Source organism: Pristis pectinata, chromosome 2 (assembly GCF_009764475.1).
Source record: "Pristis pectinata isolate sPriPec2 chromosome 2, sPriPec2.1.pri, whole genome shotgun sequence".
In the NCBI taxonomy this organism is placed as follows: Eukaryota; Metazoa; Chordata; class Chondrichthyes; order Rhinopristiformes; family Pristidae; genus Pristis; species Pristis pectinata.
The window spans coordinates 80,588,190-80,660,278 of record NC_067406.1 but is presented as its reverse complement, the minus strand read 5'-3'; the positions used below and the strand labels follow the sequence as shown (position 1 = coordinate 80,660,278).

The 72,089-nt window shown below is 40.9% G+C and overlaps 1 protein-coding gene across 2 annotated transcripts; it reads left to right on the top strand.

The window, feature by feature from the left end:
• Positions 1-32,802: 32,802 nt before the first annotated feature.
• On the top strand, positions 32,803-69,409 carry LOC127566441 (complement C1q tumor necrosis factor-related protein 7). Of its 2 annotated transcripts, XM_052008857.1 has the most exons (5): positions 32,803-32,939; positions 38,657-38,783; positions 39,635-39,729; positions 56,270-56,527; positions 68,315-69,409. In XM_052008857.1, exons 4-5 carry the CDS (start codon positions 56,278-56,280, stop codon positions 68,941-68,943), a joined length of 879 nt encoding a protein of 292 aa, XP_051864817.1. In that variant the 5' UTR covers positions 32,803-32,939; positions 38,657-38,783; positions 39,635-39,729; positions 56,270-56,277; the 3' UTR covers positions 68,944-69,409. The 2 variants fall into 2 exon arrangements, with proteins under 2 accessions (XP_051864817.1, XP_051864828.1); XM_052008868.1 differs by lacking the exon at positions 38,657-38,783 and having other exon boundaries at positions 32,844-32,939.
• Positions 69,410-72,089: the final 2,680 nt, after the last annotated feature.

Here is a 72,089-nt window from a genome sequence, read left to right as displayed (position 1 = left end):
TGATACCAGAAGAGTTCATTGCTGCAGATGCCTACAATTGGATAAATCAATAAACCATGGCCTTGTTCAGAGGGTCAGAAAAGATCTCCATTCATTTGAAAGAAAACAGGGAAGTTCTCTGCATATTAGCTCAAACCTAACTGACAGCCAATCCCACCAGAAAAAGATTATCACATCACCATTGGTCGGATGGATTGGGTACAGCATTTCCCTTTATAACCACAATGAGTGCACTTCAGAATGTAACTTATCGGTTATGAAGCAACTGGGATCCCATGAGAAAGTGAAAGCCATGATATAAATGCAGTTCTATCTTCCCTTAATTCCTCAAGTTAAATCATTGAGCTTCCAGGTGAAAGACTTACAGCAGCATTATCAAGCACTTAAGATTCACTCCATATGGTTAAATGGGAATATACGTGTGGATAACTGCACTCTGTAACTGAATAAATTACCACATGGTTGAAAATGGGGTGGGCAGGGAAAATATTATCCCCAAAAGTGGGTCACTTGGGGCTGGGGGTCACAGTCAATGAAGTTAGAATAACCGATTGTGCCTTTAACCTAAGTCTCAGAGGGAAAAAAGCTGGTCCTGTCAGGGATTAGTGGAGGAGCACTTGGATGCTTGTGAGTGACTCACTGCAGTCACATCCTTAACTGGTGGGCAGTTATCTCCTGCAACACTGAACTTGTGTTATCTGTAAGGGCTTTTCAAACTGAACTTCACAAGTCCTTGTCCCAACATGAAAATGTGGAGAGAATAAAACATGAGATTAATATAGGATTAGTGTACATGGGTAGTTGATGGTTAGTATGGACTCAATGGGCCGAAGGGCCTGTTTACATACTGTATCCCTCTAAAACTCCATCTCTATGAATGGATCCATAAAAAGTTTCCCAGAGCTTGTGAAAGAGAGGCGAGTTTGAGTTGAGGTCAGGAGGGTATTTAAAGCTGTGCTCTCTCCACTTGCATAAAAGCTCAGTTATGGAAGCCGGGGTCTGTTCTTTCTGGCTGAGAATCCTTGTGCTGTTACAGCCTTTTCAAATCCTTGCAAGATCAGATGTGTTGTATTAGACAGTACAACAGAGGTCCATCAACGTCCACATCACCAATGATGTGCTGTGACTGGATTAGAGAGATTACCAGTGGGTAGCTCATGTGCAGTCACAAGAGCAGGAGGAGGTTGCACAGGACAGGGGCCAACCAAGCTTGCATGTTTGCTTTCTGACAGGCTCAGCATCTTGGAGCTCTCAGAACAGCAATGTTTCCCTAAGGCGATATTGTCGTGTGAGTTGAGGTGCAGCCTCGTAGAAGACCTGCTTCTCATTGGTCAGACTCCTGCAATCAAACTTTGTCAACTACCTATAATTGTAAATCAGACTGAATATTGCTGGATCTACTCAACAGGACAGGCAACATCTTTGAAGAGAAAAGCAAAGCTAATGCTTCAAGTTGATGATCTTTCATTACAACTCAATTTCTTATCTCTGGTTCTTTCCAGAGTGCTTCATGTGACTTATAGAGGCCTTATGGTCTAATGCATGAAATTTATAAGGCAGGTGAGGATTGGTTTTTCCACCATGACTGAGAATTATGTAAATATTTCTCTGTAGAGAACAACACTGGAAATCCAAGCATCATCACAGCACCAGGAGCTTTCATCAACTTGAAACCACATTACTTATTCAATGCCCTACTGATGATCAAACGCACAATGAGTTTCTTGCAAAAACAATTGTTGAAAATCTATACTCAGCAAGTCTAGCACCAATGAAAAAGGGAGAAACAGAGTTAGCCTTTCAGCAACATTGAGAAAAGCAGGCATGGTAGTGTAATGGTTAGTGTAACGCTATTACAGCACCAGTGACTCAGGTTCAATTCCCACCACTGTCTGTAAGGAGTATGTACATTCTCCCCATGTCTTATCTTAAACATTAGAAATAAAACAAGTTGTAAGGAAGAGGGGAGGGATGGAGAGACAAAAAAAAAGGTCTGTGATTGGGCAGAGGGTCAGAGGGATTTAATACCACAAGTGCATGGGGATGCCAGCTGAAAGAGGGTAACAGGACCTGCCATGTTTTCACATTCATTACGAAAAGGTGAATTGACGTTTAAGAAACAACTCCCGAGATCTCACTGGAAATTACAGGCTGTTACCCATGTAACTTCCCATATCTCTCCTCAGAGTTGGCAATAACACTGGGGTTTCCACACTAACGTGGAAGTCACAAAATCGCTGTGAGCTTCTTACGGAGCTTTTCATGAATGTTCTCCAAAACTGAAGTCCTCCTGAAGTCAAGCTTAGGAGTGACAAGTTTTGAAGGTTTCCTTCCATTCACATGGGGGAATTTGTCAAGTGTTCTTTTCCATTGGTTTCAGCACTGGAAAATTGCTGAAGGGGAAAAATAGGTTTTAGTACATGGAGAGGGATTTTCATTTCTTTCAAATTAATTTAAAAGTTCCAAGTTAAGATAAAAGTTTCATGCTTCTATAGATTTTAATAAGATTTTTTAAAGTTGTGATTGTTTGGATTATTTGTAGTGGATTTTAGTAGTTTTTAAATATTTCTGGACATCAATAAGCTTTGACACTGAGCCAAGCCAAGATTTTTCTGTGTCTTGGTTTGGGTTGGGCTTGTGCTCCTCCTCCATCAGTGATAGGATTTATGAGCAGAAGGCTCTGTTACGGCACAGGGTCTCATGGTAACTGAAGGTGGTGGCTTCCTTCAGCAAGTGCCTTCCAGTCAAACTGCACAGGGTAAGTGTAACCTTTCTTTGTAAATGAATGCAGATGGCTTGAGGATGGCTTGAGTGTAACCACAAATGCTGGGCTAGTAGTAAACAAGATGTGGAAGTGGTGATAACTGATAAATTGTAGGTACCAATATAAACAAGGGTATACCAAAGCTGTGGGATGAATTTCAAAAAAAAATTGCAGTTGAAGTGTGAACAGGATAGACAAAATTATCGAAAAGTAATGTTTACTTCTATTCATTGTGGTGATTTCTAAAAATCTATAGGTATATTCATTCCTGGGTGAAAGCAGCTTATCTACATAAGCAGTTAATGCTTTTTTCAAAACCTTGCATTGCATCATGTCTGTGGCATGTTTTACCTTAGTAACTATTGCTTTCTTTAATACACATGCTTTGGTGCACTGCAGTTCATTGCTCCAATCCAGTTACATGATTGGTTTGGCTTGTGGGGTCTGTTGCAGAATCAGGTGAGTCTGGGGTCTGGTACAGGGTGATCAGGTAGTAAGCCTCAGGAGTGGCTCAGATGGAGACCGGTGACCCCCAAAGCTGGAGCGATCCAGACAAACAGCACATTGCAGTCAAAGCCTAATAATGCAGGATCCACAATATTGTAATTTATTCTGAGCCTTTGTTTTAAGGAAATGAAATGCATCTAGCCTTTGGTTACCATCCAGGTGCGTAGCCTTGGTGAATTACAATAGCCTTCTCTTGCACTTCTGACTGTTTCTCTGTGTGGCTTCACAGAAATAGAGGAGCAGCCCAAATCCCCGCTGTAATTGCAAAGGTGCTTATGTTCTACAGGTTCTAGGTTTCAGAGCTGCAGAGGACCCTGCTGAAGACTGCTCCCCACGCATCCATGCATGGGCAGACTCTGCCTGCATAGGGGCATGGGCAGATGAGATAACACGTCAGATGAGATAAAGGTGAGATGTAAAGAATGAGATAACATGTCAGCTATTGGTTGAAGGGAGGGCAATGGTGAAAATTGTGAAAAACACTATAATGCTGGAGGAACACAGCAGGCCAGGCAGCATCCGTGGAGAAAAGCAGGTGGCCAGCGTTTCGGGTCAGGACCCTTTTTCAGGAAGCCAGTCTAAGGACCTTCAGTTACTAGACATTGAGGGGCTAAGCCCGAAGCAGAAGCCTCTCAAACACCTGAAATTTGTATCATTCCAGGAGGCCACATGAGTGACAATGACGCTCTGTATACAGAATGTGATAAAACTACAAATGTATAGAACCAATAACACTATGAATGTATGGACTGAATATAAAGAAAACCATGCACTGTTTTTTGTATTTCTTGTATATATTTTTAAGAATAAAGTTTATTTTTGAAATATTATAAAAGGGGGGTGATGTTGTTAATCAAGGAAGGTTGCAGAGCTGTGCTGAGTTATGACATAAAGGCAGTAGATAGTGAAGCGGAATCAGCTTGGGTTGAAATCATGAATAGCAGCGAAAGGAAGACACAGATGGGAGTGGTCTATAGATCCCCCAAAATATGAACACGTGGGAAAATATCAAGGCACACATAAAGGAACTGTGATTATCAATGGATATTTTGATCTACGTATTGATTGGATGAACCAAACTGATAAGGGTATTATAGAAGAAGAATTTACGGAATGCATCAAGGATTGCTTTTCGGAGCAGCACATTATGGACCCTGCCCGGGAATGGGCTATTTTAGATTCAGAGTTATGTAATGAGGAAGGTTTAATGAGGGGTTTTGTGGTTTAAAGAACCCCTGGGGGTAGTCATCACAATATGATTGAATTCCAAATGCAGTTTGAGGATGAACACCATAGGTCCATAACCATGTCTTCAATTTAAATAAGGGCAATTATAGTGGTGCAAGGGAGGAGTTGTCTCAGGTGGACTCGGTAAACAAGCTAAGGGATAGATCTGTAGAGGAACAGTAGCAGATGTTCAAACAGCTGGTCTATAAAGCTCAGCGAGAGTTTATCCCAATTAAAAAGAGGGATTCCATAAAAAAGAGGCACTATCTGTGGTTGACAAAGGAGGAAAAGGATAATACTAAATTGAAAACTGGGGTATATAAAGTGGCAAGGGCTAGTGGTAGACCAGAGGACTGGGAAGCTTTTAGGATCCAGTAACAGAAGGCTAAAAGGCTCACAAGAAGGGAGAAAATGAATTTTGAGAGAAAATTTGCACGTAGTATTAAAAACAAACAGTAAAAATTTCTATGACTATATAAATAGGAAGATGAGAGCTAAGGTAAATGTGGGGCCTTTAGAAAACGAGGCTGGTGAATTAAGAATAGCAAACAAAGCAATGGTAGGTATGTAAAATAAATTCATCACTAATATCCCTAAGGTATCAGACAGGCTAATTTCAAATAACATGGTAGAACTTACAAAAATCCCAATTACAAAGGATAAAGTATTGGAGCAACTCAGGGGACTAAAAGCAGACAAGTCACCAGGAGCCAATGGACTGCACCCAAGGATTTTAAAGAAAGTGGCAGCGGAGCTAGTAGACCTATTGGTTGAAATTTTTCACAACTCACTAAACTCCAGGACAGTACCAGAAGACTGGAAAACAGCCAATGTGACTCCCTTGTTCAACAAAGAAAGGCAGAAGGCAGGGAACTGCAAGGCCAGTTAGTTTAACAGCTATTATTGGCCAGATGCTAGAGCCAATAATCAAAGAAGAAATAGCTTATTGTTTAGGAAAGCTGAATACAATTAAACCTAGTCAACATGGCTTTATGAAAGGTAAACTGTATTTAACAACTTTGCTCGAACTCTTCACATATTTACCAAGGGAGAATTGATAGAGGGGAACCTGTAGATGTAGTGTATTTAGATTTTCAAAAGGCATTTGACAAGGTGCCACATAGGAAGTTGGTGCATAAATTAAAAGCCCATGATATTGGGGCAAGTATGTAAGATTGGATTGAAAGCTGGCTCTCATAGAAAACAGAGTTGGAATAAATGGGTCTTTTTCAGAGTAGAAAGAGGTAACTAGTGGAGAACAGCAGGGATCGGTTCTTTGGCCTCAATTGTTCACTACTTACATTAATGACCTGAGGGAAGGAACAGTATGTAAGATTTCAAAATTTGCTGATGGTACAAAATTAGGTGGAGGGACATGTTGTGAGAAGGATTCTGTGATCCTGCGATGGGCTATAATTAGATTGAGTGAGTGATCAAAAGACTGGCAAATAAAGTTTAATGAGAGGAGGTGTGAGTTCAAGCACTTCAGTAAAAGAAATCAAAAGGCAACCTATTATCTAAATGGAGAGAGACGGCAAGTGAATGAACTACAGAGGGATCCAGGTGCTCGTTTCTATGAATCACAAAAAACCGGCAGGCAGGTCCAACAAGTCGTTGAGAGGGCGAACAGCATTTTGGCATTCATTGCAAAGAAGTTGGAGCTTACAAATAGGGAGGTTTTGTTGCACTTGTACAGGGCTTTACTTGGAATACTGCGTATAGTCTTGGTCCCCTAAATCCAAAAAAATGGTAACATTGGAGCCAGTACAAAGGAAACTCACCAGGCTAATCCCTGGTATGAGAGGGTTGTCCTATCAAGAGAGACTAAATAGTTTGGGCCTATATTCCTTGGCGTTTAGAAGAATGAGGGGGTGACCATATTCAAACATGTAAGATTCTAGGGGGTTTGACAGGGTAGATGCTGGGATGTTTTCAATAGTGGGAGAGTCTCGAACAAGGGGACATAAGTACAAAATAAGGGGTTGGTCATTTAAAACAGAGGTCCATCGAAATTCCTTCTCACAGAGGGTGGTGAATCTCTGAAATTCTCTGCCCCAGTTGGTGGTGGAAGCTGGACCGTTTGAAATATTTAAAGTGGAGGTGGATAAATATTTGATTGATTGAGGAAAAGAGGGGTATAGAAATGGCACAGAAAAGGAGTTGACCAGCATAGATCAACTGTAATCATACTAAATGGAGAGGGGAGGGACAGATTTGAAGGGCCCGATGGACTACTCCTGCTCCTATTTTCTTGTGTTCTTGTGTCTTTTTTTAAGTTCCAGTTTAATTCAATGATTGTGTTCAGTTTTGGTCGCCCTGCTATAGGAAAGATATTATTCAACTGGAGAAAGTGCAGAAAAGATTTACAAGGATGCTGCCAGGACTTGAGGGACTGAGTTATCAGGACAGGTTGGACAGGCTAGGACTTTATTCCCTAGAGCGTAGGAGACCGAGAGATGATCTTGTAGAGGTGTATAAAATCATGAGGGACATAGATGGGATGAATGCACTCAGTCTTTTTCCCAGAGTTGAGGTATCAAGAACTAGAGGATATAGGGTTAAGGTGAGAGGAAAAAGATTTAAGGGGAACATGAGGGACAACTTTTTTACACAAAGGAATAAGCTGCCAGAGGAAGTGGTTGAGGCAGATATAACAACAACTTTTAAAAGATAGTTGGACAGGTATATGAATTGGAAAGGTTTAGAAGGTTATGGGCCAAATGCTGGCAAATGGGACTAGCTTGGATGGGGCATCTTGTTCAGCATGGACCAGTTGGGCCGAAGGGCCTGTGCTGTATGACTCTATGACATTAAATAGTGTGGTGAGATTCCAACTCATGTCATGCATGTTTTACATTCAGAGGCATATGACAGACTCTGCCTGTTCGTAGATTGGGCCAAAAAATGTAGCTGGGAGAGGTTGCATATTTCTTTCACTGGCTCCCCTGTGAGTCATGGCTTTCTAAGGCAGATCTCCTTTGGCCTGCTCTGTTTGTGGGTGTTTGTACATGTGTGTGTGTGTGTGTGTGTGTGTGTGTGTGTGTGTGTGTGTGTGTGCGCGCGCCTGTGTTGTAGTGCTGGTCACAGGAAGCTGAAGGATACATAGGTTTATAACAATGTGGGGGAGGGGTGGCTGCATTGTCACGGAGAATGGAAAAGCAGGACCAATTAACAGTGACCCAAAAAAAGATAAACTCAGTGTTTTGTTACTTTGTAGTCTGAGAATGTGACTGGTGTTTTGGAGGTAGCACATAAAAAGTAAAAGAATTAAGGTATGAAGAATTATTCAATGAATATTTGGCATCAGCTTTTGCTAACAAAGGAGGAAATGAGCATGTAAATCTATTGCAGGTTAATATAGGACAATAATTGAATACAGATTTGCAAAATAATTGATTTTTAACAAATGTACAGGGCTTGGGATGGATAAATTCCTTTGCCCAGCTTGGATGCCCCTAAATTGTTGAGAGAAGCCAGAGAAGAAATAGGGATGCTCCAGATATATATGGGGCTGCAGTTGGTTATTAGCATCAGCACAAGGTATAGGAATTAAAAGTTTCATCATATCCAGTCCACGCTTCTTTTCCATTGGTACAATTTTATCCCAAGTTTTCAATCTTTCTTAAAAATGCAGACTCTGGCTTTGGATTGGAAGTAAGCCATGTGACCAAATACCAATTAGTTTAACTTCTGGGATGGACAAACTTCCAGAATCTATCTTTCAGGATTAGATTGTTAAGCATTAGAAGGATTGTTAGCATGGATGTGTTAAAAGCAGTTAATAATTGATACTTGATTTAACACATGCAAGCATTGCCTGCAGCTCAGAAAACTCTGTAAATACTCTATGCTCTTGGATTCCATGGAGAAGAAAAAAATCACTCACTATTTTCCAGTTAATGAAAGATACTGTCTAACTGCTATAGTCTGAATCTGCTCCTGACAAGTAACAACAGCATATCTTTCCTGACCAACTTTACATTCTAGTAATAACACTGGTTCTGGAGTGCTTTGTCAGATAATGGCTAACTCCGTAGCACAAAGCAAAAAGGCTGTGGTCTCAAATGCCAATCTAGTCTAACACTATTGTAGCAGTGACTACATTTTAGATGAAGTGTTAAGACAAAGCCCTATCACCTTCCAAAAATGGATTATTTTGTTCTTTATTTGGAATTTTGCTGCATGTCGCTGGAGGTTATATGGGTGGCATCTACCTCACAGTTACAACATCCTGGGCAACACTTTGAAAATTTCTAAGGTAGTCAAATTCTGGGAGGACATATAGCATAAATAGTAGGAACCTTAGGAACGAAGAGATTCACCAGGGTGTTGCCTGGAATGGAGGTAGGGCCCTTTTCTGTGGTGTACAATTGTACCATTCTGTGAAGTAGGATCTTTTTGTAAACAAATATTATTCCACGAAACAAGAATTCTCCTTTGCTCAGTGTACATTCACATATTGTATATGATATCATAATTTGTCTTTTCCTTTATTCTGTGAAAGATATTTTACAAATACATAAAATGAAATACATAAAGGAAACACTGCATCTTATTAGAGAACAAAATGATAGTTCGCATGTGGAGGATGGAAACATGTCTACTGTTCTGAATTAATGCTTTGTATTGTCTTTATGGAAGGGGGTAATGATAAACATTGAGAATAAAGAGGAAGAGTATGAAGAATCAAAAATCATAAAAATAGAGAGAGTGAAGATATTAAGAGGTCTAGCATTTTAAGATTTGATAAATCACCAAATCTGAATAAAATGTATGCTAGGCTCTTAAAAGATGTAGGGGGGAGAGGGGTGGTGGGGAGGTGAAAGTTCAAGCTCTGAAAGTCATTTTCGAATATTTAATTTGACCCTTCGGTGTGGTATGGTGCCAGAGATGGTTAATCCTATTGTTTAAGAAAGAACTAGACCATGTAATTATAGCCAGTCAACCTTACATCAGTAGGGGGAAAACGCCTTGGCAAAAATTCTGAGAGGCAGCATAAATCAATGGTAAGAGACAGGCACATGTAGATTTGCTAAGGGAAAGTCATGTCCAACTAACTCAATTGAGTCAACAAGGAGGATTGATAAGGGAAGATCAGTTCATGGATTCTAGCAAGCTTTGACAAAGACCCATATGGCAGATGGATTAGGAAAATAAAAGTCTCTAGGATCCAAGGAGAAGTAACATTTGATTAAACTTGACTCTGTGGGAGCAAGCAGAAGACAATGGTTCAACAATGTTTGAGTGTTAGGTGGATTGTGTGCAATGGAATCTGCAGGGCTCAGTATGATGTCTCTTGCTTTTTATGCAACATATAAGTAATTGGTCTTTACCATGAGCCCCATGACTAAGAAATTTGCACATGATAACAAAATTTGCTGTGTGATTAACAGTGACGAAGGAAGTTCTAAGCTTCCAGAAGATATAAATGAACTGGTTAGGTGGACGCCAAAGTAGCATTACTCCCAAGAGTCTTTCTCCTATTCTTTGGAGCAAAGCACTCATGACACATATAGCTGTGCTTCCTGCAGTGTAGGGCCCAGGTATGGAGTTACCTCTCGTTTCATTTCCTGTACCTTTCCTCTCTTCTCCTTCTATCCTGTTCCTACTTTTCTTCCAAAAGTATGATGAACTTCTTCTGCCACACCTGGCTCTCACAAATCAAATCCTATCATGGATATATTTGCACCGAGTTTCATGCAAACCATAAAGCTTGAGCTTCTGCAGAAACTGTCTCCTGCCAATTGACTCTGATCCAACCCTTCTCCTTGTGTTCTTTATAAAAAGGCCATAATCTGCTACCAAATGTTTCAGGGTGTTCCTCCTTCCCTTGCATAGCTTGTGCCATTATCTTAAATGGATCACATCTTCCACAGTGTAAGCACCTTCCCAAATTACACAGGTGAGTGAATCTGGCCCCGACAGAACTACACTACCCAGATTGAAAAAGGAAAAGTTGGATTGCTCAAACTCTGCATTGCTGCAATCATATTCAGTTGCAGAAAATAACCTTCCCTGTCCACTCCCCATCCAGGTGTTCCTACATCCCCTGCTGCCTCCCTTAACTTTGAGCTTTATCATAGTTCAACACTACCACACCCACTGATGTCATTTTGGTGTGCCATACTGGATACGTCACTTCTTTCATGATATGGCCGTCAGCTTCTCCTTCACCTTCTCCGTTGTCTCTTCTGCTGACTTCCACCATGTGTCTAAAGCATTCCCTCTTTCCAAAGCCCCTGCTATAGTAGACTATACCCTTCTGCCTGCAGCTTCTGTTGCAGCTGTTTGACCTTTCCTTTAAACACTGAATGGTCAGCACAAACTTTGTGTTATTTGTATTCTGGGCATATCACCACGGAATAGAACCAATTTCATTGAGTCATACAGCACAGAAATAGACTGTTTGACCCAATGAGTCAACGGCAACCATCAAGCACCCACTTACACTAATCCTACACCAATCCTGTTTAATTTTCCCTATGTTTTCATCAACTCCCCCCAGATTTGACTGCTGATACACACTAGAGGCAATTTACAGTGGCAAATTACCTGCAATCTTTCATATCTTTGTGACATGGGAGGAATCTGGAGCACCTGGAATAAACCCACACAGTCACAGGTAGAATATACAAACTGGGGCTGTAAGATGCTTTAGTTTCAGACTCAATGGAACCAGCCATGTTGATATGCAACTCCTTTCAACAGTTTGCCCTTAGACTTCAATTGGACGTGAACAGGTTCACATTCTGGTGTGGCCAATTACTTTACCCACTTCCCTGCTTAATTTACTATTACATTCTTACAATTGTGTCTTTGTCTCGGTTTGAATAACTCCTGATGATACATTTCGAAGTGGCAGTATGGGCTGGGAGGAGGGTGCAGAGAAGCTCGAGGGAGATAGAGACAAACTAGGTGAATGAACAAGGACGTGGCAGGTGAATATATTATGGGGAAAATATGATGTCATCTATTTGGGTCAAAACAATAGAAAAGTGGAGTAAGGTGCACTCTCTGACAGGTGGCCATTGGACCTGGGCTGACCTAAGCAAAATCATGTGTGTCTGGGCTCAGATCTGGGCTATACTGAGCTGAGTCACAAGTCTCACAAAGTCAGAACCAGGCTTTGGAGCCAGTGGAATTAAATAATTGTGTCCTGCTTAGGCTCTTCTGCATGGAGTTTCAGTGAGACCAAACAGATGGGGTGGAGGAAGAGTGTGGTGAAGGTAAGTGGGGGTCTTCCCTGCCTTAGCTGAACCCTGAGAACAGAGAGTTGGGTTTCACTGCCCATAAATGCCCAAGAACAAAAGTCTAGAAGCCAAAGGGCATGAGATTCACTTCTTCTTTCTAAACTTGCAAAGCATTGCTCCAGCAGTTAGAGATCCAAGTGTGGAGATAGCTCTGTGATAGCCAGTTAGCCAGGAGGCAGGGTCTCACAGGATGTCATGGCCATTCAGGTGGAGCCATGCACACTGCAAGGCCTCAGTGATTCATTGGGGACCAGCATCCCCTCAGGAGGCTGCACCAGGGGCCATGCTCGAAGAAACAGCAGACTCCCAATGGCATGCAACCGGCAAGTGCGGGCAGCTCGCCAATCTTCAGAAGATCTGCCCCTTGGTTAATAGTTTCTTTTATAAAAGTTTGGCTCTGATTTTTCAAACCCTTGTGGCATCTCCATTCACTATTTAAAATGCAGCTTGCAATTCTCAAACAGAGATAAATTATTTTTAAAGGATATATTGCTGTTAAAATTTATTCAAAGAGAAATAATATTCAAGTAGCATGTCTTGTCTGTGTCTGTTACATGCCAGAAAGAAAAGAAAACCTGACTATGCTGTTAATATTCAGCAGACTCATTATCAACCAAGAAACAGGTGACTTTTCATGTGAATATGCATTTTTAGAGTTGAAAGGGGGAGGATAATCAAGCCCATTAATGGAACTGGAAAAAAAATTGGAATATGAATAATTCTACTAATAAACAGTAGAATTCCCAAACAATTTTCCTGAAAATGCAGAAGTTAGTGGAATCCAGTGAAGAATGTCTTAGTGAGCCAAGTAAAAGCAGTAAAAGAGCAAAAGTTGACAAAAAGACAAGGAAGGAAGGGTGCTGGAAACACTCAAAAGCTCCCTAGTTCCCTAAGATACAAACCAGCCAAAGACCAACATTTCATAGTTGTAAGTATAAATAAGCATCAAAATTTATGGCTTGAACAAAAGGCCAATGGATATTTAATGGGCTGAACTCACCCCCCCCCACACCCCCACGACTTTACTTCCAACAAGAAACCCCACATAATCTCAGACACCTAGACAAAGAAAAGGTTCCATTTATCAGAAGTTTGTGAATTGTTTTGTGAGCATTCAAATTGAGAAAATTGTTCCTTTAATTGGAGTAAAAGGTATCCTTTTCTAAGTACAATAAAATGTGAACCATGGTACATGTTACCACTAAACTGTATCAGGCAGAAGAAAAGAGAAATACTTCAGGGTGTCACAAAGCTCTTAACAGCCAGTAAGGTACTTTTCAAAATGTATTCATCATATTAAGGTAGGAAACACAGCATCCATTTCATCCACAGCAAAATCATATGAGCAGGACTGTAATAAAGAGTAGATAACATGTTTTTGTATTTTGACTGAAGGATAAATATTGACCAAGGTACCATTCCCTGCTCTCCTTCAAGCTAATGCCAGGGAAAATACTGTGTGTCAGGATGGTGATATCGGATACACATTCCTACATCCTGTCTGAACTTCACTAGGTTATTGGCAGAAGTCATGGAGAAACAAATTGAACAAAAATATCTTTCTGCACACTTTACCTCTCTGAACAGACCACATTGCTCCAGAGGGACCTGAGGCCAGGGATGATGTGTGTGGAAATTCCTCAGATGTTCCTGTTCTTTTCAAAGGTCAAGAATTCAAGTTTGGAAAATCATGACAGCAGCTCACCGAGCATGTTGATTTCCATCCCCAAATTAACCAAAATGTGAGTCCATCACATGATCCTCTGCATTGGAAGTGCTAAATTGGTGTCAGTAAAGTTACCCAGCATACTGCCTGACCAATCACACTTGGGGAAGGATATATGTTATATCTGTTCCAAGGCTTTATCTTTGTATTTTATATCTCGCTGATTGTCTTGAGAATTTGGGCTCTGGATATCCAAATGGACCTGATTTTTGTGGCAGTAGTTATGTTTCCCAGTTACGTCTTCTCCCACCTGCTTAAAAAACCTCCAGGAGTTAGAAACTCCAGATTGAAACTGAGATATAGTGACATTCCTAATTACCACAAGTGGCTCAAGGTGAAACCAAAACAATTCTAAATTAAAACATAAGGTTTTAAGATATCATAATTTTGTTCATTATTGTGCATTTTAAGCTGCACTTTATTATTTGTGGCTGACAATGCAAAAGTGGTTGGTAATTAGGCTGTGAGGGAGGTGCAGAAGATCTGCAGAGGGATAGAGACAGGTTACATGAATGAACGTGAAGGTGGCAAATGGATTATGATGTGAAGTAGAATAAATAGCAACCAGAATGGCCCATAATTCCACATGAGCAATGCACCAACTGCACTTGCTGTCTCCTTAAACACAAGGTCATGCCTGGCTGGAGTAGATATTTCAAGTTACATGAGCAACTCCAACCTCAGACCAGCGAAGCTTTGCTGGGCAGAGGGCTTTCTTACCATAGGTATTAAACCACCCACAGATTGCTTTGACAGACAGTTAAGCTTTGCCACCAAGATTACCAGCTGTTAAAAATATTGTTGAATTTGAATGCATTCAGAAACATTCAAGAATATCCAAAAACAAGTATCTTTTACTTCTCGAAAGTGCCAGCCAATGACTTTCTCCAACAAGAGAGTCTAAGCAGATAGTGACAGGTTAAGTGAATGAGTGAATGACATACTTGACATTCAATAGCATCACCATTACCAAATGCCCATCTATCACTAGTCTGGAGGTCAGCATTGACCAGCAACTCAACTGGACTAATCACATAAATACTGTGGCTCCAAGAAAAGGGAGTGATTCACCTCCTAATCCCCCAAAGCCTTTTCACAAGGCTTGTAAACCATTTACAAGGCACAAGTCAGGAGCGTGATGGAATGTTCTTGACTTGCTTGGATGAGTGCAGCTCCAACAACTCTTGGAATAGACACCATTCAGGACAAAGCAACCACCACCAGCGACTGGTACCCTAAACCTACATTCCCTACACCACACCACCATATGAACTACAGTGTGTTCCATCTGCAACATGCCTACAGTTACTCACCTAAGCTTCTCCTACAGAACCTTTACCACGAAGCAGGTGCATGGAAACATCAGCACCTGAAGGTTTCCCTCCAAGTGGAAATATCACCATTCCTTCAATGTTACTGGGTCTGAATTCACTATCCAACAACATTGTGGGAGTACTTTCAGCAGAAGGACTGCAGCAGTTCAGTAGGTAGCTCACCACTACCTTCTCAAGAGCGATTAGGGATAGCCAATAAATGTTGGCCTTGGCAGCAATACCCTGATCCCAATATATTCCTCTCATATTTTATATTTTTGTCTTTTCTAAAATTGAGTAATGTGCAAATTAATAAATTAGCTTGTAAAGTTTTTTTATTCCTTTGCTTTTAATGGTAACTTCTGCAGTGACTTTGCTCTGGAGTGGAGGTTTCAATCCCCTGCATTCTGAACCAGATGCCTGTTCTTCAAATGAGTTTGAACAACACGTGTTCAAAAAGAACAAAATAGGGTTCATATCTTTATAACATATTTTTTAATCATATAACACCGAAAAGCATTTTACAGGTGAGGAAATACTTTTAACATCTCGTTACTTTTTTTATTGTTAGAAACACAGCAGCCAACTTGCACACAGCAAGTTGCTATAAACAGACTGGTGATAATTATCACGGTGCAAATATGGCCAGAGCATCAGGGAGAGCACCTCTGCTCTTCTTTGAAATTTTGCCTACACCCATAAGATCGGTAAGCTGTCCTGTTCAACATTTGGAACTTCTGACTCAGAGGTTCGAGTGTTACCAACTGACCTACAGCTGGGTTCTTTGGTCAGAAAGATTATCCTAACCAAGCCAAGTGTCAGGAAAGGTGGGAAAGAACATCAGTTTTATAAGAGGATTCCCACAAGCAGGGTGGAACAGAAACAATGCACAGTCATTCTTCTCCTCTGTGCTACCACAATGATTTAAGTAGTATTAGTGGAATAAAATCCAAGAGAAAAGGGTCTGATTGATCTAACTTTGCTCAAATTAACTGCCTAAAAAAATAATGTGGCTTAACATATTTCAGCATCTGTGGCTTAACCAAAAGTAGTTCATTTCATATGTGAAAATTTGTTTGCACAAAGTCGCAATAGAATTCTGATATTAAGAACTCTGGCTGAGAATTGGAAATGTGTAGAATAATGTGCTATTACTTAAAAATAAGATGATCATGGATACGAGGCGCTTGGTTTAGTTACTGGAGCAGTAATACAAAGAACATGGTTCTTCAAGAATTTTAATTCAGTTAAAACAAAAGTTTTGGATGTAACATGTTGGCATCTGTGAAAAAGGCGACCTCAAAGCTGGAAATGAACATACCGGTTCACTAACGACCTTAAGAAAAGGAAATTTCCCAAGTATTCCAACCACTTCCCAATACGGATGGTTCTAAACATTGGTCCTAAACATTGGTCCAAAATGGTGTCTCTCTCTACAAGGAGAAGATTGCCACCAGGACAGCTGGAAACAAGCTAACAATGCTGGAATGATTAGTAGTGCAGACATCCTGCAAAAGGATTTCAAATACTAACACCAACAACACTGTTGGGGTGAGTCTTCTTGCTTGTGGCGGTTGGTTCCAAAGGAAACTGCCAGGCTTCAACCATTGAAATGCAGCAAGCTGTGGACTTATGCCGACCCACATGACCCACAGTGGGTCTGGTCTTCCTGGGATTTGCCCAGCATTATGCTGTGGAATTGCATCTCTGCTCCTCTGCAGGTCAGACCAGGTCCAGGAGAGAACATCCTTTCACTTCAGCCTGCAGAATGGGGAAGGCAAGTAATCTGATCAAAACATTATTAGTTTTAATAATTTTTAAGTGTATCAATGTGTTTAAAGTAACATTTTGTTTTTATTGTGTAATTATTTACTTCTACATTATTAGCTTTACATTTCTCTAAATGTCAGAGATGTTTAAAAATGTTAAGAATACATACAGACTTTGGCATAGGCAAAGCTTCAGCTCACCTTTGTTTTCTGTCAAAGCTTCTCAGGGTGGAGCCTCGGAAAGAGACCACCTGGTGCTGATTCACCATCTGACCAGCAATATCAGACCTCTGCATTGACCAGGTGAATACAGGCGGGTACTCTGGGTCCAGCAAGATCCAACCCATTATATTATTCAGCTGTTTGACTTCACTTTATATGGAAGATCATAAATGTGGTGACAGTTTGCTTTCATCTACACAATTGTGAACGTATCTGTAATTATTTCATGAATAAATACATGAAGGATTCAGCCTCTTTCTTTAAAAGTGTTTATTTCATTGCAAATATTCTATGAATGTATTTGCTGAACATATTGCAAAAATATAATCTCTTTAGTATTAAATCAACTGTTCTCCAAATTCAGTCCTGGGGTGCAATTGGGCGGCACGAGCTTGTTGGGCCAGAAGGGCCTGTTACCGTGCTGTATGGAGTTCTTAAGTTTTAAAAAACATCTACATGAGAACATGTCCATGTAAAGTTTCTGTTGTAATATTAAGTTAACGTGAATAAATATTTCCAGACATTCAACAGCATGTTCCATTCATGTTTCCTTCTGAATTAGCTGGGGAAAGAAAAACAAAAATCTTAACATAATAAAAAATTCCACACTGGCACATGTATTAAACAATGGCACATTTGTTCTGAATTAGCACTGCTGGAACACTGAGAGAAAAAAATAGAGGATCCTTGTAGAAGCATGTGGGGAAGTTTGGATGCAAACAGTTTGAGGTGACTTTCCAAACTAGTCCAATCTTCTGATGACTTTGTATTAATTTTCAGATCAGTCTGAGGAAAATGATTTTGGCTTTCAGGGTCTCCACAAATTCACAAAAGGGAAAAAATGTAATTGCAACTGGTTGTTTAAGACTTTTCCCAGGATGGCTTGATTTGTGAGTCTGGCGCTTGGCTGAGCACTACTCAGTAACGATCAGTTCTTCTGGAACCACCACAATATTCAGGGCAACAGATAATAATACTTTATTTCCTGTAAACCTTAGAACTGGTCAACAAGAAAAACATCAGTGTTTAGTCTGTGGTCTGAAGTGAATATTTTTTGGCAATTAAGATTTGCTGGTTTATGTAACTTTTTTGGTTCATTTTTACCCTTAAGGTAATCGTCAATTCATAATTCAATTAAATGAGTGTTAGCTTTAGGGTTATCACCACCGAGTATTATTCTGATCCTTTTAAAAATAATATTTGATTTCTGTCAACCTTCAGTCAGTTTATCCAGTCAGGAGCTGGATGTGAGCTCCAGGGAGCTTCCTGCTTTGATTCTGAAACTGCCAACGCTGAGACTAGGAGACTATGCCTGATCTTCATGTCTCTCAGGTTGGGGAAAAAAGAAACTCAGTTCATTCCTGATCAGTTGTCAGGACCTCTGTTGGATGGTTAAATGAGTGGCAAGGAATGTCAATAGGAAAGTTCATCGGGAGATTTTGGGAAGATGGGAGGGCAGTGAATTCAAGCGAGAAAACTGAGATGGAAAGTCATATTGCAGAGAATAAGTTACCATGATGTGCAGAGTCCAACAGAGGAGAGGAGGGAGGATATCTTGGTGAGAAACTTGGTGTTGGGCTTAAGAGGGTAATGGTGGGCAAAATGCAGGCACCAGTGCTAGAGGGTTTGATCATGGTCAAGTGTGTGAAGGAGAAGGTAACAGGAATGGCTGCGTAGAATTGATGTTAAGAGTCACATTGCCACTGTTGCTTATCAGAAGTTCATTGTGAAAATATGACTGAGCATAGAGGTTTCAGTAATGGGTTAGGTGATGTACCCATAAATCATTTTCATTCAGAACCAAATATTAATCTACAACAAGTTTGATAATGATAAGGGCATCGTTCAGGAATGAAGCAATATCCTGGAGGAAAATATGGAGGGACCATTGATTGTAGGCTAGATGGCTAAGCTCAAGTAGCAGTGCTGGTTGAGACATCAAGTATGGGAGGGCAGCCAGCAAGGGACATCTAATGACCCCATCACTTTTAATCAAATACAAAGAGCTTTGTCACATTTGATTGCTCCTGATAGCGAAGTGTATGTAGCTGGATGTGAGATAAAGCACATCTTGGGTTATCTTTTTAATGGATGGGTACACAGTACTGCAGCTCACTCTAATGACCTCCATTGCTAATGCAAATAACATTAAACGGATTGTTCCTGCTTTATCCATTCAGGGACATTTCCTAAATGGGCATCCCAGAATACTCTTGCTAGGTCTATAAATGGTTAAGCACTGTAAAGACCCAAGACTGCCAATTGTTTACTTTTTGACCACCTCCAGTGTAATTCCATGTGAATTGCATGTCAGTGGCTTTAATCGGTTCCGAACGACAGTTTTTGTTCAATTTAGTAGCAATTAGTGGCAAACTAGAGATTCTATCACACTGCAACATTTACATTAGTTTCTGAGGAAATCAATTGCAAGGCCATTCAAACACTTACCATAATCTGCACAAAGTCCATAATTGTCCTTCTGTCTCCTCCATATCCTTGACTTGCTTGCAAACTGAGGTACCTAGACATGCGTAGTGTCATAAAATAGAGCCACAGAGTCATAGATGCAACAGAGAATCAGGCCCTTCAGCCCACTGAGTCCGCACAGACTACCAAACACCCATCTATTACTATAATCCCATTTTTATTCTCCTCACACTCTCATCAGCTGCCTCCAGGTCCTAACCTCTGTTCTTTACTCACACATGGCTGGCGCTTGGCTGACTCCCGGCTCATAATCACTCTTGTAGAAGAAGACCATTGTAGTGTGTGTGAGACCTGCTTTGGTGTAAGCTGAGGAGCAAGTCCAGCCTGGGCATCCAGTGCTGGGAGATGGTTATTTAAGGCCTCTGTTACTAAACTATCCTTGCAGTGAATCTCCTCAGGTTCACAACCTCTCCATTAACCCAGGCATGACACCCACTGCCCCCTAAATCATTTACCACTTCTCAAATAGCTGATTGTGGCATCTCCCACTCTGCAATCTGCCCTCTGGGTTATTGTGGGATATTAATATCGGCTGTGGACAATAATTATTACTTTAAGCTTGTCACTACTTTAAGGAATGTTATGTGACTTATTGTTTCATGATTTTGTAGTAAATTTCAAAAAGACAATTTATGAAGAACCCTTGAGTTCTTATTTGATTAATTTATTTGAACTCCATGTGTCTCGTGTGTCTTTTTAGAGGTTAAGAACCCACTGAATTCAGATACTTTATGGTCATGATAACCCTGACCAACCAGCATGGACTTGGGATGAGGGAGGAAACCTGAGCAGCTGGAGGAAACCCACATGGTCACAGGGAGAATATGCAAACTCCATGCAGACAGCACCAGAGATCAGGATTGAACCAGAGAACAATACAGCACAATACAGGTCCTTCAGCCCACCATGTAGTGCCGCCCTTCAAACCACACCTAAGACCATCTACCCCCTTCCTCCCACATATCCCTCCATCTTAAATTCCTCCATATGCTTGTCTAACAATCTCTTGAACTTGTCCAATGTATCAGCCTCCACCACCACCCCAGGCAGCGCATTCCATGCACCAACCATTCTCTGGGTGAAAAACCTCCCTCTGACGTCTCCCTTGAACTTCCCCCCCCCCCCCCCCATTACCTTAAAGCCATGTCCTCTTGTTTTGAGCATTGGTGCCCTGGGAATGAGGCGCTGGCTGTCCATTCTATCTATTCCTCTTAATATCATGTATACCTCTATCATGTCTCACCTCATCCTCCTTCTCTCCAATGAGTAAAGCCCGAGCTCCTTTAGTCTCTCCTCATAATCCATACTCTCTAATCCAGGCAGCATCCTGGTAGATCTCCTCTGCACCCTCTCCAATGCCTCCACATCCTTCCTATAATAAGGCGACCAGAACTGGACACAGTACTCTAAGTGTGGCCTAACCAAAGTTTTGTAAAGCTGCATCCTTACTTCGTGGCTCTTAAACTCAATCCTATGACTTATGAAAGCTAAGATCCCACAGCTTTCTTAACTACCCTATCCACCTGTGAGGCAACTTTCAGTGATCTGTGGATATGAACCCCCAGATCCCTCTGCTCCTCCACACTGCCCAGAATCCTGCCATTTACCTTGTACTCTGCCTTGGTGTTTGTCCTTCCAAAGTGTACTACCTCACACTTCTCTGGTTTGAACTCCATTTGCCACTTCTCAGCCCAGATCTGCATCCCATCAATATCCCTCTTTAAGCTGCGACAGCCCTCCACACTATCCACAACACCACTGATCTTTGTGTCGTCTGCAAACTTGCTAACCCACCCTTCCACCCCTTCATCTAAGTCATTAATAAATATCACAAAAAGTAGAGGTCCCAGAAACGATCCCTGTGGGACACCACTAGTCACAGCCCTCCAATCCAAATGCATTCCCTCCACCACAACCCTCTGCTTTCTACGGGAAAGCCAATTCTGAATCCACACTGGCAAGCCTCCCTGGATCCCTTGGCCTCTGACCTTCTGAAGAACCTTACCATGTGGAACCTTATCAAACGCCTTACCAAAATAAATGTAGACCACATCCACTGCACTACCCTCATCAATCTTTCTGGTCACCTCCTCAAAGAACCCTATCAGGCTTGTGAGGCAAGATCTTCCCTTCACAAATCCATGCTGGCTGTCACTAATCAGTCCATGATTCTCGAAATGATCATAGATCCTCTCTCTTAGAATCCTTTCCAACAGCTTACCCACCACAGACGTAAGGCCCACCAGTCTGTAATTCCCTGGACTATCCCTACTACCTTCTTTGAATAAGGGGACAACATTCGCCACCCTCCAATCCTCCAGTGCCATCGCTGTGGACAACGAGGACTCAAAGATCTTAACCAACGGTTCAGCAATATCCTCCCTCGCCTCACAAAGCAGCCTGGGGAATATTCTGTCAGGACCCCGGGACTTTTCTGTCCTAATATTTTCTAACAACTCCAACACATCCTCTCTCTTGATATCTGCATACTCTAGAACATTACCCTTACCAACACTGTACTCAGCATTATCAAGACCCCTCTCCTTGGTGAATACTGAAGGGAAGTATTCATTGAGAACCTCTCCCACTTCCACAGCTTCCAGGCACATCCTCCCACCTTTGTCTTTAATCGGACCTACCTTTACTCCAGCCATCCTTCTGCTCTTCACGTACGAGAAAAAAGCCTTGGGATTCTCCTTAACCCTACTTGCCAAAGCCTTTTCATGTCCCCTTCTCGCTCTCCTCAGCCCCTTCTTAAGTTCCTTCCTTGCTACTCTATATTCCTCACAAGTCCTGTCTGATCCTTGCTGCTTACACCTTATGTATGCTGCCTTCTTCTTCCTAACTAGTTGTTCCACCTCTCTCATCACCCACAGTTCCTTCACCCTGCCATTCCTTCTCTGCCTCACTGGGACAAATTTATCCCTAACATCCTGTAAAAGATCCATGAACATCGACCACATCTCCATAGTACATTTCCCTTCAAAAGTGTCATCCTAATTTACACTCCCAAGTTCTCGTCTTATAGCCTCAGATGTCGCCTTTCCCCAATTAAATATCTTCCTGTCCTCTTTGCTCCTATCCCTGACCATGACAATTCGAAAGCTTACGGAGCAATGGTCACTGTCCCCCAAATGCTCACCCACTGATAGATCTGTCACCTGTCCCAGTTCATTACCTAAAACTAGATCTAATATGGCATTCCCTCTAGTCAGCCTGTCAACATACTGTGTCAGGAATCCGTCCTGGACACACCTAACAAACTCCGCCCCGTCTAAACCCTTGGCACCAAGTAGCTGCCAATCAATATTTGGAAAGTTGAAGTCTCCCATTATAATAACCCTGTTATTTTCGCATCTTTCCAAAAACTGCCTCCCAATCTGCTCCTCAGTATCCCCTACTGCTACCGGGGCGCCTGTAGAATACTCCCAGGACGGTAACTGCTCCTTTCTTTTTCCTAACTTCCACCCATACTGACTCTAGAGAGGATCCTTCTACATTATCTACCCTTTCTGTAGCTGTAACAGTGTCCCTGACCAGTATCGCCACCCCTCCTCCTCTTCTACCCCCCTCCCTTTCCCTTTTAAAACACTGAAAACCAGGAATATTCAATATCCATTACTGCCCTGATGTTAGCCATGTCTCTGTAATAGCCACAATATCATAGTCCCACATACTTATCCAAGCTCTCAGTTCATCTCCCTTATTCCTGATGTTTCTTACATTTAAGTAAATGCACTTTAGCCCATCCACCTTACTACTTTTATAGCCTGTACTCTGTTTCTCCTTCCTCAAATCCTCTCTACCTGTCAGATCTGACCTTTCCCCATCCCCTTCTTCCTCTGACCTACTCCTCCGGTTCCCTTCCCCCTCACAATCTAGTTTAAACCCTCCTGAACCTCCCTAGCAAACCTGGCCGCAAGGATATTGGCCCCCCTCAGGTTTGGGTGTAACCAGTCCTCTCTGTACAGGTCCCACCTTCCCCAGAAGAGACCCCAATGATCCAAAAATCTAAAACCCTCCCTCCTGCACCAACTTCTCAGCCACGCATTTATTTGCCATCTCCTCCTATTCCTACCTTCACTATCGCATGGCACTGGCAGCAATCCCAAGATTGCTACCCTTGAGGTCCTGTTCTTCAGCCTTCTGCCTAGCTTGCTAAACTCACTTTTCAGGATCTCATCCTTCTTCCTACATATGTCGTTGGTACCAACATGAACCACGACTTCTGGCTGTTCTCCCTCCTGCTCTAGAATCCTGTGGACCCGATCAGTGACATCCCAGACCCTGGCACCTGGGAGGCAACATACCATCCGGGATTCATGCTCACTGCCACAGAACCTCCTATCTGTTTCCCTGACTGTCGAGTCCCCTATCACTACTGCCTTCCTCTTCTCCTCCCTTCCCTTCTGAGCAGCAGGACCAGTCCCAGTGCCATAGACCTGGCTACTGCTGCTAGACCCCAGCAGGTCATCTCCCTCAACAGCTTCCAAAGCAACTCCAGAGACCTGAAGCCAGGTCTCTGGAGTTGCGATGCAGAGGCTCTATCAGCTACACCACTGTGCCATCCAGTGGTTTCCTTCTGTTCATTTTAAATGTTATTCATTTGTACTAACGAGTTCTGCAGTCAATGGCAAAGGAATGGTGCTCATGGTCAATTATTCTTAAAGCTGTCCACAGTCTCTTCACAAGATATTTGGTGAAAATTTACAGTAATTCGACCACCAGCCCAGTTTGGCTCCTCTGTGGGGAATCGGGAATTGGTGTGACTCTGCGTTTCTTCAGTCAACTGAAGAAACAACATAGAGGCAAACAAATCCTAAAGTAGGATTGTAAATTACAACATATAATTCAATGCAAAATTAGAAAGTGATGAAAGAGAGGGATAGAAAGATGCCATCAAAAGCAACAGGGGATAAAAGGGACAGAAGGAAAAGTAAGAAAAACATTGTATTCATGTTAAAGTTGGCCTAAATCAGCAAATAAAAGTTAATTTTCAGCACTGGTAAGATTGTTTGGAAATAATTAAGACATATTAGCTGGAAATTCCTTCATACAATGCCAAAAAATAAGTGCAGTTGGAAATAGGCTTAATCAACAGTAGAATCAGGATTATCCCAGGCTGCAGCCATTAATGTACATCACATCTCACAGAAGAGCCATATACTTTTCCAACAGCCTAACGGAGCAGCCAATATAGATACAGGGATTTGATTGTATTTCAGCCTTCCCAAAAGTACACTCTTGTACCATTGCTTCTATCAGACACCTCCCTGGAAATCTTCTGTAGATTTCCTGGCTGAAGCTCTGGAGTATCGCCACCGCCCACTTGTACAAAGAACAGACATACTGCTGACACTGTTCTCCACCAGCCTATCCAGGTCCTTCTCAGCCCTCAGGAACATTATCCCCATCCCACGACCTCTCCCCCACCCCCCACCCCCACCTTTCTCTCATCATGGGTAGCTTTCATTCTTGATGCAGCAATACTTTTCCATTACTAGAATAATTCTGCTTGTGTTTTGTGTATTTTTTTTACCTTGGATGGCTTCCAAGGTCATTCCTGCAAGTCTAAATGTGAGCTGCTGTGAGATCCTACAACAGATTAATACAAAATCGTTGAAAATATCCCAGCATGGTGTTTCCCAAAAAACCTGACATCCTTTTGCAGGAAGCTTGCGGTAAGAGATTGTACTATCTGTGGGACTTTACAAACAGCATAAGGGTTACACACAATGTTATCTAAACACCATAAGAAGGTAGGAAAGAAACTTTTAAGCTATCATCTCTTTGTGAAAATTCACATGCCAGAATGGGTCAACCATTTTTGCTGGCAAGTTCAGTGGATTGCCAGTTGGAAAAGTGCAACAACTTCATGGTCTTCATATGTTTGGCTGCCAAATTTCTTGATTTCTCCATTTAACTGTACATGTACACACTCCAGACATGGCTGTTTAGTTTACTCCATGACAATAATAATAATCTCATAATTAATCTTACAATAAATTCATGTCCTGAAATCACAACAGACAAATTTCTCTCACCCCATTGCAGCCTGATGTATCTTTCTTTTATTCTCTCTCTTTAAATTCAGATTTCCAGCATCTGTAGTAGTTTTCTCTTTGTTTTAATTATTAAAATGTTAATCTCTCAAGGATCTATTTAAATGTCCACTTTCTCATAAAAAGCAAAGTGCAAAGAAAGAATAGTTTGAAATTTTAAAGTAATAAAAAGTTGATCCAATTTCTATCCTCAGACATAAAATGATTTGTGGCTATAATTAAATAGAATTAGGAGAATCGTAGGAATGAATTATCCAAAGCTTTAATGTAATGATTGCATTCCAAAACCAGGTGGTGAATTTCACCTAGAACCTTATCTATGTGCATAGATTAAGGAGATAATCTTCTCTACCTGATAATTGCAGTAACTTTACAAATGAAATTCCATCCACAACTAATTTTGTTTAATTCTTCATTCCCTACAGTAAATGAAGGATTTCTGGAAACTTTTATCATTTTCATTAATATTCACCCTATGATAAAATTGTGTAACTGAAATCTGTTCTCCATGTTCTCCATGCTGCCAAAATCTCCCATAGTCTTGGCTGTGCCACTAAATTAATAAGTAATTTGAATATTTCTTTCCGCAAACCAATGATTGAAAATGCAGACCAGATCCCAACAGAGCAGAAGTCAATGGACATCACACTAATTGTATGGATGCTCAGATTACTGGAATAGATAGCAACTTGCTTTTAATATTGTGAAATAGTAACAAAGAGTTCCAGCTGCCAAAATGGCATGCTGATGACAAAAATAGTCCAAATATTTGGACAAATGTTACTTCATTTAAGTAAATATTTGAATATCTGAAGAATTCTAGCTTACAGTAAATTTGGATTCTGTAATCACTGCAGTCAATGTAAAATGGAGAGATAATATTTTTCAAGTAAATTTTACGTTGTTGGAACACTATCCAGATATTAAAGATTTTTTTAACTCTGTAGCCTCAATGACTGATTTACAGATACATTCCTGAGGACTAAGTACAGAAATTAAACAGTCCAGTAGTAAATATAAAATTTTAAAGTTAGAGTTGGGATCAAATGGAAACCTATACCAGTGCAACTGTATAATTGTCAAACTATACCACTACTTAAGAAGGAAGAGAGAAAACAGAAAACTACAGAGTAGTTAGTCTGACTTAAAAAGGAGGGGAAATGCTGAAATCTATTATTAATGAAGCAGTAACAGGGTGCTCAGAAAGTAAAAGTAGGATTGAGCAGATCCAACTTGGATTTGTGAAATTGAAATCATGTTTGAAAATTCCATTAATTTTGTTTTGAATTTGTAACCAGCAGAATAGACAAAGGAAAACCAATTGATACTGTGCATTTAGACCATCAGTAGAATATTAAAAAGGTGCCAGGCAAGGGATTATTAAACAAAATTAAAGCATATGGTTTGTAGTAATATATTGGCAAGGATTGAGTGTTGATTAATGGACAGAAAATAGAGAATAAAAATTAGTCATTTTGGGGTTTGGAAGATATATAGCAGGGATCAGCGATGGGATTCTAGCTGTTCACGAAGTACATTAATGACTTCAATGAGGGGATCAGGTGTTATCATCCAATTTTGCTGATGATACAAAGCATGGTGGCAGTTTAGTTGTGATGTGGATGTAGGAAGGCTTCACTGGCTTTAGACCAGCTAAGTGAGGAGGCTAGAAAACTGCAGATACAGGTCATCCTGGGTAGAGAAAAAAAATTAAGCATTTTTAAAATGGTGAGAGATTGAAAGGTGTTAGTGTTCAGAGGAACCTATATGGACTAGAACACAAATTAACATGCAGGTTCAGCAAGCAATTAGGAACACAAGATGAACATGAGCCTTTATTGCAAGTGGATTTAAGTACATAAGTAGAGACATATTGTTGCAATTATATAGCGTCCTGTGAGATAGCATCTGGAATATTGCATATAGGTCCAGTCTCCCTACCTAAGAAAGGATATACTTGTGATAGAGGTAGGTCAGCAAAGGTTCACCAGATTTATTCCTGGGATAACAGGTTTGTGGTATGAGGAGAGACTGAATTTAGAAGAATGTGAAGTGAACACAATGAAACATACAAGATTCTTATGGAACTTGATAGAGTAGATGCAGGGATGATGTTTCTCAAAGCAGAAAGTGCAAAGAACTGGGGGGTCACAAACACAAAATAAAGGGTTGGCCAATCAGGACAGGAATGAGAAGAAATTTCTTCATTCAGATTGTGGTGCATCTTTGGAATTCACAAATCAAGTGGGCTGTGGAGGCTCAGTCACTGAGTATATTCAAGACTGAGCGCAAAAGGATTTTAGATATTAACAGAATCACAATAACACAAGAAAATAGGAGTGGGAGTAGGACATCAGGCCTTTCAAGCATGCCCCACCATTTAATATGATCATGGCCGATCTATGCTGACCTCAACTCCTCTTCTGTACCATTTCTCCATGTCCCTCTATTTCCTCAATCTGTCAAATATGTACCCACCTCCACTTTAAATACTTCTAATGATCCAGTTTCCACCACCCACTGGGGCAGAGAATTTCAGAGATTCACCATCCTCTGTATGAAGAGATTTCTACATACCTCAGTTTTAAATGACTGGCCCTTTATCTTGTAGTTATGTCCCCTTGTTTGAGGCTTACCCACTAGTGAAAACATCCCAGCACCTACCTTGTCAAACTCCCTTGGGTCTTTATATGTTTGAATATGGTCACCGCTCATTCTTCTAAACTCCAAGGAATACAGGCCCAAATGATTCTTCGTAGGACAACCCTCTCATCCCAAGAATTAGCCTGGTCAATCTCCTCTGTACTCCCTCCAATGTTACCATTTTTTTTTAGGTAAGGGTAACATAACCACAGTATTCCAGATGATGCTTCTCTAACACCCTGTACAATTGCAACAAAAATCTCCATATTTTGACACCCCGTCCCCTTCACAATGAAGACCAAAATGCAGTTTCCCTTTTTAAAGAACCTGTTGGACCTGCCTGATAGCTTTTTGTGATTTGTGAATGGCTCTTTAAGAGATTAGTGCAGAGTGGAAATGAGGTAAAAGATCAGCCATGATCTTATTAAATCATGGAGTAGACATCTACTTGCAAAGCAAGTCCAGGAAAGAAAAGCTGTCAGCATTGTGCATTCAATGACCTTTATAAGTTTCACAAGGTGTGATTCCTAATTGTTAGGCTAATATTAAGTGTAAATTTCACTGGAACCCCTCATGTTCTGGCCCTATATTTTCAGCACCAGCAACATTAACATCTATAAAGGGAGATTCTGTCAAAGTCGTAGCAGTGGAACTGGCAAAGCTCAAAGGAAACTGAATCCCTTAGTGCTATGGTTTCATGTCCCTGTCCATTAAAGAACATGCATCAAATGTACACACAGAATGAACGGGAGAGAACAAGTCTCTTACTTTATTGTTAAATACAAAGAAAACACCCTCACAATTAATACTTCTTCAGTTGACAGTCCAGTTTGCTTATAATCATTTTCTTTGCCAAATATGTTCAAAAAGTGATTAATGGCTATGTAGAACACCCTTTCCCAGCTGGCAAGATATTGACAAATGCACACTTTTTTATAGACCTTACATTTGAAAAAGGACAGGGCCCTCATAGGTTCTAAAATGTTGCCCGAGAGAAAAGGGAAAGACGATTAAAAATCAGTGAATTTCTATTGCAATTTAATTTAACCACAAGAGCTCTGTTATTTTATAAAGCCAGATGCGTTCAAAGAACAATGTAGATTGACTTTATCCACCTGAGCACTGCAATATAGTGCTGTCAGAACAATTAAAAGCTAGCTTTACTATGCTTTCCCTGACTGTGAAATGGAACAAGTATACATTAAACATACTTGGACACTTACTGGTCCAGCAATGAGGTTTTGTCTGAAACCGGCTGCACAGGAGGTACAGAATGCACTGCAAATGTTTCTTCATGTACCCAAGGTGCTGAATTAACTATTTGCTGGTGGAAAGCTGGAGAGCTGAGAAAAGGAATTCCAAGGTGTAGGCCCTTAGTGTGGAGAGCAAAACTGACAAATGATGAGATAACTAAAATAGGGAATGGTCAAGTGGCCAGAGTTGGAGGATGGCATAGATCTCTGAAAGCTACAAAGATGTTAAGGGTAGATGGGGTCACATTGGTAAGGGCATAGAGGGATTTGAAACCAAAGGTGACGATTGTAAAGGTGTGATTTACTGGTGCAGGAAACAAGATCAGTAATTGTTGAGTGAATGACTTAGAAGATAGAGCACAGAAAATGGATCACAGCGTTCTAGATGGCTTTGTTTGAATAGAAGGAGGGAGCAACTGGGAATGTACTGAAATGGTTGAATCTGGACATAGCAAAGCCAGACAAGGCAATTTCAGCAGAAGGTGAGCTGAGAGAGGGGCTGAGTTGAGTTGTGATACAGAGCTAAAAATTAGTGACCTTGGAGACAGTTGATGTATGAGCTCAGTATCCGGTCTATGAGCCAAATTGGCCAGCAAAATTATGAATGATTTGGTTCAGTAGGTGCCAGAGAAATGGGGTCATTAGCCAGGGACAGTCTTTGTGGTGAGGATTGAGGATGATAGCTTTGGCTGGATGAAACTTCAGCTTGTCCAGTATTGGGTGTTGGATGAGCAACCTCTTAATGAAGAGCCAATACATGAACAGAGAAAGCAGCAAAAGAATAGCAAATGTTCAGCAATGTAAAAGGAAAACAATAACTCATTTTTATGTAATCAGTGAAGTCTAAGTCATCCTTGGTGTTCTGTATCACTTTGGAGATTAATTGCTGGGCTAGTCCTGTTTCAGAAAAGAGCTCTACAACAAGGGCAGGACTTACAAAAGCGTGTGTAAGTCTTTAACGCAGCAGTGGAATATTTTTACACCACAGCAATAGAGATAATAACAAAGAAATTCACCAGGATGTGGCTTAGAATGGAGGGCTGTAGTTATAAGGAGTAATTGGATGGTCTGAGTTCATTCTCACTGGAATGTGGGAGGCTGAGAAGTGACTTTATAGAGTTTTATAAAATTATGAGGGGTATAGATAGGACAGATAGTCTTTTTCCCAGGGCAGGGGAGTCTTGAACAGGGGAGTTTAGCGTGAGTGGGGAGGAATTTAAAGGAGACTTGAGGGTACATCTTTCACACAGAGGGTGGTAGTTATCTGGAACAAGCTGCAGGAGAATATGGTAGAAGCAAAAACAATCACACTGTTCTAAAGGCATTTGGACAGGTACTTAGATAGGAAATGCATAGAGGGATAATGAGCCTAATGCGGGCAAATGGGATTAGAATAGACAGGCATCGTGGTCAACGTGGACCAGGAGGGCTGAAAGGGCCTGCTTCTATACGGTACGATTTATGATTCTTTGATTCTATGTATATCTTTGGACATTCTTTGGAAACTTAGGGGCCTGTATTATGCCTGTAAAATAGGCACTGTGTCAATAAACCTGTATGGGTATTTCAGTTTTTCCATAAGCCTTTCTTGTGGATCATCCGTAAATCTGCATAGTATCTGATTTATTCAAAAACATAATAGAATGGAATTATACATACAGGAGATTGGGCAATAAGGTTAGAGTACCCAAAATTGGGGTTTGTTTGACATACAGTAGATTGAGAATTGGCTAACAGACAAAAAGCAAAGAATGGAAATAAATGGATCATTCTCAAATTTGAGAAAGAATCGGTGTCCATGCTCCAGCTATCATGATCTATATCAATAATTTAGCTGAGGGGACCAAATGTCATATTTCCAAGTTTGCTGATGATTCAAAACTTGGTGAGATTATGAGTTGGAGGATGTGAAAAAACTTAAAGGGGATATGGTAAAGCTGAGTGAGTGGGTGAGAAAATGGCATTTGAAAAACAATATGGAAAAATATGAAATTATGCATTTCGGAGGACAAAACAGGAAAAGAAGATTTTTTAAATGCAAAGATTAAATAATGTTCATGTTCAAAAGGACCCAGGTGTCCTCGTACACAAGTCACTAAAGGCCGATATGCAGATGTAGCAAGAAACTAGGAAGGCAAACAGTCATAGAGTCCATGCTGACCATCAAGCACCCACCTACAATATGTATGGTATGATGACTTTTAATATGAGAGTATTTGAATACAGGAGTAAAGGTGTGTTATTCAACAAACAAAAGCGTTGATGAGACCACAGCTTGAATATTGTGCACAGTTTTGGTTTGCTTACTTAAAAAAAGGATATATTTACCAAAAAGGGAGCATAAAGGGAGTCATTACACAGGTTTCAGGGATGGTGAGTTTACTATATGAGGAGAGATTGCGCAGACGAGGACTGCAGTTTAGCAGAATGAGAGGAGATTTTATTGAAACTTACAAAAATTCTTGCAGTTCTGTACAGGCTAGATAAATGGAGAATGTCTCCCCTGGCTGAGAAGTCTAGAACCAGGGGCCACAGTCTCAAACAGACCACTTAGGACTGAAAATGAGGTGAAATCTCCTCACTCAAGTGAGTGGTGATTCTTTTGAATTCAGTACGTTGGAGGACTCTGGATGTCAATCATTCATTACATTCAAAACAGTAACAAATAGAATTCTGAATATTATGGGATAAAGGGATATGGGATAGTGCAGAAAAATAGCATTGAGGCAGAAGATCAGCCATGACCTTGATGAATAGCTGAGCAGATTCTCAAGGTCAAATGGCTTCTGGCTGCTTCTGCTTTTTTTTTAGGTTCATATGCTTCTTTCTTTCCCCCCCATCTAAACCAAACAAAGCTACAAATGACCTAGAGTGTCTGTGCTTTTTCTGAACAAAGTTGCTTTTTGTCCTGGAATTTACAATTTAATTCCCGCACTATAGAAAATATAGCCTCCAATAATTCTGTCATGATTTGATGTTATGTTTTTAATGGACAAGTGTGGCTGACTCTGGATTATAACTCATTATTTTAATTGCTCCTTGTATATTTGCATTCCTGCCAAACATTTCAGGGAGAACATGTGTACATGTGGAGGCTAGTAAATTTGATTAATCTATTGTATTTTCACATATGGATTAGCTTAAATATTGTATAAACAAATAATAAGCTTACTTGTGTGCATATTGGAAAAGAAGTAATAAAATCTCTAGTGTTCTGTATATAAACTTTGATCATGGCTGTGAACTCAAAATTGCCTGCAATTCCTTCCCATTGTCATGGCTTTATTTGTACTATTTCAGGCAACCCTAATTTCTTTTGACATGACATGGTCTCCTTTGATAAAATTATCCGGCCCATTATGTTATTCTTAAACTATGCAACCAAATAATCTGCCAAAAATGGTTGTGGAAATGTTTTTAGTTTGAGGCAGGGGGTGGGTGGAGAGGTTGGAAGGATAGTCCAGTTGTAGCTCTTGTGAGTAATGCATATGGTCAATCTGACAGTAAATGTATCACAGTCTGTTACTTTCAGTTGTTCTTTACAACCTGCAACTAATCATTTTCTACTGAGACCTTTTACAAGCATGTACGGAAATGTTTAAAGAAGCATTTGATATGATCTTTATTCTGAAGTGAAACTCAGTCTTATGAATAACCTTCCAAGAGTTCGGTGTAATTGCATTTGCAAGTGACAACTGAGTAGCTGCCCGAAGGTGGTAAGTAACTTTAAGAAATCTAGTAAACAAAATATATTCGGTTTCAACGTAAAATCTAAAAATGCTGATAAATTTCAGTTTTAAAGCTTGAGTCTCTTGGCAAACTGCAAAATGAAATAAGTCCAGATGTGATTTCTCAGTGCACAGAACACAGCTGGGCTGTTTTTCTTGTTTGATGAATAATTTATGCAATTCTGACAGAACTGAAGGAATTGTCAGCAAATGTAACTCTGGACTTCTTAATGCTTCCGATGATTAGTAAATGCATGTCTGCAGTGGAATGTGCTTTCACCAAAAAGACGTAAGGCAAGTTATATTGCTCTGGATTACTACAGGGGACCTTCCGAGGGATAAAGAAAGTGTAATGATCTTAAACATAAACCTTAAATATTACTCCTAAAACAAAGCTTTGTGGAATGTTGCTAAGCATCATGTATTTTAAAATCTGATCTGAAGTGAACTGCATTAGGGAAATTGATTAAAATTTGGAGACTCCAAAAAGAATAGATGCTGAAAGTATTTCTGATTCTGTTATATATGAAACGAATCAGTGTTTATGTTTGCATTAAAGAAGGTACTTGGGACCCCCACCACCCCCCACCTCCACAGTGAGAATACAGTCAGCAACTGTGAGGCACATCATTTAATCGTTAATGCATTTCTACACCTCATGAAGCAAAAAAAAATGCTTGGTTCAAAAATAAGATTAGTACAGAATCCCTTGGTGAATTGGTCTAGTGATGTAACACTAAAGATAAGTTTGTATTGTTGATAAACTGAGGGGACATGCTACCTTTCAGTTTATCATTGAATTGATTTAACTGCTTTTTTATGCACATTTTCCTTTGGAACAATACCATTATTTCACTAAAAGATGCCTTTAAAGGGTCCTTTCAACATTATAATTCCTCTTTATCCAGATTAGGCTTCTCTGAAATGATGAAAATTTAGAACTGCAATCTCTGTGCAAAATATAGTAAATCCATAACCTTGTGCTGATTAGGAATGACTGGAATATCTCTGACCAGTTAAAGCTAGATCAGTGGAATATTCATTTTCACAAGTGCATTTTGTGTTTTTTTCTTTTCGATGAGGTTGCTATACTCTGAATTTTAAGATCTTCAGACCACAGGCTATCTGTCATTACGTCACCAGCTGGCAGGCTGGACTGCCTCCCTCAATGTAAAGGCATTTAGCGACTCCTCGGTCAGAATGAACAAACTCCCACTCTGGTGTTCTCTCTCCCAGCCCATCCCTTCTCCAGTGTGAAAGTTCCACCCACATGAGGCCTAGTGGAAAATGTCAGAAGCCAGAACCTGGTGAATCTGGCCTTGTGCTGGAACTCTCACTGGGCTTACTGCAGGAATACAGTGGAAAGTCTGTAGGAAGTTGGGGCCTTTCTCTTCATCCCACATCTGCATTATTCCCATCAGTTTAATTTACTGTACCTTGCTTCAATAATGGAAAAAAGCACAGACAATAATGTAAAACAATGTAATTGCCTTCTCTGAATATTGTTAAATATGTTTACTGGCTCATTTCCCCCATTAAACCTCCAGATATTTCTCACCTTTAACTGTTACCCATGAGGTTCCCCCTTGTGTTCTCCCAATAAATATTGCTTGCCCACCTGTGAGCTTTCAAGTTTGTATCAGAGGACAGTGGAATAATCAGCTGGACCTTTAATAATGAACTTTCAGTTTAAAGAATACTTCAACAGTTTATGGATTTGGACATCTGAAGACACATGGGTTGGAATTCAAAACATTATGTTGTTGGCCTGAGTTCTAGCATAACCCCCTGAGTTTCCACAAGAAAACCTGAAAAGATCACATGGAGGACTTTAATGGGAGTTTAAAAAAATGGTAATGCTGAAAATCGTGAGACTTAGATCTGCAAGACCTCACCTTTTACAAAAGAAAATTGCAAATGATTTTCCAGATTTAGCTAGATTAGGAATTATACATGTTAGAATTTTGAAAACTCCACTGTTATTTATGAAGAAAGAAAAGGAAAAGGACTAAAGACCCACTAGAGATCAGTTGTGAGAAGTTACTAGATTTCATCATCAGAAATAGAATGGACAAAACTGTGGCTTATTTCACCTGTTACTTTGTCATGAAAGAAAGAAGGTACAATTTCATTGGACAGCATCCCATGTTCTAAGGACACCTGAGAAATATCGAAAGTCAGAAATCATGTGTCTATGGTAACAGGAACACATGTCACTTGGTATGCATTTGCTAATTAGGAGCACAACTGATGTAGATCCCAGATCTGAAATTGATCAGAAACTAGAAGTCTGCACTGCATAAACTGTAACCGATATTTCCACACCCAGCGAAGCACAACAGAGACCTGTCAACTAGTGGGCTGCATTGGGGCACCTTCTGCTGCTGCAGCCCACAACCAATATTGTGCAAACTGTCGGCTAATTATGTGCCTATTTCCACCTCATTTACATATGCGAACAGTGTACAGCGAAGTGGGAGGCTTAAACATCAATGGAAAGTGCTCCATATACATAAATTTCTTCTTGTTTTTCATGGTCATATTCCTCTAGATTTCCAAAAGAGTTGTCTCTAATAGGACTAGGAAATGTATTTGCTGTTGATTAAAGTGTTAGATCTTCCTGCCCAGCTAACACTACCCTGCTGCTGACATGATACTGCATGTTCCTGCACGTTGGGAAATTGTGCTCCTCATAATAAAGCTCTATGAGTTCCCTAATGTGTCAGGTCAATGGGTTCAAAAATCTGTCTAGTTCTGAATTAGAGTTATTATCCTCGTTTTTCAATACTGGTTCAGGAATCAAATACCAGTGACTGGGATGAAAACAACTCAGCAGGTCAAGCAGCAACTGTGAAGCAACAAACATATGAGAAAATGGTGCCTAGAAATATCAATGCATAGCTCAATGTAACTCAACTTTGTGCACTCAGGTCTTGCCTCCTTCCTCTTCTACCTGCCTCCATCCTAGCCATTACTTCTTCACCCCTTCTCTGAGATCTCCTCCCTGGTACCTTACCCTTTTATCTGAACACTGACTTCCTCTCAAATTTTCCCTTGGCACCTCGAAAGCTTCCTTCCCATTCCCCTGCTATCTCCATCCCCACCGCCACCCATCTCTTCCCTAACCCAATTTGAACTTCTTCCCAGCCAGCTATTCATTTGGAAAATGCAAAAGACCAAGGTCTCAAAATGTCCATTCTCAGAGAAAGCAATATGCATGACTTCCAGCTGATAAAGGCAGAGATATGAGGCAGAATCCAGTTACTTCCTAATTAACATTGATCTTTAAATTCCAGAAGGGATTAATCAGTTTAGGAGCAAGGAGGAAGAGGAAGCATTCCCTCAGCCCAGCATTGATTAAAGTGGTTAATTGATCACCTTTAATTAGTGCAGCACCTAATAGGTACCCTTACAGGTCCAAGGCTATACACTCAGTTATTCAAGAGATTTCCTTCCCTGGGCTTAGAACACAGTCTTCTGCTTATACCCAGCCTTAGCAGAGTGAGGTTTATTTTATTGCACTTGCAACAGTAAAGTGAATCCCCAAGAATTTTAGGCCCTGAGATATAATCCTCCTGAGAAAAGACACATTGTTGTTGGACTAAAAATAACAGAATATATTTAACCTGCCTTAACAATCATATTCAGCTTGCTGACAACTGTGATTTGTCACTGTGAGGTTGTATATGTCCCATAGACATGGAAAACAGGTCAAAGAAAAGAGATAACACTTCGATGAACCAATGGTTAAAATTATTTTTATTCCAATCTGAGCAAAATGCCAACAAATTTCCATGGTACTTTCTTCTGCTTTTGGAGGCTCTGGGAAAAAACTTTCATGTGGGCAGTGGATATCATGCAGCCAAGTTAGTAATGACCAAAATTAGATATACCACATACCACAACATGCAGCTACTGAATGCACTAAATTAAACTGGATCTCTGCCTCTCCTCTTGGGGGAAGAGCCTTGAAATAGGTCTCTGTCTCTTCTCCTTGGACCTTCTCACAAGGGAGTAGAATGCTTGCATCCACAATTGGTATTGTACTATAAATAAAATGAGGAAAAGGAGATTCCTATTTCACCTTCCTCTAGGAATATCCCGTTTATAGTTGGCTCGTTCAGTTTGGAAAGACAGGCTGCAACGTGTGAAATAGTAATTTATTTATTCATTCTTGAGATCTGGGCATTGCTGCCAAGGCCAGCATTTATTGATGATCCCTAAATAGGTGGTGGTAGGCTGCCTTCTTGATCCACTGCAGACTGCCTGGTGAAAGCACTTCCACTGTGCTCTTGCACAGGGAGTTTCACAATTTAGGTCAAGCAGGGATGAAGGATCAATGATATATTTCTATGTGATTTATATTCCTTGAGCAAGCTTGGAGCTTATCTGTTCACAAAGCTTCCTCCAGCTGATGCAGGAATGTGGAACATTCTTCAAGAAATCAATGATATGTTTGCTGCTCAGTAGGTGATAAAAGCTGGCTTCTCATTATCACAAAGTTATACAACACAAGCCCATTAATCTGGATAAACAATCAAATCTATGCAGTGTAATTCCTGACAATGTAGACAGAGCAGGCATTGCTTGATCATGTTGTCTGTCCACTTGATTAAAATGTTGCTGACATCTTGCTGTAAACCACCTCTACATCTGTTCCTGAGTTCCTGACAGAAATCACAAGTCAAGCCTGGAGGAGATATGCCTTGACACTCAGTAGCCAGCTCAGGCCTGACCATGTGGTTAGAATACAAGTAGCAGAGAGGACAGCATTAGAATGCTTACAAGAGAACCAGGCTTCTCCTCCACAGATCAAATCTACCAGTGTTATCATAGACAAGTGCATTTGCCACTGGTGCATTAGTACATTCAGGAAGGGTTATCCCTCTTGTTGTTCACTCATATCCTCCCATAGCCATCCCGACAGCTTTGTCTTTTATAACTTGCCCAGTGGCAGTGCTGTCAAGCCACTCTTGGTGATGGACAGTGGACTCCCTCATCTGTGTCCTTATTATTTGCAGTTCTTCTTGTTGAACAAGGAGGAGCATAGATTCATCTGCCAAGGGAGGATGGTGGGTGATAATCAGGGGGAAGTTTCCTTGCTCAGATTTGACCTAATGCCGTGAGAGTTCATGAGATCTGGAATCAATGTTGAGGACATCTATTGGATACTCCCTCCTCCCGGTGCTTTTCTGTACAATAACCTAATCGTTTTTGGTCGACTCAAGACTAGTTTATTTTTAATTCCAAATTATTCATCTAATTAACTGGATTTAACATCCACAGTGGGAGTGGTTCTCTTACCTCTGGATAGTTAGTTCAGACCTCTGGATAATTGGTCCAATAACTGAATCACTGCACCACCACCTGACCCTGCTATCCTTATCCTTCTAGATGGTAGAATTCACTGGATTGGAAGGTACTTTCAAAAAAAAGCTCTGTCACACTATGGTCCTGCAACATATAGATGATACACTTCTAGTCTTTGTGCCCTGTCACCCTAACTTCACACCAGCTTTTGTAGCCACAGTATTTATGTTGTTGTCCAGTTAAACCTTTGCCCAGAATGTTGATGATGAGGTGCCAAGGAAACTGTTTAGACTCTCTCTTGGAGATTTTCATTGCCTGGCACTTGTGCAGAAGGGATTTTTACCTGCCAGATATTAGTCCAAGACTGAATGCTATCCAGATTTTGTTGCATGCAGATATGTACTGAGGAACTATGAATGGCAAAAAACGATGTATGATCATCAGTGAACGTTCTTAAACAGCTGCCGTTGAAGATGGTTGAGTCCAGGACACTGTCCTGAGTGACTTATGCAGCCATGTCTGGTGAGTGACATGATTGATTTCCAACAAACACAACCACCTTCCTTTGTGATAGTTTGTGTCTCCAGCTTGATGAGCGTTTCCCCCTTAATTCCCGTACACTTCTACTTTACTAGGGCTCTTTAATGCCACACTCACAGAGAAGGAGGCCATTTGGCCAATTATGTCCAAGCTGATCTAAAAAGAGCTGATTCCACCTTCCAGCACCAGCTCCATCGCCCCACAGGTCAAGACTCCAAGTGCACATCCAAGTATTTTTTAAATGTAATGAGGGTTTCTATATCTAACACTATTTCAAGCACTGAGTTCCGGATCCCCACCTCCTTCTGGATGAAAAAAATCTTTCTTAGTTAGCCTCCCCTCCAATCCTACTCTCAATATTTTAAATCTACGCATCACCACCCCCACCCTGTGCCACTCCCCCACCACCCCCCTCCCCCCCGCCCACAGCCCCACCTCGGTTTTTGATTGCTCTGCTAAAGGAAGTTCAACTTACTCTAAGATTATCTCTCATAATCTTATCCACAAGTCTGTCTTCAGTCTGTTCCAAGGCAAACAACCCAAACTTATTCAGATGCCCCTCTTAGCTGTAATAATCCAGCCCTGTAATATCTTCATAAATTCCCTCTCTACCCTCTCCAGTGCAATCACATCTTTCCCAATCTGGTGATCTGAACTGTACTCAGGAACCATGTTGTGGTGTAACTAGTGCTGTGCTGTTTCAAAATATCTTGCCTCATTTATGGTCTATGTGTATCAAAAACAGTTAGCACCCCACGCGCCTTTTTAACTAATCAATCAAATGCCAAACTGATGTTAAGATGAGTTACTCTCACCTCACCTCTCAATTTCAGATATTATTGGCCATGTTTCGACTAAGGCTGTGACGAGGTCTGGAGCTAACTAGTCCTGGTTTTTCCCAAACTAAGCACCAGTGAGCAGGTTATTGGTGAGTAACTACTGTGTAAACCCTCTGACACTTTGCCGATGACTGACAGAAGGGTGAAAGTGCAGTATATGGTCAGATTAGATTCATCCTGCTTCTTACAGATACGGTGTTACAGGACAATTTTCCACGTTCTCAGTGTTAACACTGTGTGGGAACAATTTGACTAGTGGCCCCTTCTGGTTCTGGGGCACAAGCCTTCAACACTGCAGCCCTGATATCGTTGGGTCACATAGCCATTTGCTGTATCCATATGCATGCCAAAAGCAGTCGTCAGTTCCTTTCCATACAAAAATCAACAGCCTAATACTGTAATCAGTGTGCTCATCCTGAAGGCTGGCTTCTGTGATGGAGGAGACCTCAGGAAGAGGTTGGGGTGCATAAACCTTTCAGCTAAGGTAACCGCACCAGTTCAGATTTGTCTAGTGCATTCAAGTGGTGACCTCCACCATCAATGGGGATGGCAATGTCCCAGCAAACATCTCTTTTAAACTAACATTATTATGGCCAATCAACAAATCTGTCTGTATAGGAATTAAGTCAAAATAAGATTTAGCGTTCCTTCTCAAACTGTCAAGGCTTTGACACAGTTGGTGTTCCAGAATATTGTTTTGTTCTTTTATCATTGTGTTTTAAATCATGAAGTCATTAAAAGACTGATTTAAATTATGGTACTTGACATCAAGTTGATAATTGCAGATTTCCAGCCATGCTGGCTTAAGCTTTTCTAACATCATTGTTAGGTTGCATGGTCTATAAATGGAGTTGCATGGCATCCGTTTTATGTGCTAACCAACTTAGCAAGTATCCACTTAATAAACATATTTCAGATTTATTTCAGATTTCCAGCTAATGTTGGAAGCTAATAAAGAGAATGTTGGAAATATTCAACAGATCAGGCAGCATCAATGAAGAGAGAATATTTCAGGTGAATGATCAGAACTGGCTAGTTCTGATACAAACAGGAAAAGCTGACTACCTAACATTATTGAATTCAGTTTTGAACCCTAAAGGTTGCAACATGCCTAGAGTGAATGTGAGGTGCCATTCTCTGAGATGATTTTGGGCATCATTGGAACAGTGTAGGAGGCCAAAGACAGAGAGGTCAGACCTACTTGACATGCTAGTCTTATCAGCATTTTCCATTTTTATTTCAGATTTCCAGCTACTTCTGTGCTCGGCATCTCACAGTTACAGAATGTTGTTGTTTAGTTTCCCTCTCTCTAACTTCCCTTATTCATTTCCCTCTGCCCTCCAGACAAATCAGTCAGGATTAACCAGATTCCACAGAAAGCAATTTCATCAGCTGGACAGCTCTGGTCTGCACCCTGTCACAGATATTTCTGTTGTTCTCTGCATTCCTCACCTTTCTGCAACTGAAAACACATTTTCTTACTCAAAGTCGAAGTCAAAGTCAAAGTCAAGCTTCTTGTCATATGCACAAGTACATGTCTGCACAGTTGCAATGGAAAAACTTACTTGCAGCAGCATCACAGGCACATAGCATTAGAGACACTTGAGATAATTTTCCAGTTCTGATGCAGGATCATTGACCTGAAATGTTTTCACTGTTTTTCTTTCGCTATGGATGTTACCTGATTTGCTTCGTGTCTCCAATATTTTTCTGGTTTTATTCCTCAGTTTAAAAATTGTGGTACTATGTTTCCAGTCCCATTCAATGGTTGACAGCTTTTACCATGCAGGATCTGTTCAAATAAAGTCTGAGGCCAATATCGGAGAACCTTGGGCCTCACTATTCAGGCACAAGGGACACACTCTGTGCATGCCACAGGCATTAAAATGGGCAGGCTGCAATTTCTGCTCTCATGACTTTGAAGTTTGCAGTATCTTTCAAGATGTTATTTTAAGCATTAAGTGTAGTGTGAAAACCACATCAGGTGAATTATTCAATTTGCCTCCTTTCTGTCATCATAATGATTTCATTATTTTTCAAGGGGCAGGGCTCCTTTAAGTTGGACAACATTTTGGCTGTAACTTCAGTAATGAAGAGATCATTAGGTAAAACTTTTACTAAATGAAGTTTTCCTACGAAGTTTGAAAATTACCAAGTCTCTGACACAAAATTTGGCTCTGTGGCACCTGTTGCTTGGCTGGCGTGGGTGTGGGTTTGGGTTTGGTTTCAATATCTCACATGGTAGAAGAGAAGAATGCTCTTATATTCTCAAAATAGTGATGCCATTATACTTCAAAAACTTGCATGCTTTACCAAAGCTTGGCTGGCTAACTTTGATTGACCCTATTTAGAAGAATAAAGCATCTTCCCCTCAGCAGAATCATATAATTTTAAGACTATATTCCTCTATTAACAATACTCTTGAATCGTCTCTGCTGGTTAGTATTTTGGTTGATTTTTCAGAGTAGGCATTTTACCAGGAGCAACATGGACACATGGAACTCTTCTGCTCCAAAGGGGTTGAGATAGGAACCAATTTCCCCAAAGGCATTTATTATTATAGGAAAGATTAATTTTGGGTATTCCTGGGAGTGATCTATTGAAGTGAGAAAAGTTAGGTGAAATGTGGCAAATCACATGAGGAGATCCTCTGAGAGATGACTAAGAAGTATGTCAGAGGTAGGTTTTAAATGGCACCTTAAAGGAGGAAAGTGGGTAAAAAAAGAGATGTTTTGGGAGGGAATCCTAGAGATTAAGGTCTTGGCAGCTGAAGGCATGGCTACCAGTGGTGGAGTGACTAAAGCCGGTAATGCTCCAGAGACTAGCTTTCAGGGGAGCGCAGATAGCTCAGAGGGTGGAGCACTAGCTGAAATTATAGAAGTAATAATGAATTTAAAAACAAGGATGAAGAGTTTAAAATTCACTCATTTCTTGACTGGAAACCAGTGTAGATCTACAAACACAGAAAAGATGAATAGAATGGTAAGGGTTGGGCTTTGGACCACGCAGCCATGGACCACATTAATTTTAGTGAGAGCTGAGTGAGGGAATACATTGGAATAGTCAAGTATTGAGGCAACAAAGGCATGATTGAGGATTTCAGTTGTGGATGAGTTGGCAACATCATGGATGTGGAACCTGCAATTTTGGGGCCACTGGCATGATTTAAATTTGCCCAGAGGCACCAATCTGTCATTACCCCGTGAGACTAACATTAAGCATGGATTGAAATGAAATTAATTCACCTCCAAACACCCACATCAACTGAAGGTATGGGCCAAGGTGGCTGATGGACTCTGACCCATTTCAACATAGCCCAGAGGCCCAGAGGGCACACAGTCTCTTGCATGTGGAACTGGAGGTTCTCACCATCATTTAGATCAACAATGTTATTATATTCTCATAATAATGATGCCATTAGGCTTCAAAAGCTCACATGCTTTACCAGAGCTTGGCTGGCTTACTTTAATTGACTCCATTTAGAAAAATAAAGACATCTACCCTCAGCAGAATCATACAATTTTATATGTATATTTTTCCACAGTGCCCATGGTAGGGAAGCACCCTACTTCACCTTCCCATCCCACCCATGCATCTCTCCTACAGCCACTGGTGCTGCTCTGCTTGGCACCATTTCCTCCTCCCATTCCTCATCCAGAACAAAGGGCACCCAAGCAAGATACCCATTGTATGCACTTCCATTCTCCTGTGACTGTGAAGTTACTGTTAAGATGGAATAGCACAATACTCACGAACTTCAGGTGAAGACCTCAGAAGAGTTATGAAGCAAATGTTGATAGGAGTACTGGTGGAATCTTGGCAAAGAAATTATCCCAAAAGTGCCCTGTTCAAATGCTCTAACAGTAAATAAACAATGAAAGTTGAGCATAGTTTAGAGAAGCTATCAGAGTTCAGAGCAATGGTTTTCAGCAAAGATTTATTTACTCCTGTTCTGTTGGTCATTCTTAGGAGAGGTCATCCATTGAAGCTTTTCCCATCAAAATGCTATGCCATCTCTCTGATGAGCACCAGAAGGCAACTGAAGAAAAATATTTTCCTTAAACAAAGGAACAGCCATTCCACCTGCACCATCGACCAAGATGGTAAATTTGTGTAAAAGCAGGAAGTAGATAAATGCTTGATAAGCAAGGTGGAGAAAGGTTACCATGGTAGGCAAGAATGTGGAGTTGAGGTTGCAATCAGGATAGCAGAGCAGGCTTAATGGTCTGAGTGGACTATTTGTGATCCTAGTTCACATGATCAGATCCCGCCTTGGCCAATTTCCTAGTGTTTGAAATATCTGGGGGAGAAAAAACAAAAACGTGCCTAAATAAAATTTCTAGAAGCAATAAAATCAGCACTTCTGGAGGGTGATGTGTTCAATAACTGAACTGGAGAAAAAAAATCTAACATTTCTTTTCAGAAGTTGTCATGTTCAGCTGTTTGAAATGTCATAAAGGAAGTTAAGGCGGAATTCAGTTTAGGTGCGGATAAAGGGTTAGGATACAATTTCCCTGTGCGGGGTGCCTGTTCCCTGCTTCTGTTCAACTGCCATACCGAGGAAAACCTTTGCAGCCATTTCTGACAGGTGCCCCTTCAATTTATACTCTGATTCCAGACTTAGCTCAATGCAAGTCTTTCCACAAAGGCTGACTACACAGAACAAAAGTGCTTCATTAACTGAGGCAAAACCAGAAACTGCTGGAAAAACTCAGCAGATCTATGGAAGGAGTTTCAACTCTGTGACCCTACGTCAGAACTGGTGAGTGTTTAGGAACTTTAGGGTCACAAAAGGCATTCTGTAAATGCAAATTCTTTCTTTCGTTGCTGATTGCAGTCTAAACTGAGCCATACTGTCAGGCTCTAGAAACATCTCTTTTCTTCAGCTAAGGGGCATTATTTTGTGTATTTGAGCAATCTTCACAAGGAGCTTCACCTCCCATTCTACAGTGTTTTTTTCATCCCTGTTTTTCCATATGCCGTTTCAAATTTTCCTCCACCACTGAAAACCAGTATACAGAGATGAGCGATTCAGATTTAGTTGGACTGAAATTTATTTAGCTTTTAAATGTACTACCATCAGAATCCATCCCCTCTCAAATGAAAGATTCTGGGAAAATTGCCACCATTGTGCCAAATAGCCATATATATCTTTTGCTGTGATAAACTGAAACATTGTGAAAAGCCACCATTATATGATGCCTAGCATTTGGCCTAATATATTAAGTAACTAAAAAGGTATTTACACATTCTAGAAAAACTTTTGACCCACAAAGTATTCTTTTTATTGGAAGCATTATCAAGCATATTTTTCTTTTTGCACTTTAATTTGAGAAGTGAGCTGAATTTTGCTTTTGAAACTTAAGCAACAGAAACAATAATTCAGATTCTCTCCTTATGGCAGCAATTAACTTGGCAAGACAATAATTTTCTCCTTTGAATTGAACATCATGCACTTTCCAACATCTTGATGCTTGATCTTTGGAATTTACATGCTAAAACTGAAGATTTATATGGCCAATGAACAGCTGCATATGAGCATAAACCAATACAGAAACAATCAGCCCTGGTGATAGCAGCAATATACAACTATGATTTTGACATTTCTGTAAGTGCTTTTATTCCATATTCCAGCTTTAGGATTAACTTGATGGTTACTGGCAGTATCTGTCAGTGGTACCTTCCATACACAGTGAATTATTGAGCAACTTAAGTAAGTTCAGAGGAGTTTCAAATGTTAGGCATTGTTCCAACTAGGCAAATCTGTTTCTCTTCAGGCAATTGGAGTTAATTAAGACTGCAAATAATTCAACAACTTTACAAAAATAAAGTGGTGAGCAGATTCCACAAGGATACCGGAGTTGATTTCTATTTCTTGGCTGTTAAAATGGGGCACCAAAATGCACAGAGAATGAAATTGGATAGTGTGAGAAAAATTGTGTTGGGATCACAGTGTGTAATTAGCCTGTGCCTATTTGATCCAGTGCAGGCCTTGCATGGAATTCGTGCTGCCTGTTTGATATTGTGATTTAAGTGATTGCCTTAGCAACTACAGGACTGGTTAGCACCAGTTCCAGCTGGCTCATTTAAACTAGCCTGTAACGTATAGCTGGAAATTACTCTAGTGTTCTTGCAGTTTGTTTAAACCAAAGCAGATCACAGGTAAGAGTGAGCATTTCAATTTTCTAACAACATAGGTGCCCCAGGTTGATGGGTTAGTGAGGAGGCGAGGGATGGTTTACTCGAAAGGAGCCTGGAAGCTCCCCAGGTGCACAATGAAATGGTAGTGGGATACCATATGAAAGAAATGTGCTCCCGAGTACCTGGACATTGAGCTGGAAAAAGTTCAATAATGCCACACATGTGCTCAAAACCAGCAAATGCACTTACAAATGAAACATTCCACAAACTACACTGTTAATCTTGGACGTTGCACAATACAACACATCCTCAGCGCTCACTGCTGATAATCTCCATTGCTCAGGGCTATGGGTGAGTTGGTCATGGAGTAGAACAAACACTCCCATCATTAATCAGAAAAGAGAATGTGTTCTGCGCAGTTATAAATGCACCTGCACGTGTGCCACCATAACATTAAGGACATGAGAACATGTCCCTCCAAAAGCAGCCAAATTTAACTCACTGCACGCATCTGTGCTCTCATTCAGGAATGTCAACTTACCACTACACACCTCACACTATTGTGAACCGCACAGCCGCACAGCATAGCATATACAGATAACCAGCAAAATCAATCATGACAGGTCCATTGAAAGGCTTCTCGTTCCCACGGCACAAGATGGGACAAAACTGACGCTAACAACAGAACCATGCATGATTGCTGGAGGAATGTTGGGATAATTGCAGCAGCCATTATAGAGCATGTACCAATCAGCAGAGATAAGACCACAAATGACAATGTTATGCTCATACCTAATCTTCTTTTACACATCCCATTTCCACAACCTTTTCTCATTTCCAAGTTGCAAATGGTATAAGCATATACTACTCACTTTATCCACTATCTCTTTCTCCTTTTATCCCTGTGATTTTCTCTTTCCATAAAGCCAACAGATTCACTCAGGCTAGTGGTTGGTCAAAAGCTAACGAACAAAGGTATCAATGGACTTCCATTACAAATACATAGTTCCCTGAAAGTGGTGACTCAGGCATTTGGCTCTCTTGCTGTCATTGGTCAGGACACTGAGAACAAGAATTGCAATGCCATGTTACAGCTGTATAAGATGTTGGTGAGGCCACACTTGGAGAGTTGTGTGCAGTTCTGTTCGTCTAGCTATTAGGAAGGATGTCATTAAGCTGGAAAGGATGCAGAAAACATTCACAAGAATGTTGCTGGCACTGGACGGCTTGAGTTATAAGGAGAGACTGGATAGGCTGGGGCTTTTCTCCAGAGCCTATGAAGCTGAGAGATGATCTTATAGAGGTTTATATAATCATGAGAGACATAGATAAGGTGAATGGTAACATTCTTTTTCCAGGGAAGGAGTGCCTAAAACTAGCGGACATAGGTTTAAGGCGAGAGGAGAAAGATTTAAAGGGGACCTAAGGGGCAAGTTTTTCACATAGAGAGTGGTGGGTATATGGAACAAGCTTCCAGAGGAAGTGCCAGAGCCGGGTACAATTACAATGTTTAAAAGACATTTAGAGAGTTGCATAGATAGGAAAGGTTTAGAGGTGATATGGGAGTAGCTCAGGTAGGCAACTTGGTCGACATGGATGAGTTGGGATGAAGGACCTGTTTCCATGCTGTATAACTCACTGACTCTATGACTTGATCTAACAATTGGAACCACCAGTCAGTTTCCATAACCTTGATGTTAGGTTAGAGAGGGGATTTGTAAGTGCTGCCACAAAGCATGCATGGACTGAAGACTGAGCAGTGGTGAAAGGTAATACAGAGGAGCACAAATATGAGTTCTGATGCAAGAACTCAGATGAGAACTTAGAAGCTAAAGAGTAGAGGAGAAAACTGATGGGTATACACAAGGAAATATCTGGTGCATTGGTGCCTGCATTCAACATTAGAAAGCATGGGGGAGCTGAGCTTTGACCTTGCCAGAGTTTAGCATTGAGTATAGAGCTCATCCTTGCCAGAATGGAAGTGATGGCCAGGAAAGTTTCAACACTTGCAGACCCACCATAAAGTGGCATCTGATGGGTTTCCAGTGCAGCACCAACAAAGGACACCCAACTCCCATGTTTACTGATGGAAGCTCAAACAGCTGCAATAATGGTTCTAGGTACTGGAGGGTGTAATGTCACCCCATCAACTACAACAGATTACAAGGCTTGTTGAGGTTTACTCCTAGGTTAGTGTTATGGTATATTGGCTGCCTCTGACAGGATGACAGCATTAGTGCTCTTCATCACCACTCCACCAGTACCCTTGCGGTTGCCAAGGTTCCGGCCCCTCAGGGTGAGAGGGTGCAATCCAAAGTCTAGATCTGCTCCAAGACCATCAACATTCTCCTCCACTGGTGAACCAATGTCTTTCTTTGGCCTTGCTGCAGCTCATGGGGAGATACTGTGCAAGAGTGCTCGGAGAGGCAAAGACAAACGGGAACAGACTGAGGGATATTTCAGGATGATTCTAAGATCTTGGAGATGTTTTGATTTATAAATCTAGTTTGGTATTTTTGTATTCTGATGGTGTTTACTTGACTCGGCAGTCTCTGTGATGGATACACAGTTAAGGTGCAGAACTGTTGCTGAATGGGAATCAGGATTGTGTGTGCTTGCTGGTGGCACAGCCATAAAAATTGTTCTTTGAGAAACAAGTTGCACAGGCTGCTTCCTTCCTTCCTGTTCTTCTGTCTTCTCTTCTTTCTCCTGAATCTCAGCTGCCTAAAATATTGTAGGTGGCAAGGGCTGACCACCAGGATGGCAGGGGAAGGAAGATCACCTGTAAGTAGCTGCTCTCAAAATACCTTTGCCAGGTCCTGTCTTATGACATTGAAATCAGCCTTTCTCCAACTAGGACCTTAATTTCCAGCCAATCTTCATCCCTTTCCAAACTCTCTTGAAATTAACAGAGTTACAGTCATTATCTCCAAAACGTTCTCCCACTGACACTTCAACTACTTGCCCAGCTACATTCCCTAAGATTAGGTCCAGTACTGCCCCTTCTCTAGAAGTACCTTCAAAGTGACTTGTGTATAGTTGATAGCACTCTACACCATGTGAAACCAGCAATCCTCATGAAGTTACCCCTCATTCATTCTGTTTGCTCCTCTCTGAGAATAAAATATAGTAATTTCTATTTCAAGAGCAAGCATCACAGAGGCATCTTGAACTTCAGATATACTGGGCTTCTTCCATATTCTATGAGGTATTCAGGTCTGTGAAATTAATTGTCAGTAAATAAATATGAAAAGTTTGCTGATGGTCAACCTTCTTAATCCATGCAGATGATGTTGAATCATCCAGTGCATCCAAACTATCTCAGCTCACAGTTAGTTGTTAACTTAACATGGATTCCCTGAAGAGGTAGAACATAAATAACTCAAGGTACAATGTTCTAAAGGTATAACTATGACCATTAGATTCTGAACTTATTGGAAACCAATATTGTGCCTCAGGCAGCTTGATAACAGTACAGACAGATATAAAAAAAATCAAGAATCATGGCTTTGGTCATCAGATTGGATGATTGGTCCCTCATACCGCTCACAACATTGTTAGCTGGGCAACAAGTGGATGCCAAGCAAATGATGCTGACCCTGCACAGTTACCCACCTTTAAACCCGGCACATCATCATGCTTTCTTTGAAGGCAACAATGGACAAAAGAAGCACTTGAAATGCGAAAAATAAACAGAAGCTTTTAATCACAGACTTGTGAACGTCTTAGGAGCAAGTGAAGTGAAATGGACACCTTTGCAATTTTTCACAGACTTCGTGGACTGCAGAAAAATCTGGGCTCATATCACTAATGCCTGTATTGTGTATCAATGGTCTGCAGTTAAGGCTATAATGCAGATTCACAGTGATGAGTTGTATGAATAGCGATACGGAGAGTGGTCAGTTGTATGAATTCTGTAGGATTTCCTCTTTCTGAGTCAGGTGGAGTTCAATTTCACTGCTCCTCTTGCTTTCCCAAGTTAAGCATAGTTAATTTGATACAAACTGAGGCTTAAATCTCTTGGTGCATATGGTTCATTGTAAAAACTCATCAACTCATTGAGGGAACTCCTGCCTGTAACGAGAAAACAAAATGCTAAATGAGAGGGCCTGTTCAAGCCATTCCATATGCTTTTCCCTATAGGCCACGTACAGTTTCCACGTGGACCGTGTACAGTTCCCACGTGGACCGTGTACAATTTCCATATGGACAGTGTACAGTTTCCATATAGGCCATGTTCAGTTTGTTTCTTTTATCCTCTGAAAAGGATTATTAAAGAACAGAAACCAGCAACGAAGCACATCAGTGGACAAAATGTAGTGGACTGAATGTTTTCTATATTGATCATTTTTAAACCAGTCAGCTGAACAACGTAGAGAGTTCCCTGCATCAATCTGATCAATTGATTTAAAGCTATAAAACTGTTAAAGGGTGGGAGGAGTTACATATTTAGGAAGCGGTGACACCTGGAGGGATTTGGAAACAATGGTGACAAATTTAAATCTGAGGCATTACTTAAACTGGCAGAATACTGGGTGTCAGAGAAACAGCCTGGCAATTTAGAGACAGTAGAGTGGTCACTTTAAGTGATGATGAGGTGGAACTGGGTGTGATCAGTGTGAGTCAGCAAGCAGAGGTGATGGGTGAACAGTACTTGATGTGAGTTAGGACACAGGTAATGGAGTTTTTGGCTTATGTCTATGGGAAGTGGAATGAAGTAGGCCAAGCAACATTGGACTAGTCAGTAGCTAGAGGAAGATTTCTGACGGGAACTGAAGATGATGGATTTGGTACTCCCAATAGAAGAAAATTTCCGTCCATGCAATACTAGATTTCAGATAAGCAGTATTGTAATTTAAAGATAGTAGAGTGGACAAGATAGGTGATGGTGAGGTAATATTAGGTGTGATCAATGTACACTCAGATGATGTTGCAGAGGGGCAGTAAGCTGGTGAGAAATAGGACACCCTTTGGATGATCCTGCTGCTAGTGTGTGGACTTAGGAAGAGAAGTTATTTTTGGCGATTCTCTGGCTATGACCATGTAGGTAAGAATGAAACCACATGAGAACAATCCCATCCAAGTGGTTGATGCTGGAGAAGCATTGGAAGAGGAGGGTACTTTAAATTGTGTCAAAGGCTGCAGACAGATAAAACAATCTCAACGATAGTTGATTCAAAATTGTGGCAGAATGATGAACATCAATGGAGGGATTCAAAGAAGGATCTGGTGGGTAAGAGGGGCAAGAATTTGGAAGGCTGCCATATATTTAAAGACTGAAAAGGAAAAGGAGGTTGGATTTGGGGTGGGAGTGGAAAGGCCAGGAGTTATGCTTATGAGGAGAGGCTTGATGAAGGCAAATATCAAGTGAAGGGGACAGTCCCAGGAGAGAGGGAACTGTCATTCATATCAGCTAACACAAGGGTCTTGAAAGAAAGTTGGATGATCAGTGATTTAGTGGAAATTTGATTGAGGGATCAGAAGGTGGATCTTATGTGTTTGCAGTAAACATGAAGACAGATGGAGGAGAAAATTACAATTATTCCATTGATTTGAGAAGTTTCCCATTATTCCTTTGTTCAATCAGAAGGGCTATGTTTTGGAGAATTCACTATTTGAATCATCAAGATTCCACCATGTCCTTTCTCTTTTGTGTTCTAATGTTACTGTACATGCAGGATAAGAATCAGAATTATTACCACTGACTTATAACATGAGAAATTTGTCATTTTGTGGCAGCAGTACAGTGCAAAGATGTAAAGTTAAGATAAATTACAAAAATAAATAATGAGGTAGTGTTTATGGACTGTTCAGAAAGAAGCTGTTTCTGAATTGTTGAGTGTGGGTATCCAGGCTCATTATAGTGCATATGGTTACACCTATGGTGTTGCTGGAAATGACCATTGGTGTGTTGATGCTGTGCTACTTGTCTGATGTTGGTCCCTGCAGAAAGCCATTGACAGACAGCAGTAAAGGACGCACACAGAACCCTACATGGAAACTTATTGAAAAATTGAGAAGGATGGTGGAGAGTCCAGTTTCTCAAAGTATTAGAACTTGATTCAGCATAACATTATAAAATATCCACAAGATCTCCAGAGAACATAATCAGACCTAAACTTAATATTGTATGGGGTTCTATTCCATTGCCAAGACCAAGTAACATGAGACGAGCTTTCTGAGATTTTGCATGACTGCTTCAGATTGGGACCTGATTACAATATGCATCACTACAAAGGATTGAGATGAGTGGAAATCCCATGGTAGACCAGGAAGTGGCAGATATGTTTAATTAATTTTTCATGTCAGTTATATTTTTGGAGAATTACTAGTAATTCCAGAACAGATTTGCTCAGGCCAGGAATCTACAACTTATGCAAAGCTTAGTAAATCATGTGTTGTGAAGAAACATAAAGCTCAAAGGGGGAAAAAATTGTCCTTGGTCACTAAACATGTGTGAGAAAATTCTAGCTGCTTCCACACATTTGGTGCCACTGAAGTCATTTGAAATTTTTTCCCCTCAAAAATATCAGTGGAGTTTTTAAGAAAGATGGAATTTACAACATATTGGAATCACCTCTGTTTCTTGTACTTCTGCTCTCATCCCATCTCCCTCCAGACAGAACAGAGATAGAGTTTCCCTAATCCTCACCTTTCACCCTATGAGCCTCCGCATCCAGCACATCATCTTCCATCATTTCCGCCAGCTGCAACAAGATCCTACCAGCCATATCTTCTCATCCCTACTCCTTTCCGTCTTCCGCAGGGACTACTTCCTCCGTGACTCCCTGGTCCGCTCATTCCTCCCCACCCATTCCTCCTTGACCCCTGGCACTTTCCCCTGCACTCACAGTAGGTGTAACACGTGTCCTTACGCCTCCTGCCTCACCACCATCCAGGGACCTAAACAGCCCTTCCAGGTGAGGCAAAGGTTCACATGCACCTCCACTAACCTTATCGACTGCATTCAGTGCTTCCAATGTGGCATCCTCTCCGTCGGTGAAACCAAGCGCAGGCTTGGCGACCGTTTCACAGAATACCTACGCTCAGTCCACAATTGCCATCCCGAGCTCCCAATTGCAGACCATTTCAGTTCCCCTTCCCATTCCCACACTGACCTGTCCATCCTCAGCCTTCTGTACTGCCAGGATGATACTTGACACAAACTGGAGGAACAAAACCTCATCTTCCACCTGGATAGTGTACAACCCAATGGTATGAATATTGAGTTTTCCAATTTTAGGTAACCCTTTCCTTCCCTTCGTCCCCCCTTCCCCCCCCCCCCGTTCCCGCCTTCCCTCTTCTTCCAATCCTCCTCTAATCCTCCCATTTTTGTCCATTTCCCCTTATACCTCCAGCCCCGTCCCCCTCCTGGTTCCATCCACCCACTAGCCCCACACCCCAACATTTGGTTCTGGTTCCAACTGTCCAACTGCCATTCACCTCTCCCCTACCAGTTCCCATTCTCATCTCCTTTACTTATCAGAATCCAGCACTGCTAACCTTTATGTTCCTGCTTATCTCCCTCCAGCAGCTGTCTCCTATTGTCACACTCCCCTCCCCCTACATTGCTCCATCTGGTTTTTTTTCATTTTTTCTCTTTCCTCTCTCTCTGTCTGCCTCCATCTATCATTCACCTGCAACAGTCTCCCAACTCCACCCCTGCTCCCCTCCCCTACCTGGCACAACCTGCCTGTCATCTTACGCCCCTCCTCAGTCCACCAATCACCTCTGACCCCCTTCTCACCAAATCTTCACAGCCCAGAAATATGTAAGTGGAAATTGTTCAATGGCTTGAGTATGAAATGATTGAACAAAAACCAAAAAAAAACCATTAAAAATGAAGTAATTGTGTTATTTTTGTGGCATTTAGGGTTGCATTTTTCCCTCTGGTATTTGGGAACTTCTTGTGTTCCTGACCCATTAACCTCAGTCACATTCATTAGTGATGCAGGTGAGGATTACACTGCCAAGAAAGAGCCTGTTAGGGTCAAATATAAGGTAATGATCCTGCAGCTCTCCAAGAGGTGGAAAGAGGCCTTGAACAGTCAGAAGAATGCTGACTATATAGGGAAGTGCAACTCTGTAGACTGAGACAGAGGTCAAAGTGGGTGCAAAGAGCGCAGATTGCCAGGATAGAAAGGTAACACTATTCCCTTTCTTTCCACTGGACTAATCGTCACAATCAACTTGGATCTACTGGATTCTTACCCCAGGATATCACAAAGAAAGGCAGTAAGAGAGGTAGGCAGGTGGGGAATGAGGTATAAGCATGGGCCCTGAATCTTCTTACTGACATTTAAATGCAATGGTCAGGAAAGGGGCAATCCTAAGCAGGGGTGGGAAATTGAGATGAAGGTGGGTGAATTCCAATTGGCCTCATCCCAATACTCCCACTGTTTCTGCCAATTCCCACCTATTTTGGGTTTGGATGGCAAAGGCACTGCCAGCTCTGGTTCTTCACCCATTTAACCTGACTTCTACTGCAACTCCAGCAGATGTTCAATGAAATAGCTGATGAAGCGTGGCTGTGATGAGTCCTACTTTACAGTTACTCTGCCAAAGGTTCCTCTGGAACTCCTTCTCTCCAGCCCAAAGAGCTCTTCGTGAATAGAAGTGAAGAGAAATCCAAGATGTGTTATCATCAGGCTTGGTGGATTTTCTGAGCTAAGTGCAATTGGTGAAAAAAACTGATCTTTATTACAGAAAGTGGTCCACCAATAAATTAGTTCATTGCAAACAGAGCCTTGGTTAATGTTGGAAAGCTCACATAATTCAACAGTGTTATGTTTCAGGTTCAATTTCTCCTCAACAGTGTTCATTGTGATCCAACACAAAGTGATAATCATAATTTTCCCACTACTTGTACTCATTGCCCACCTTTCCATTCCACAGAGCTTACCTTTCACAAATGCAAAAGGCCAATCTCGCTTGCCCACATATGTGTGGAATTGAGTAGTGAAGCCCTGATGGCATGCAGGTCTCGAATGTAACTGATAAATAGTTTGTTATTGTCACACGTATTGAGATACAGTGAAAAGCTTTCATTTGCGTGCCATCCAGGCAGATTATTCCATCAGTAGTACAAAAGAGATAAAAAACAGAATTCAGAATATAGTATTACTGTTACAGAGAAAGTGCAGTGCAAGTAGGCAAGTAAAGTGCAAGGGCCATGACAAGGTAGTGTGAGAGATCAAGAGTTGATCTTCATCGTATAAGAGATCCATTCAAGAAACAGCGGAATAGAAGGTATCACATGGGAAAGTTCGAACAAGCCTGACCACCAAGGTCCTCTGGAAGACATGGACAGCTGGCAACACCCAACCTCCAGGTTCGTTGTCTTTGTTTCTCAATGCTTCTAAATGTCTTTGACTGTTGAAAGCATTAAAAAAATCATTAAAAATAAAAAACATCAAAAATTAACATGGTTAATAAATCAAGTAAAACACCTAAAACCAATTTTACATAATCAAAAACATTAAGTAAAATGCAAACAAAATATTTAAAATGTGACTTTATTTTTCCTTTTCTTCCATGCAGCCCCACAGTTCTCACTCAAAGGAATGGGCTCGCGGATCTTGCGCAAGGTCTAACTTGGAGCAGGATCCAACAGCAGATTCCCCAGTGTAAATGCTGGAAAATCTTGGCAAGATCCTGCCTGGTCAGTGGATTCCATGGAAAATGGCTGGCAGAGGTCATACAGAAGTCCCAAAACATATTGGCTCTTAAAGACTGTACCATGCCTGTGCTTCCAGGCAAAATTCAGGCCAATGTACAATGTACAAAGATTTACAAGGCATTTGAATGAGTAAGTTGTGTTAGATGACGAAAAATAAGAAATATTTGATTACAATGGTATCTCCATCCTCTAAACAAAAGGGGGTTGATGAAGTTGAGTATGACTTATGAATTCTTTTAATCTGGCACTCATGATTCACTAGCTCTCTCTCTTTCAGCCATGCCTGAAATGGACAGGAATGGAAAATCCACAAATTTATTTTTATTATTCACCCACAAGGATCTGTGATACATTAAAAACCCCTTTATAAAGGTAGATAATATGCTTAATGGGATGAATAAAATAAACAAAAAAGAGACTTCAGCATTTGCCAGTTTAGGAATACTTGGGCTTAAAGTTCGAGATAGGAAAGGTGACTTTTCATTGGTCATAATGGTTAATGTTTACAGTTTCAGGCTCCTCTTGGGAATTTCTTGAGTTCATCAGTAAAAATTTCATGATCAGGAAATTAAATAACTATTATTATTAATCCTTTTATGGTTGAATTTAAAGTAAGGGAAAGTGCTTTCTCTTCAGAATGCTTTTAGGGTCTTTATTTCACTTTTTACTTCATCACTTAAGCCATCTCTGTCACACTGGCTTTAACAGGAACACAATTTCAACCTATGCATAAATTATTCAAATAAAGATGTATTACTATCAAGTGATATTAAAGTGGCACATTAATTGCTTTTATTACTTGCTTGTAGATTCCAAGATGTTTGCCGTGCTGTACCTGGTGGTCTTTGTGTACTGTATAACTGGCCAACCTCTTCTGATTAAACTCAAAGGAGAACGGAGATACACCAGTAACTTCCCCAAATTAATATGTAGTGCTCCTGGCTTACCCGGATCGCCAGGACCACCGGGGGCAAATGGAACTCCTGGCCCACATGGGCGCATTGGCCTACCAGGCAGAGATGGGAGAGATGGAAGACCAGGTGAAAAGGGTGAGAAGGGGACAGCAGGTACAGCATTTATATCTCTTTACATATTCATTATTGTAGAAATTTAACTGTTTTACAAAATCAAGAGCATTAAAAAAATAGTGATAAATTATGATGTCAATGCCTTGATTGCAATACATTGAAATGAGTTAATGAAATGGGTCAATGGAAACCAGAAGGAAAGATCTGATAAATTCAGCAGAAATATTTAGTTAATTTTGACGGAAATCTTGAAATGTTCAATGATGTTTCCCATTAATAAAATGTGTGCATAGGCTGTCATATTCAGTGCAATCGATTAAAATAAGTAGTAAGTTTATTAAGTAATCAGCTTCAATAAATGCATTTTAAAATGCATTGAAACATACAATTTTTTGTGTTAATGAGTATTTCATTTATTTCAAAGCTATTTTAGAATATTAGCAGATATTTTTCAAGTGTATTACACCCTTACCTCCAATACTATGTCCTCAGTAACGTATCATCTTTCTGCAAATACACTATATTTTAATTGAGTTTCCCATAGCCCCAGCCTATTAGTTGCAGCAAGCTATTTTTTAGGCAATCATAGCTCTGTGATTTTCTAGAGATAGATCCAATGATCTATAAACTTTACAGTTAATGAGTACTTTTGAAGTGTAGTGTCTGGTGTAACATAAGAAATGTGGCAGCCAATTTACATCCAGAAATATTTTCAGTCGTGCTTGATGCACAAAACCTATTTTGAAGCAGTACATCAAGATTATAACATTCTATTTTCTTATGTCTTTGATTAATATTCTTCTCTGTGCTTATTGCTTTATGCCGCTCATTCTCTCTTTTCCTTTCTTGTTATTGCTCCCATTCATCTTCTGTCTTTTTCCTTACTGGGTGCTCTATGTCACTCTTTCCTCTCACTGGTTATCTGACAATGTACCTCTAACCTTCCCACTGGCAGCTTCAGTTTGTCCCTCTCTCCCTGTCCCTGGTGTTTTCACCACGCACCTATCTATCCCTCTCCCTGTGTTTCCACTGGATTCCTCTCTGTCCTCTCCCTGATCTTTGCTCTGTATCCCTCTCTGCCCCCCCCCGCTGATGTTCTCACTATGTCCCCTTTTGTCTCTCCCTTGTGTAAACACAAGGGACAGAAGATGCTGTAATGTGGAGCAAAAAAAACAAACTTCGGGAGGAACTCAGCCAGTCAGCGAATCGGGACTGATATGCAGGTTCTCAACTCAAAATGTCAGCCATCCTCCCACCACATAGACGCTGCATGACCTGCTGAATTCCTCCAGCAGTTTGGGTTTTTTATGCTCTCTCCCTAGTGATATCACCATGTTCCTCTCCATCCCTCTCTCTCATGTTTTCACTATGTCCCGCTGTCCCACACCCTTGTGTTTCTTCTGTGTTATCCACGCGCCCCCCCCCCCCCCCACACACACACACACACTTCTCTCTGGTGTTTTCACTGTGCCATTTCCTTTTCTTCCTGTTTATTCCTGAGCAGCCTTCTCAAAAATATTTATTTAGCTTGCAATTAATCCATTACCCATTTCTTTTTTCACTCCATGCTTTGTCTGCACTTGATTATTTTCTTTCCTTTGACAGGAATGCCTCTAATTTGTAAATATTTAGTTCATTTATCGTGAATGTATCTCAAGCTGTAACCAATAAGCATAATGAATACAAAACAGGCCATCCTCTAACTATAGAAATCTGCCCTGCAGAATAATCCTTTGGGTGCATCTGGGGTGGGTGTGGGAAGATCAATTAACTGAGCATTTGGAGAGTTTGAGTACGAGAGTGATAGACTTCCATTATCTGTGATGTGAAGCATGCCCTGAATGATCCAGCTTTATTGTTCCCTTGTTCTGGACTCCCCCAGAAGTGGAGATAATTTCCTCATCTCCATTAGCTCCCACCAGTTTATCCTACCCCAGCCACACCTCCACAGACACATACTCAAAGGGATGTGATTGCCTGCAACCAGGCTTCATAAATTAATCTTTTAGCCTAGGTAACATGCACTCCTGGAGGTGCTATGCTCAGAACTGAATACATTATTCCAGATGCAGTTTAATAAGATAATTCTCCCAGGGTTCAAAGATACTTGGACTGCTGGTGAAAAGCAGTACCGACAGGGAGCATATTCTTTGTACATGGGGGCCACTGAGGTGCTCTTTGCAGAAGATTACCAACTAAGTCTCCAAGGACATGAGGTAGTCACTGATTTCATACACTCTGTGTGCAAATGCACTTTCTCACTCTGTCTGCTCCTATGGGCTGTCTCCTTTCCTTAGCTTCGAGTTTGGGCTGCCTCCCTCGTCCAGCTGTGAGTAGCAAGCTGTGAGGTGTGGCTGAGAACAGCAGTGCCAGCCTGGAATGGTTGATAGGCTGGAAAACTGAGACTGACTATGACCTTGGCCTTCATGAGTCTGTAGGAGTTCACTGAGTGTAGTTTGAGTTTGGCTTTTAAGTTGCACAAACGCAGGGAAAAGAAGATCAGTAAAACCAATAAGTAAGAAATATCAGCCCAGAAATCAGATCAAGTAGTGCTCTCAGAGCAATGTGCTCCAGTTTTGATTTTATCCAGAGTAGACCACATTGATGATCACTTCCAAGTGAAACATGCCAGTCTTAAGACTAAACCAGGCCATGATTCATGTTAGCCACACGGACCTTCATCTGGCATTAGGCATGCACTTAATAATGACACTTTTCATGCAAGATTCATTATCACTTATACTGCCATAAATTGGAACTCAAACCCCCATACTGTGATGATTGTCCAACAGTCTCAGTACAGTCAACAGCACATTGCAAACATTAGCTGCATTTCTCATTTTTTTAAAGGAAAACTCTGCTGAACTCAAGGGACCTGACTGAGCACTTTCAGAACTCATTCCATGTTGGTCAAACAGTTTTAAGGTCTACAGAGTTTGCTTAAGCTAACAGAATGTTAGTTTTTTTTGCAACATTTAATGTCTGCGATATTCATTCAACGGGTGCCTCAACAGAGACTGCTGCTGGCAGCAATCCATCATTGGAAGTGTTGTTGCAGCCATGACTGGCCACTCAGGGATATACCCAGGACCCAGAACAGGAGGCACAGACATGGATATTCATGAAGAGCCTACTCCCACAGAGACTTCACAGCCATCCTGGACCTTTGCAGGCTCAGGATTTCCAAGGCTGCCATCAATGAGCTATAAGCATTCTGTGGGAAGACCTTCTCCCATGCTCCCTTGTTTGGACTGCTTTCTCAGTGAAGGTTGCAGTCATGTTGATTCTCAAATTCCTCCTGCAGCATCTTGTCACACGGCGGCAGAAGAATCCTGCCATGCCCCCACAACCTGCTCCTCACTGCAGTGTCCGAACATTCACCCAGGCTCAGCATTTACCAGGAAATTATTTTATCTGCTTTGGCTCCAGCTAGGACAAGGTGGCATCTCGGGCACTAGGATTTGCCACATGTACAGCCAGCCATTGACCAGAGTCAGGTGCCAATAACTGTCCCCATTAAGAACCCAGATATTTTCACCAACAGAAGAGGTTTCCATTCCCTCAATGTGCAGATCATTGTGATCACAAGAAGAACTTCATCATGGTGAAAGTCATGTTTCTGAGAAGAACACATGGCTCTTTCATTCTAAGTAGCACACAAAGCCAGACATTTTCAGTAAATAGCACTGGCTGGTGGGATGTATCCTGGGAGGTAAGAGCTCCCTCTGCTCCTATAGCTGCTTTTAGCAGTATACTGTCTGACTACCATCTGCTTCTATAGCTCCTCACAGCAATATGCTTTGAACTACGATAGCCGAGCACATAAACAATGAGAGCAACGCAAATTTCCATTACAACCACTGAAGTGAAGAATACCTCTGGTCTCCTGAAGATGAGATTACATTGCCTGCATCAATCTTTGCCAGCATTTGTCAAATAGATGTGCAAACTTCATCATTGTCTGCTGTATGCTGCTAAACCTTCCCAATCAAAGACAGCAGCTGGAGCTGGAGGAGGAATGGCAGGTAAACCCAGAGCCTGAGGACCATAAGTGGAGCCTGGAAAGCAGCATGGGGATGAGGAGTAGAAAGAAGAAGGCAGCTACCAGGGAGATGTTCTTGCTGAGCACCAACAGTCTCATTTCCCAGCTGAGTGGATGAGGCAAGCATTAGCTGCATGGGATGTCAACCATTCCCCAACTAAGCCCACTTCAATTGCAACCTTCATAAGCAGTCTGCAAAATGGAAGTCTCCAATGCAAGCCAAGTGACTGCCTTCATGTTACAATCGACATCACCATAACCAGACAGTCGAGCAGACAAACCCCCTCACATTCTGCCTTGCAGGTCCTCTTACAATAGATCACAAATCTGGGACGGGATGGTAAAGGGATAGAAATGATGCTCATTGGTCTTGCACAGCTCCAAATACGACCTGATTTTTCGACAGGATATTCCCTATAATGACGCTATAATGTGAAAGGCTTGCTACAAAACCTATTTCCTGATGAGTGGCACCTTCCTTGAACAACAAGTCCCTCAGCACAAAGTATGTTTTTGTGAGAATGCACTTTTCATTGAAACAAATCGTGCTATGGAAAATAAATATCCTGTTGAAAAGTCAGGAATCATATTTCCAAACAGGTGCTTAGGCACTCAGAAATGTGAGCAGAATTGTTCTATTCTGGAAATGCCCACTTTTAGTTGTATTTCACTGTTTATTTGGAGCTGTGCAAGGCCAAGGATCATCATTTCCACCCCTTCATCACCCAGCCCCAGATCTGTGATCTAACTCACTATATTTTATACAAAACTCTCACCATCAGTGACTCTGTCTTTTGAAGGACCACATGATCTCAAGTTGAAACCCTTCATCCTCTTTGGGTAATGAGCTGCGGAGTTCTATTTGACTCCACAGCTTGCAGATGCTAAGCTCATGCAGGGGCTCTGTAAGGAATTTCCCTGCACTACAAACAGCTTTGTCCAGCTGGGGACAAATATCATAGTACAGATGAAAAAGTATGTTAAAGGTTGAGCATGTCTGCTTTTGTTGAAATCTGAATTAAAGTCATCACACAAACCTTTACAAACAAAATCAAACATTTAAGTTCTACTTTATTCAGTGAAGCTGGGGAAGATCCAACAAAACTGTTCAAATGTGTTTTATTGCACTCAGAGCAACAGTCATCACTGAACCTTAAATACAATTAATACAATTTACTCTTTATGGCATCTTACTTTAATTACATATTGAAATAAAAAGAAACAGCAAGTTTTCCTCTGAAACTGAGGCACATGTACTTGGAATAGATGCATTGCCCCACACTTTCTGGAGGGTAGTCCAGGCATTGTGTCAATTCATATGAGGCATGATTAAATGTTCCACCTTAATGTAGAATGGGACATTGGCATTGTGTTCATTGGGGTGCTGGGGTAGATCTTCTGTCTGTCACAGAGATGCTACCCTGATCCCTGGGAAATTTTGCAGCTCTGAGCCCACTTGCATTCTGGAGCAATGCATTCTGACCATCTCTTAAGAAGCTGAGTCATGATACTGTGAGAAGGAGAAAGCAAATACATTCTTTTGCCTACATGTTTTCCTTCCTGTGGTGGAGGGTGGGTTGTATAGGGTCTTGCACTGAGAGCTTACACATGGTCCTCCGCAAAGTAATCACCAATGATTGTCCTCTATTTCTTCAAGTACAAAGGTATGTGAAAGAGGGAATGCGACGAGGAAAGAAGGCTGGTTCAATACCATCTCTCTCCAATATGTGTGTAAAACACTGGAAGCAGAATCTAATGAGATTAAATAAGTGATCCCACAGCCAAAGGAATAGATCAATGCTTTGCAGACCTGCCACATCAGAGCATGAACAAAAATAAAAATGCTGAAAATACCCAGCAGGTCAGGCAGCATCAATGGAAAGAGAATGTTATTTGCAGTTTACTATGTTCAGTCAATGACAGTTTGTCAGAACCATTCTGACGAAGGGTTTTTGCCCTGAAATGTTAACTCTGTTTCTCCTTTCACAGATGCCACCTGACCTGCTGAGTGTTTCCAGCATATTTTGCTTTTATTTCTGATTTCCAGCAATCTGCATTTTTTTTTAAATTTCACCTTTTCACCAATGTTCACCAGACCTCATTGTAGAAGTGAAGCAAAGTGACATCAAAGCAATTTTGGAATGAGTGTAGTGTCCAGGAGCCCTTGTAAAACTGAAATTAATTGATAATCAAGGGGGTGTATAGAAATTCTTCAGGCAGTGCTTTAGGTCTAATTGTCTGCAACTGGTTCAACAATGACTTTCCCTCCATCATACAACTGGGGTGTTCATTGATTAGCACAATGTTCAATTCCAGATAATGAAGCAGCGATGCCTATATACAAAGAGACCTGGGCAACATACAAACATAGTCTGGTAAGCAACAAGTAAACATGCATGCTCACATGTGCTTGGTATTGACCACTTGTCAGCAAGTGAGAGTCTAGCTAGCTGCACATGACGTTCAAAGGCATTAACTTCACCTCATCATTCTCCATCAGCGTCTTTAATCAGAAAATACTTGGATAGCCACAAAAGCAGGTCAGAGATTGAGTATCCCATAGTGAGTTGTGCATATCTTGATTCCTCAAAGCCTTTCCACCAAGTCATAACTTCAAAGAGCCTGGAATACAGTCCACTTGCCCGGATGATTCCAAGAACACTCAAGAAGATTAGCAGCATCCAAGTTCAATCTTGGCACCCTATCTACCACATTAAACACTTACTCCCTCCACCATCAGCACACCTCAGCTGCACAGTGCACCATCTGCACAATAGAAACTCATCTAGGCTACATCCATGGCATCTCCCAACCTTGCAGCCTCCACCGTAGCCAAAACATAGCAACACAAACATCTGCTGGGTTCTCTCCAAGTCGTACAGCATCCTCAGTTGATAATATGTTGCTTTGCTTTGTGAGTTGGTTGGTCTGAATCTTGGAACCTTCCTCTCAACACTGTGGGAGTACTTTCACCAAAAGGGCTGCAAAATTTTATGACACTTGCTCACCACCATCTTCTTAACAACAGTTAGGGATGGGAAATAAATACTGATCTTCCCAGGATGTCCACATCCTATGAATGATACAGTAACAAAGAGAATCATTGTAACTTTCTTAGTTAATCAGCATAATGAAGCCAAGATTCCTGGAATCAAGGTATAATTTCAAAAAAAAAACAAGACATGTATTTACATAACACCATTCAGTATATCCTAATCCAAATGATTTAGTAATGTTGATTGGGGGTAAATATTGCCCAGGACACAGGGGATGACTCCACTGTCCTTTTTAGAAATAGTGCTGAGGTATCTTTTCGGTCTACTTGAGAGAGCAAGTGGGGTCAGATTTTAATATCTTAACCAAAAGACGGCATCCAATGGTGCAGCAGTCTTTGCCTTTCTCTTCTCCATCATCTTTGATCTTAATGTCCTTGCCTCACTTATACATTAGATGTTATTCATAGCCCTCTGTCCAACTTCCTTTCTGTGCCTCCTTTGTTTGTTTGTACCTCCATCATTCATTTGTTTTCCAGTATATTCTACATAATTCGTTCTGCTATCATTCTACATACTTCGTTCTGTTATCTCCTACTACATCTTTTATTATTGTAGCTAATGTTATGTACCAGCAGCAATAGAAACACAACAAGCAAGGTTTCAATATTAAAATCTATTTATTAATAACTACTTGTAATAAAAAAAAGTTAGATATCAGACATTGACCGAAAGAAACCAAAGTGTGTGTGACTAGTTCCCAAACCCCAAGTCTAGGTGCAGTCAGTTCTCAAAGTGTTATGATAGTAAACCAGTTCGATTCAGCAAGTCACAAAGCAAAATGATGAGCAAAGGCAGTAAAACCACGTTGGAATGTAGAGAGAAGGAGTTTACGAATTTCACAATTTCCACTTTGAGACCTATATGATGCCACCTCTCTTTCTCTCTCTCTCTCTCTCCCCCTCTCTCTCCCTCTCTCTCCCTCCCTCCCTCCTACCTCATCAGTGGCCGGGTTCAGGAATCAGCTCTCAGACACATCTGCAGTTGCCAGCAGTTCAATGAATCAGCCTTCAGACACCTGCAGCTTTCCAGTTATCCCAGTCATAGAAGCGGTCCGCTCCCACTCGCAGCAGTCAGACAAAGCCACATGCTACCATTCAGGTGCCTTAAAGGGACACCCACCAAGTAGCAACCTGGGGCTCGTAACGCTAATTAGTAATGACAAGTTTAAGATGACATTCATTCCTGGTCCAACTGACTAACAATGTTTTTATGTTGTTCAAGATAAGGTACATTCCCATTGGCTTAGCTGAATTCCTAAACCAAAAGCCTTGTTGCTACAGAGAGGAATTACTTCATTTCTGCATGAAATCCATCCCTTTAGATCCCTCTGCGGTCTCAGTTGAGACCTGGAATAAGATGAGACAGGATTCACCTGAACCTCCCTTAATATTACCTACTGCATTCAGTGCTCCAAGTGTGACCTACTCTACATTGGTGACACCAAACGCAGACTAGGTGACCGTTTCGCGGAACACCTGCGCTCTGTCCGTAACCATGACCTGCATCCCCCTGTTGCCAGTCACTTCAACTCCCCCTCCCACACTGTCACTGATGTGACAGTTCTCAGCCTCCTCCACTGCCAGGAGAATTCCAAGCGCAAACTGGAGGAACAGCACCTCACTTTCTGTCTTGGAACCTTGCAGCCTAATGGAATGAATATTGAATTCTCCCACTTTAGGTAATCCCCACCCCCCTTCCCCACAAACACTCCCTCTCCCCACCTGCTTCTTCTCTTCTTCCCTTTCCTAGCCTCTTTTTTTCCTACTTTTTTTTCCTCTCTCTCCTTACCTTTGACCCATCCCCTGGTGGATCAGCTCTCCCCTCCTCCCCCGCACCTGCCTATCACTACCTACATTACCTATCGCTACCCTGTGCCCACCCCGGCTCCCCTCTTTTGTCCACCTATCACTGCTCTGTTTATCCCTCCTATATATTGGGCTTCCCCTTTTCCTATCTTCAGTTCTGAAGAAGGGTCCTGACCCGAGACGTTAACCACCTGCTTTTCTCCATGAATGCTGCCTGGCCTGCTGAGTTCCTCCAGCATCATCATGTTTTTCACCTGGAATAAGTCCCTTGCAAACCTTGGAATTTCCAGACTAAATTGTTCATTGTTCCTATAAAAACCTGTCAGTGTGTTAATAGCATATCTTACCTTCTGAATAGGTCTATCCTCTTCTGAAAACAGAGAAGATCACTCACACCTTCCACCCAAGTGGTGCTCCCTTGCTTCTCCCCAAGACAGAATTAATGAAATGATACAAAACTTAGATGATGTTAATGTTCGCCTGGAAATGGCAGGATCCCAGTGAGAAATCACCAATTGACTTCTATATCTGCCACTTGGTCTTCCTTACAGCACTGCAACTTAAATTGGAAGGCTGTGCCTTCACCTTCTAAGCCCCAATCTCTGCAATTCCCTCCAATGGTCTGCCTTTTTTCCTTCCTTTAAGATATTTCTTACAACCTACCTCTTTGACCTAGCTTTTAAACATCAGTCCTAATAACGTGAAACTTCATTTAATAATGTGAAACTTCATTTAATACTTCCCCTGTGAAGTGCCTTGGACAGTTTTCTATGTTAAATGTGCCATAAAAATACAACTTTTTGCTGCAGCACCTAAGTCTGTAGCACAAGTACTCTACCCACCAAATGTAAATAAATATTGCTTGAATTTGCAATAATTATTAGTTGAATATGTCTTCATTTATATGGATTCTTCTACCTGAAGACAAACTCGTGGTCAGACGTTAGGAACATCTGTGCCTAGGTTAATGCAGGATTTAGTTCACATTTCACCCAAGCGTTCTTGAGCTTTTATAAACAATTGAAATTACTACCATAAGTCTGTGGAGGATAATCAGACGCTAATTAATCCAAACTATTTGAGAGTTGTTCTTGTTATCCTTATAATATTTCTGTTTAGAATATGTTGAATATTGTCCTTGTTGTTTTGCCCATAGCTATCCCTAAAACTCTATAAATATTTAATACATTCAACAAAAATAACTTTTGGAAATGGCAGCACGACCGAGATTCAAAGATATCCCAGGAGAACCTTGGCTGCCAAAACCAGAGAAGCATGTGAGCGGAAACTTCCTAATCTTACACACTAGGGGGCGATGCTTTTGACACTTGTGGAACACTTACATGAGTGACAATCACTGAGCAACTAATTGCAGTGACAAACCTAATGACCAAAGGTTACCTGCCCTTTTGTTGTAGGTCCATCTTAATGGAAAATCCTACCTAGAAATTCAAAACTAGTCAATAGAACTAAACACAGAAACAGTTGCATCAGTGATTTATACTCAGCATTTGAAATTTACTCCTTTGACTTCGATGGAATGAAATCTAGAGGCACGATCCAATATGTTGACACCACGATTTAGCATATTTAACACTACCAATGGGGCAGGGGAGGGCAAGGGTGGGATTTTTAGGCATTATTCCTAAATATTTAAATTCAGCTTCACAGCTCATCAAATCCTTTAGTTTATTCAAAATGAAAATGTGACTTTCCGGCAATCTTGATTGCTGAATAAGTGTTTGTGTATTGTATTGTATTTGGAATCTTGCAAGAACAACCAGAAAACCTAATGTACTGCTAAGAGTGCAAACGTATTAGATTGCCTTTCTCCAAGTTGTCACTGGCTCAATTCAGAATGTATTTTAATGGAGGGTTTGCTTTTCACTCAGTTCTTTATTTCCAAAAAACGGTTTGTTTTCTCTTTGTTATTTTCTTTCCTGACTGCTTTCTCTTTGATTTAGCTGCATCAGTGCTAGTGAAGTAAATTCTCAGGCAGCACAGAAGTGCAGCTGGTAGAGTTGCTGTGTCACAACTCCAGGGACCCCAGTTTAATCCTGACCTCCTGTACTGTCTGTGTGGATGTTGCATGTCCCTGTGACCTTGTGGGTTCCTTCCAGGTGCTCCGATTTCCTCCCACATCCCAGGACCTGCAGGTTGGTGGTTTAATTAAGACACAAGAGACTGCAGATGCTGGAATCTGGAGCAACAAATGATCTGCTGGAGGAACTCAGTGGGTTGAGCAGCCTCTGTGGAGGGAAAGGAATTGTCGACGTTTTAGCTTGAAACCCTGCGTCAGGATGGGTTGCAGTCCTGATGAAGGGTTTCAACCCAAAACATCGACATCATTCCCACTCTTCCCTCCCCCCCCCCACCTGCCTATCAAACCCCTCACCTGGATCCACCTATTACCCACCAGTTTTTGCTCCACCCCTTCACCCCAACTTTTTATACTGACTATCTCCCCTCTTTCTTTCCAGCCCCAATGAAGGGTCTCGACCCGAAACATCGACTGCCCATTTCCCTCCATAGATGCTGCCTGACCGGCTGAGTTCCTCCAGCTCCTTTGTGTGTTGCTCATAATCCAATGAGATAATTTGTGCCACTGATCATAAATTTTATTCCCTGCTTGAAGGAGATCTCAATATATTACAGATGGGAAATCAACTAAATATCATTGAGAATCATTCCAATATATAAAATTTGCTATGGTAACAGAGTAAATATCAAACTCTTTTTTTGATCTGTTTATTCCCATGAGTACTCATGAGAAGAAATAAATCTAAAAGGAAAATCAAGATAAATTCTTCTTTACACTGGTCAATGTTTGGGATTTTTCACAAGTTTGGTGATAGATTCCAAGTTCTAAATGTGAATGAATTAAAATTGGCCACAGTAACTTCATCACTCTGATTTATTCCAGGGATAAGAGGGAAAACTGGACGTGATGGAGACTTGGGTGATAAAGGTGATAAAGGACCAGCTGGTAAAACTGGAATTCAAGGACAAAGTGGCTTGAAAGGGAAAACAGGACCAACAGGATCTTCAGGACCAAGAGGAAACAAAGGACAGAAAGGGGATCCTGGACCACCAGGTGTTTGTAAATGTGGGAGTTTGGTGCTCAAATCTGCCTTTTCTGTTGGCATAACTACCAGTTACCCAACAGAGAGAACACCCATTATATTCAATAAAATCCTCTTCAATGAGGGTGGCCATTACACTCCTTCCTCTGGAAAGTTTATATGTGCCATTCCAGGGATATATTTCTTTTCTTATGACATTACCCTGGCTAATAAACATGTTGCACTTGCACTGGTGCACAATGGTGAATATCGTATAAGAACTTTTGATGCTAATACGGGGAATCACGACGTATCTTCAGGATCCACTGTTATGTACCTGAAGCCAGAAGATGAAGTGTGGCTGGAGATCTTTGAGTATGAACAAAATGGTCTGTTTTCTGATCCTAACTGGACTGACAGTTTATTTTCTGGGTTCTTGCTTTATGCTGATGCTGATTACCTGGATGCTTTGGCAGAAGATGAACTATAGTACAGAAAGGACCAAATATTTTAGTTTGATTTCCAAGTCTTTTGTCAAGATACACTATAAATATTTAATGGTAAAACAGGCATGTTTGAATTATACAAAATTATTCTAATTCTCACTGACTGCTCCACCTTGGAATTAGAATGGGACTTGCTACCAAATATTGCCCGATCCTAGGGTTAGTTTTAATCTGGTTTAATTTACTAATAGACTTAATTAGAAGTGGTGTATTTGGGATCAACCTTGATAATGACATTTCACATATTCAGTTCACAACTACAGGATATATTAGAATGGTTTCCACATTAGTACGGCTCAGATTTTTTTCAAGGACAATGTAAACACCCATGATGTGACAGTTCAAATCCAGAACTTAAATGTTACTCTGTGGAAACTACATTTTACATCTGTTTATTGATATTAATTGAATTGTTTTTTTTATTTTGATTTATGGTCTACATTACTCCAATTTTTTTTAAATGCAGCTAATTTGGCAAACTTTCCAATGACTGAAGTTTGCTTTACTTTAAATATAAAACAATATCATCAATTTGACTCTTCCCAGCAGATCCATACCATGAATTCTCTTATCGTCATTTGTTAATTTGGTAATGGGACTTCTTTTTTGGAAGTAAATTATGTCATAGTTTATGCAAACCCATGTTTTATAAAACAACACCACAGAAAAGGTGGCAACTGGGCTTTCTATCTCATATATGTGATGCTAATGAATGTTCTATTCATGACACCAAAGGCAAAGTCACAAAGGCTTCATCTTTTTTACTTCCACAAACGTGAATGCGTTCAACATTCTTTCTGATAGTACATGCCTTTGTTAATTAAATACACACAGAACATTTTACCAGAGTGACCTGGCACTGCTACCTGAATTGTCCATGGCATCAAACTAATAACCAGCCTGTGAACATATAAATTAAGTTAGGAAAAAGACAACAGTGTACAAGAAGGCTTGTTGAAGCAATGGTTTAAAAAAAAGTCTTTGCTACCTGAGCAGCAGACATCATCAAGCAGACATCATCGAGCAGAATGCACAGAAGAAATTCAAGTGTGGAAAATCACACGTCAATATTGGAATCCACTGGGACATTTTTCAATTAATTTGATAGTTTACAACCCAGCAGTAAAGACAAATCAGAATCTCTTGAACTGATAGCTTGGAATTTTTCCTCAGTTACCTTGAGGAGTCAGCTCGAATTGTTGCAGGGTAGTAAGTTCCCTGACCCGTGACTTACAATGGAGCAGTGCACTCAGACAGTGGATAGGCTGGAAACAGGCAGTAAACTGCGCTGCTCTGACATTCTCCATCTGTCTGCAAACTCCCACTAGCAGCTAGGATTGGTGAAATTTATTTAAGAGTTTTGTTTCAAAATGCTGATCAATTATGGAATGAAAATCTTATTTTAGTGATAAACGAGAGAATGGCTTTTCCATATTTAAACAGTAGCAAATAAAGCTTAATCTTTAAGAATGTTCATTAGTAATTGTAACTAGGAAAATAATTATAATATTTTGTGAAAAGAGGTATTTGTCTTCTCCTTAATGAATTAGATTTAGCTCAGTGACAGCACTCTGCATATTGTTGGTTATGGGTTCAAAGTCATCAGGAAAGACTAGGCTAAAATTTCAGTACAGGACTGAAGGAGGGCTTTTTAATTCAGTGTATCAACAGGAAGTCATGTCAATCTCTCAGGTGCTGGTTAAAGATGCCCCAGCGCTATTGAGCAGAGAAACCTCCCAGGCATTTTGGCCATCGCTTTTGTCTCAACATCTTCACCAAAAGAAAATACAAAGCAAATCTTTGTCTTTGTTCACTATTGTTAAAGGACTCTGAGAGGATTGGCTGCTGGATGTACCAGTCTCCTGTAATTCTATTGATAATCTAATTATTTAGTTTATTGATGCTTATGCAACACCTTTTCTTCATTCATGCAGTGATGGAGTTTCCCTTTGCACAATTATTTCCCATCTCAAAGAGCCTTTGGAAAAGTTTTGATGAGTCACTTTCTTGAACCTCAGGTATCTGTGTGGCCGAGGTTATTATGTTACCTAAGCCATGGTTCCAGGTTTGGGAGATGATGTCAAAAAAGCATTGGTGAGTGGCTGCATTGTATCTTGTAGATGATATCTACCACAAACAGTGTGCTAGTGGTGGAGGTTATGTATGTTTTATATGCTGGATGGTGTGTCAATCAGTAGGCTGTCTTGAACTGAATGACGTCTTCCTAAGTGTTATTGGAGTTGCAGGCATCCAGGCAAGTGTAAGTAGAACCACAGAACAATACAGCACAATACAGGCCCTTCGGCCCACCATGTTGTGCCGACCTTCAAACCACACCTAAGACTATTTAAATAGAACCATAGAACAATACAGCACAATATTCTACAAGACTCTTGATTAGTGCCTTATTGATGGCGAAACTACTTTAGGGAATTCAGGTATTTTACCTCCTATACAATACTTAGGTTCTAACCTCTTCTTGCATTTAGTGGCTGACCCACAAGTTTCTTATCGACGGTAATGTGCAGATGGCTGAAGATGGTGAATTCAGTACCACTGAGTGTAAAGGTGAAATGGTTGGATTATATCTTGTTGAAAACATTGGTTGCCTGGAAAGATGCGTGATGTAAATGTTAATTTTCATTTATCGGCCCAAGTCTGAATGTTGTTGAAGTCTTACTGCATCAATAGCTGTGATTGGAACTGAAACTTATGCAATCATCAATGATTGTTCCCACTTGTGTCTTATGATGAATGAAGGTCAGTGATGGAGTGAGTAACCATGTTTGGGCATAGAGCATTATCCTAACAGGTTCCTGCGGTGATGTTCTGGGATTGAAATGATTGACTTGCGCTATCTTCCATTTTGCTAGGAATTACTCAACCAATTGAGTTTTTATCCAAATGTCCATTGCTTTCAGTTTTACCAGAGCTCCTTGATAGGCTATTGGGTCAAACACTGCCTTCAGTCTCAGCTTGCCTCTGGAATTCAGCTCTTTTGTCCTTGTTTTGGCCAAGGATGGAATGAGACCTAGACATGAACGGCCCTGGCAGAACCCAAACTGAGCATAGGTGAGCAGGTTAATGGTAAATGGCACTTGATTGTGTTGGTAATAATTACATTTCACAA

Bases quoted from the DNA above. Each gene is read 5' to 3' on its own strand.
- LOC127566441 (XM_052008857.1), top strand. From the start codon at position 56,278: ATGTTTGCCGTGCTGTACCTGGTGGTCTTTGTGTACTGTATAACTGGC. The intron at 56,528-68,314 runs GTACAGCATTTA...GATTTATTCCAG, and splicing joins GGGTGAGAAGGGGACAGCAG to GGATAAGAGGGAAAACTGGA.